The 72,089-nt window shown below is 38.3% G+C and overlaps 3 protein-coding genes across 3 annotated transcripts; all 3 read left to right on the top strand.

Annotated features, from left to right (window-relative positions):
* The first annotated feature begins 19,386 nt into the window (after nucleotides 1–19,386).
* Nucleotides 19,387–20,745, top strand: LOC123228785. The gene is made up of 2 exons (XM_044654235.1): nucleotides 19,387–19,989; nucleotides 20,371–20,745. The coding sequence occupies exons 1-2, from the start codon at nucleotides 19,387–19,389 to the stop codon at nucleotides 20,743–20,745; spliced, it is 978 nt and encodes a 325-aa protein (XP_044510170.1).
* Nucleotides 20,746–21,921: 1,176 nt separating this feature from the next.
* LOC123228788 lies at nucleotides 21,922–22,803 on the top strand. Its single transcript, XM_044654236.1, has one exon. The coding sequence runs from the start codon at nucleotides 21,922–21,924 to the stop codon at nucleotides 22,801–22,803; it is 882 nt and encodes a 293-aa protein (XP_044510171.1).
* A 32,741-nt stretch (nucleotides 22,804–55,544) lies between these two features.
* LOC123228789 lies at nucleotides 55,545–56,673 on the top strand. Its single transcript, XM_044654237.1, has 2 exons — nucleotides 55,545–55,651; nucleotides 55,830–56,673. The coding sequence occupies exons 1-2, from the start codon at nucleotides 55,545–55,547 to the stop codon at nucleotides 56,671–56,673; spliced, it is 951 nt and encodes a 316-aa protein (XP_044510172.1).
* The last annotated feature ends 15,416 nt before the right edge of the window (nucleotides 56,674–72,089 follow it).

A 72,089-nucleotide genomic window follows, 5' to 3' on the forward strand; every position in this document is an offset into this window, starting at 1 on the left:
CTATTTGAATTATTCATAAGAAGATCTTCTTTCTTTTTTTTTTTTTTATTTGGATTTGGCTAGTTAACTAATTCAAAGCAAGCTGTATATTTCTTTTGCGCTTGGAATTCTTTTCCTAAATTATATAACAACTGTCCTACTACATTAATTAGTCCTAATCCTCATCAAATAAGGAATTCTTGTGTCTCAATTATTTCAATTTTGTGATCCATATTCTACTTAGCCTATTCCGGTTCAATTGTGCATATATAAAATTATTTTTTGCTTCATTTTGCTCTGCTCCTTAAGTCCTTGCGTTTTAGTGATTTTCTTTACATGTCTTTTGCTTCCTTTTGAAGTTTTCTTATTTTCTTGCCTCTTTTAATTAATTTTTTTTAATTTTATTTGCTGTTTGCCTCAACTAAGTTTTTAAAGTTCTAATTTTGAGACTTGCCACCATCTAACTGATTGCTCTTTGTGATTTGTTGATCTTGATTCTTTTAAGAACACAAAGAGGGTTGGCTTAAGTACAAAAAAAAAAAGAGAGAGTGGTGAGATCATCATCAAGAACAGAGTGAGACACGAGCGATAACAATCTGGTTTGAGTGCAAACAAGTGAGGGAGTGTGTGAGGGACAAATTTCTTTTAATTACTAACGTGCTTTGCAGGTTATAAACAGGAGTAGTGAAGGAGAACAACACAATATGGACATGAAGTTTTGGATGAAGGCTGTTACCAAGCAATTTAAGCTAATAAATGCAAGGCTGGATGATTTGCAATCGCCTAGCAAATCTAGATCTTCTAGGAGATGTGTGATTGAAGAAGAGGAAGAGGAAGAATCGGATTATGAAGAATTAGGCTCAAGAAAAGGCAAGAAGGCTATTTCTAAAAGAAATAGCAATTTGGGCAGCATAAAAATGAAAATTCTAGCATTTCAGGGGAAGAATGATCCCGAGCTTTATTTGGAGTGGGAAAGAAAGGTTGAGCATGTATTCGATTGCCATAATTATTTCGAAGAGAAGAAAGTAAAGTTAGCAGTGGTGGAATTCACCGATTATGCAAGTATTTGGTGGGGACCAATTAGTGATAAATAGGAGGAGGAATGGTGAGAGGCCAATTCGTTCATGGGAAAAGATGAAGTTGGTAATGCACAAGAGATTTATACCTAGCCACTACTACAAAGACTTGCATAGGAAGTTGCAAGGGCTAGTTCAAGGGTCCATGAGTGTGGAGGACTATTACAAGGAGATAGAGATAGCTATGATTAGAGCTAATATGGAGGAAGACCAAGAGGCTACCATGGCAAGGTTTATTGGTGGCTTAAACAAGGAGATTATCGATGTGGTGGATTTGTAACACTATTTAGAGATGAAGAAGCCATTGCACAAGGCTATCAAGGTGGAGAAACATATCAAGACCAAAGGGTCCAAATCTGGTTCGACCTCTAGTTCTACATGGAAGACAACTTGGAAAGACACCAAATCAGCCTCAAGGCCAAAAGAAGATTCAAAGCCAAAGGATTCGGTTGCTGTTTCTAAAGGTAAAATCGAAACCAAATCTTCTTCTAAATCTCGTGATATTAAGTGCTTTAGGTGTCAAGGGCATGGACATATTGCATCTCAATGTCCAAATAAAAGAGTTTTGATCGTGTTGGAGAATGATGACATAGAAAGTATTAGTTTAAATGATAATGACATGCCACCATTAGAGGATTGTTCTGATGTTGATGTTGAGAAACCCGTCATGGAGATATGTTGGTTGCAAGGCAAGCACTAAATATTCAGCCTAAGGATAATAATGATGAGGAGCAACGTGAGCACATTTTCCATACAAGATGCCACGTTAAAGACAAGGTATGTAGCATGATTATCGATAGTGGAAGTTATACTAATGTTGCTAGTACTTTGTTAGTAGATAAGCTCAATCTGGGAACCTTCAAGCATCCTGAGCCGTATAAGTTGCAATGGTTGAATAAGTGTGGAGAAATTAGAGTAGCCAAGCAAGTTTTAGTTGCCTTCTTTTTATCGGCAAGTACAAGGATGAGGCTCTTTGTGATGTGGCACCAATGCATGCTGGTCATATACTTCTTTGCTGACCATGGCAATTTGATAGGAAGGTTACTCATGATGGCTATAAGAATAAATACTCTTTTGAATTTAATAATTGGATTGTTATATTAACTCCTATCAAACCTTTTGAAGCATATAAGGATGAGATTAAGATAACAAGAGAGTGCAAAATGAGAGAAGAACAAATGAGAGAACAAGAGGAAAAGAAAAAGAAAGTGATCCAAACTTTGATCCAATTGAAGGTCCATGCCCGATCCATAGTCCATCCAAGACTCCATCAAATGCAATCCAATCAAGACCAATAGAAGAATACCAAGTCCAATCTCATCACTTGACAAATTCGGCCCTACATGAAGTGTGAAGTCCAAAACCTTATTTTGAAGAGAAGCAAGCACAAACCCAAGCTATGTTGAAACCCATTTCATCTCTACCTTCATTTTGGGGTCTCAAGCCCTCATTTGGTCACTCTCTTATCACTTAGATCCATTAAAAGTCCAACAAGCCCAATAGAGAGTTTAATTAGCTCTATGTTGTTTGTGCTAAATTATGTTTATTTAAGTTTATTAGTTGCCTTGGGTGAAGCTAAGCAAGTCAAAGAAGTTCAAAGAAGGAGACAAAAGTTGACATATCACATGAGTCTAGGAACTACTTCTATTGGCAAAGCAATTCATGACAATTTGACCTTCCCTTGCCTAACATTCTTCTTTGGGATTAACATGAAGATTAGAGCCAAACGACTTTGAAATGAGCTTGAAATATAATTTAGCTTCATTGAGGTTTCATTTAACTATGTCCGCCAACTAAAGTTACTTGCTTCCCAATTAGTTGCAATCCAACTAAATGGGCTTCATGGCTTCTTGGGCTCCATTTAAGTGATGGAGGGCTGCCTCATCTACTTGGGCTTCAAGTGGGCTTGTAGTGGGCTTTTTGGACTCATTTAAGTTTCCATTTCATTAAGGCCTTGGATGCAAGTAATGAGATTGCACCTAAAAGTAAAGTTGGGCCAATATGGAAAAAGCAATGAATCTTTGGGCTTGCATGGAGCTAATTCTTCATTCTCAATGGTGGCTTGAGCCAAATGGAGATTTGATAGAGACTTGGAAGCTAGGGTTGGAGAGGTAGCCGAAAATACATCACTTTTATGCCTAGAATTATGATAATTACATGCCTATATAAAGGCTACAACTATAAAAAATGAAAACAAACATATCATTAATAATTTTTAGCAAACTTTGCTTTGCTCCCTTGTGTTCTTGGAAGAATACATCATCTTGATTTATCAAAGGAGTGATCAACCTTTGTGGCGTCTTAAGATTGGGGTTTTAAGGACTTAGTTTCCTTAGGGTTCTAATATTATTGATCCACCATGTTTTATAGCTTTTCTGGGGTGTGCATAACGAATTGATTCAAGGGTTCCTAGAGCAAGTCGACTAGCGAGTTCTTTATCATTGGATAAGGACTTGCATCTCTAGTCCTATGTTCTCGGTGGGCCTAAATGGTGAACTTGTTGGCTTCTTCAAAAGTATCAGAGGTTTAAGGCAAGGGAATCTGATGTATTTTCAGCTACCTCTCCAACCCTAGCTTCCAAGTCTCTATCAAATCTCCATTTGGCTCAAGCCACCATTGAGAATGAAGAATTAGCTCCATGCAAGCCCAAAGATTCATTGCTTTTTCCACATTGGCCCAACTTTACTTTTGGGTGCAATCTCATTACTTGCATCCAAGGCCTTAATGAAATGGAAACTTAAATGAGTCCAAGAAGCCAACTACAAGCCCACTTGAAGCCCAAGTAGATGAGGCAGCCCTCCATCACTTAAATGGAGCCCAAGATGCCATGAAGCCCATTTAGTTGGATTGCAACTAAATGGGAAGCAAGTAACTTTAGTTGGTGGACATAGTTCCACCTTTTAGGGAAAAGTTGTTCCCTTTTGTTGTTTTCTTCAATTAATATGGTATGGCTTTAGTATTGAATGAATGGTTAAGCTTAAATGAAGGGAAAAGCTTCCATGTCAAATTAATGCCCAATTTTTGCCACCACTTGCTCTTGTATATGAAAGTGGATTTTCACTTGTAAAGGGTTAGACTTCTTTGATAATGGAATATTCAAGTAAAACTTTGTAGCTTTTCTTTAGTTGCTTTTCCTTTATCCAATTCATCTTGGAGGAAGAATTGGTGGTGGAAGACCCCAAGGTTGGTGGAAATTTCCTTTATATCTTGGTTAACTTTCTTGTTACCCTTGAAATCCAAAGTGTGAATGTGTGTTGTATGCCCGGATACTGTTCACAGTATGTAATTTTGCCATTTTCAGATTTTGCCATCAAACTTTGAAACAAGTTTTGAATGCCTTGTTGATTGAGTTGTGATTGCTATAATATACTATTAGAAAGCTCTTTGAATACCCTTTCCAATGATCTATCCTTTGTATGTTTTGGAGGTCATTTGATTGGTTAAATTGGAAGACAAAGTGCTGCTGTGCCATGTGAACATTAATTTCCAGTTTTGAGTTTGTGAATTGTTGCATTGCCTTGATGGATATGCACCAGGATCCACTCTCTCCTCACCTTTTTGTCATTGCCATGGAGGTGCTCTCTTGCATGCTTAGTGAACTAAAGGAGAATGCTAGTTTCAGCCATCATTGGAAGTGTAAGAAAAATAATATTACACACTTATGTTTTGCCGATGACCTCATGATATTTTGTAGGGCAGATGTGGATTCCATATCTCTAATAAAAGAGGTATTAGATTGCTTCCATTCATGGTCCGGACTTAGAACAAATATGACCAAGAGCAATATTTATCTTTCGGGAGTCACAAATGCTGAAGCGGAGCACCTTAGATCAATCCTCGGCATTGAGTTTGGTACACTTCCTTTTAAGTACCTTGGTGTACCTATGATATCCTCCAAACTAAAAGTTGATGATTGCAAACCCCTCATTGACAAGATTGTAGCTAGAATCTCTTCTTGGAAAAGTAAATTCCTCTCTTATGCTGGAAGACTTATTCTCATCAAGGCTATTCTTTTTAGCATCCAAGTATATTAGTCTTCAACCTTTATTCTCCCCGCAAAAGTACACAAGGTAATTGATAGCTACCTTAGAAATTTCCTTTGGAGTGGAGACATAACTTGTAGCAAGAAGGCAAAGGTGGCTTGGGATGAGGTTTGTCTTCCAAAAGAGGAAGGAGGCTTGGGAATTATGACATGTAAATCTTGGAATAAGGCCGCTATGATGAAGCATATCTGGAAACTCCTTCAAAAAGCTAGTACATCTCTATGGGCTGATTGGATCAATGATAATCGGCTTAGAAGCAAAAGTTTTTGGGAGATTAAACCAAATGGCAATTGTTCTTGGGTTTGGAGAAAATTGCTTTTGCTTAGGAAAAGCATAAGAGGTAAAATCCAGAAAATTGTAGGGAATGGGCAGAATACTCATCTTTGGCATGACAATTGGCATCCTTTAGGACCCCTCTTTGACAAATATGGTCCTAGGGTGGTATATGACTCAAGACTACCGTTGCATTGCAAGGTAAAGGAGGTGATTGAGGAAGATGCTTGGAAATGGCCATTGACAAATTCCATAGCCCTTTTGGAGATAAAAAATACCATAATTCCAGCCCCTTCATTTGATGAAGATATCCTATGGTGGAAACCAAGCACCAATGGTAAATTCTCTATCAAATCGGCTTGGAACAGTACAAGGGAGTCAAAAGCTAAAGTTCCATGGTATAATATCATTTGGTTCAAAAGACACTTCCCTAGATACTCATTCATTGCATGGATGGGTATTAAGGGTGGTATGAAAACCAAGGATAAACTTCATAACCTTGGCATCATTCCAAACAATATATGTGGTCTTTGCAATTTGGCTCCGGAAAGCATGGATCACCTATTCTTTCAATGCTTCTATTCTGCCCCCATTTGGAATTATGTTGCCAATCTTTGCCATTTGGATAATCCCCCTCAACATTGGGGCTCTCTTGTTCCTTATTGTGCAAACAAATGGAAGGGTGATACTCTACTCCACATCATTTGTAAGTTATGTTTTGGGGCCACTATATACCACATTTGGTGTGAGCGAAACCATGTTCTCTTTGGTAGAAGTAAATCTCCACAAGAAAGAATCATTGCCTCTATAAAGGATTGTGTGAAGGCTAGAATCTCGCCCTTAACAAACATCCCGAGTTCATACATAAATGACTCCATTACTTCGATATGGGACTTGCCAAGATCAATCTTCCATTAGCACTTCAAAATTGCCGAATATGTATGTGGTGTGTCATATGTGATTCTTATTTCTAGTTCATGCTAGTATGGTGTCTTAGTTTCAGTTTTCAGATTGTAATATGGTGGATTTAGTTTTCTTGTGATTGTACTCCTTTTAGTAAGTTCGTAATTGTGTTGTAGCTTTGGTTCCCTTTGTTCCAATTTAAGTATTTCTAGTGTTTACATGGTGTTTTTGGCATAAACTAGAGGCTTGTTCTATGGTATGCTTGTGTTAGGCTTAATCTAGGGGCTTTGTCCTAGATAAGCCATTTATACATTCTTTTCTATTGGTATAAAATCATTACTTACCAAAAAAAAAAAGTTAATTACTATGTATGGGTTTGGTTTAGGATGAATGACTTAGCTTAATTCATGCCATTTTAGTTGACTTTTGTGGGAAATATTGTATCATTGCCATCCATGCCTCCTATATAAAGGGGTGGATCTTCATTTGTTAAAGTTTGGTTTTGCTCTTGAATGAAAATTTGAAGAAAGCTTGTTGGCTTTTTTTTCTAATTTCCTTTATCCAATCATTCTTGGTAGAAGATTGGTGGTGGAAGACCCCAAGGTTGGTGGAACTTTCCTTTATGCCTTGGTTAATTTTCTTGTTACCCTTGAAATCCAAAGTGTGAAGATTTGAATGTGTGTTGTTTGCCTCGGGTACTGTTCACAGTGTGTGATTTTATAATTTCCAGTTTTTGCCAGCAAACTTTGAAGCTAGTTTTGAATGCCTTGTTGATTGATTTGTGGTCGACATTATATACCGTTAGAAAGCTCTTTGAATGCTTTTTCCAATGATATATAATTTGCATCATTTAGAGGTCATTTGATTGGATAAAAATTGAAGACAAATTGTTGTTGTGCCAAATGAATAATAACCTCCAGAATTGAGTTTGTGTGTTGTTGCATTGTCGTGATGGAAATGCACCAACTTCACATTCTTTTTTATGATAGCACGCAATAATTGCCCTAAAGTTCTATTCACAACTTCAGTTTGACCATCAGTTTGTGGATGACAGGTAGTACTAAATAACAACTTAGTTCCTAATTTCACCCACAAGCTCTTCCAAAAGTAGGACAAAAATTTTGCATCCTTATCATTAACAATAGTTCTCGGCATACCATTTAAACATACTACCTCTTTAAAGAACAAATTAGCAACATGTGAATCATAATTAGTTTTATGACATGGAATAAAGTGTGTCATCTTAGAAAACCGATCAACTACCACATAGATGCTATCATTACCACGTCTAGTCCTTGGTAGTCCAAGTACAAAATCCATAGAAACATCTACCCAAGGTGAATGTGGGATAGGCAATGGCGTGTACAAACCATGTGGATGCACTTTAGACTTAGCTTGCAAACATGTGATACAATTAGTGCAATACTTAGAGACGTTAGATTTCATGTTAGGCCAAAAAAAGTGCTCTTGTAAAACATCTAAAGTTTTAGCTATGCCAAAGTGACCCATCAAACCTCGTTCGTGTGCCTCATGAATTAACATCAAACGCAAAGAACACTTAGGCACACAAAGCTTATTCAAACGAAACAAGTACTTATTATGCCTATAAAAATTTTCAAAGGCAGCTTTCTCACATGCATTATACACATTGCTAAAATCATGATCATGTGCATACAACTCTTTAATATGCTCAAAACCAAGCAATTTAGCATCTAAAATAGTAAGAAGTGCGTACCTTCTTGACAATGCATCAGCCACAATGTTTTCCTTACCTTGCTTATATTTGATGATGTATGGAAAGGATTCAAGAAATTCACTCCACTTTGCATGTCGCTTATTGAGTTTGTTTTGACCCTTCAGTACTTCAAACTTTCATGGTCGGTATGGATGACGAACTCTTTAGGCACAAGGTAGTGTTGCCACGCCTCTAATGCCCTCACTAATGCATACATTTCCTTGTCATATGTTGAGTAGTTCAATGCTGTGCCATTCAATTTTTCACTAAAGTATGCGATTGGCTTGCCCTCTTGCATAAGAACAACGCCAATTCCCACTCCCGAAGCATCACATTCAATCTCAAAGGTCATATCAAAGTTAGGCAAAGCAAGAATAGGAACAGATATTAACTTATATTTAAGCACATTAAACACCCTATCTTGTTCATCACCCCACTTTAAACCAACATTCCTTTTAATAACTTCTGTCAAAGGGGTGGCTATGCTAGAGAAATCACGCACAAAACGCCTATAAAAACTAGTTAAGTCATGAAAACTACGAACATCCCCAACATTTTTAGGTGTAGGCCAAGATTCAATAGCCTTAACCTTTTCATTATTAACCTCAATACCATGCTCGCTAACAACATAACCTAAAAATATAACTTTTGGCACACAGAACATACATTTAGCAAGCTTAGCATGCAACTTTTGTGCACGCAAAACACTAAAAATAGACCTCACATGTAAAACGTGGTCTTCAAGTGATTTGTTGTACACAAGTATGTTATCAAAATAGACAACAACGAATTTGCCAATAAATTCACGCAAAACATGGTTCATCAAACGCATGAATGTACTAGGAGCATTAGTTAACCCAAAAGGCATCACTAACCACTCATATAAACCATATTTTGTTTTAAAGGCAGTTTTCTATTTATCTCTTATTTTCATTCTAATTTGATGATAACCAGCCATTAAATCAATTTTAGAGAATATACGTGCATGATGTAATTCATCTAACATATAATCTAAACGAGGAATAGGATGGCGATACTTTACAGTGATTTTGTTGATGGTGCGACAATCAACACACATACGCCATGATCCATCCTTTTTTGGCACCAATAGAACAGGAACGACACATGGGCTTATGCTTTCTTTAATCAACCCTTTTGACAACAACTCATCCACTTGACATTGTAACTCCTTTGTTTCTTCGGGGTTGCTCCTATAAGCTAGTCAGTTTGGAATTTGTGCTCTAGGAATGAAGTCAATTTGATGTTCTATCCCTCTCAATGGCGGCAAACCATCAGGCATGGATTCGGGAAACAAATCTCCAAATTCCTGCAACAAAGCTTGAAAAGAACTAAGGAGAGAAGAGAGAATTGGGTTAGATTCAAAAGATAAACATGCATCCTTGAATACCAATAGTATCAAAGGCTACCTTGTTAAATAAGCCTTTCGAACCTCACTCCCTCTTGCATAGAAATTGCCTTTTACCTCTTTTTTTTCCACACTTTCCATACTATTATCTCCTTTTGCATGCACATTCTCATGAATTTTTTTCTCATTGAGCATCCTCTCTATTTGCTCTCTTTTTTCCTCTCTATTTGCACACCTCTCTTGGCTTTTCTCACAGCTCTCCTTTTGCTTGTGTATCTTTTCTTTTCCACGTGCACTCTCACATTCACTCAAAGTTTCTTGATCTTCGTATACTTCTTTAGGCGTCATAGGTAACAAGTTGACAGGTCTACCATTCATGTTGAATGAATATCTGTTAGTAAACCTATCATGTATAACACGTCTATCATATTTCCAAGGGCGTCCCAATAATATGTGACTAGCATGCATAGGGATTACATCACATAAAACCTCATCATGATAACGCCCACTATTATTCAACCATTGCAACCTATAAGGTCTAGGATGTTTAGTTGTTTTTAACCCCACTTTATCAACTAAACCAACATTAACAACGTTAGTGCAGCTACCACCATCAATAATCATACTACACAATTTATTATCTATCATGCATCTGGTATAAAAGATATTTTCACATTGTACCTCATCCTCATTAGCTTGCATGTTTAGAGCACGCCTTGCAACCAACGTGAAAATTGGTCCTTTAGGGGCTGGTTCATTGCCCTCTTCTTCTGAAACACCCTCCAATGGTGGCATGTCACTCAAGTCATCATCATCCTCGCTCCCATCTTCACTCACCACCTCCCTATTGCGTAGGGTCATCACCTTTGCATTTGGACATTGTGCAGCTCTATATTCGTATCCCAAGCACCTAAAGCACTGTATATAATGTGATTTACCCTTGGATTTGTCATCCTTAGGTTGCATTTTTGGTGTACTGAGTTCTTTATTTTTGCTTTGATCAGATCTGCCCTTATTTGTACTCGCATCACCTCCATTGTTCCCATTCCAGTTTGACTTCCATGATGTTGGGGTCGAAATAGCCTTGGTTTTTGCTCTTAATTGTTTTTCAATCTTGGTTGCCATGTGTACCATATCCTTCAAATCTACATATTGATGCAACTCAACAAAGTTAACAATATGACAATTCAAACCTGAAAGAAAACGTGCCATAGTAGCTTCCCTATCCTCCTCAATGTTAGCTCTAATCATGGCAATCTCCATCTCTTGGTGATATTCTCCAACACTATTGGATCCTTGATTCAACCTTTGTAATCGATTGTACAGTTCCCTATAGTAGTGTTGTGGTACAAATCTCTTCCTCATGATGGTTTTCATCTCAAACCACAAAGAAACAGGACCTTCTTCGCTTCTGTGCCTAGTAGAGGTAAATTGATCCCACCATACACTAGCATAGTCAGTGAATTCGAGGGCTGCCAATTTCTCCTTCTTCTCTTCAATGTAGTTATGGCACTCAAATACATGCTCTACCTTCTTCTCCCATTCTAAATATGCCTCTGGATCACTTTTACCATGGAAAGCTGGAATCTTCATTTTGATTGATCCCAAATTCCCATCTTTTGATTTGCCTTTGTTGGAATGTGTAGATCCTTCTTCTTCAACCTCCCCTTCTAAATCATCGAAGAGGTTGCGTTTTGTGTCTCTTATCTTGCCACGGCTAGGGGTACCTTGTTCCAACCTCTCCTGGACGTTGCGGTTTTCACTCCTCATGTCCTCTTGTTGTGCCATCATCTTCTGTAACATTCCTTGTATTGCTTCTAAGGTAACTTTCTCTTTAGGGTCCATGATGTAAACTTGCAAGAAACGTTAGAAAACACCTATTCTAACACTCCCTCACGTGTTTCGCTTGAATGTGTTTGTAACACTAATACGCTCACCAAAACAATCACACACAGAATTTCCCCTTAATTCTTATTTGAGTTAACCTTTACTACTCACTTTCTAAAGAGAATTATAAATTACAGTCCCTTGACAATTAGAGCTAACAAAAAAAATTGAATTATGGCCTTTGACAGTAGTAAATTCAGCCACAACTAAATTCGACTTCCTCTCCTTTTCTTTTTTTTTTTTGGTTTTTTTTTCATTTTTTTGTTTTTTTTTTGTTTTACTAATTAACACTAAAACTCTTAGCTAAACAGATCTAGAAGCCTTCAAACACCTCTTGAAGCTTGAATCATGATATGTGATTTTGGTGATACTTGATGCAAATCGGCAAGGAATGGAACTTTGGTGCTTTTGCGGCTCCTCTTGATTTGGTGTTGAATTTGCTGTTGCCCAATCACTTGATGATGAATAATGTAATTTTTTTTTATATTGATACACGAACACAAGATTAAAGTCTACGTAGCTTATACTAGACCCAATACTCTGATACCAAACTGATATAACCCTTGCTGATTGATCTAACAAGAGCTATAACAATCTATTGGAATCTTGCCCAAAGATCTATCTAGCATAAACCAAAAGAATTAGACTTGTTATCTAACAACAAGGAACTCTAATTATCAAAGAAAAAATTCACAACTTTCTCAAGAAGTAAATTCAAAGAAAACTCTCACAAGAAGTTTGGAGAAATTTGAAATTTTTTTATTAGAATCAAGCTGCCCATAATCTTGAGTTTAATACATATATATATGTTGCTTCTAACCCTAAAAAACGAAATAAATCCTTTTAAAAAAAAGGATAATAACAAATCATGACAACTAAGTACTCTCCTAATTAAACTAGGATAACAATTAGATAATAAATAAACAAGTTTTCCTAATTAAACTAGGATACCAATTAAATATCCTTCCTAATTAAACTAGAATAAAAATTAGATAATAACTAAACAAGTTTTCCTAATTAAACTAGGATACCAACTAGATAATTTCTAATCACAAAAGGGCTAGCCGAATTGATGTGACTTGGGCTTCCATATGCATATTCGGCTAAGTATGAAATTTGGCCTTAGGAATAATGCCCAACACGTGCTCCTTGCTGCCCTTAGACCAATTCATGTATTTGGACTCCTTGTATTAAAGTAAGCTCTTTTAATTCTTCAAATTGAATTAAATGCACAAGTCTTGAACTAAACTCCATGCTTGTCATGCTGTTGCCCATGAGTTGACCTTTGACTTCTCTCGGACTCTTCCCTATAAGCTCCAAATGACTTTGAACTAGCCCAATGATTGTTGCTTTCATCTTCTTGGCTCTTGCTTGTGTAATTGGGCCTCCGTCATAGCTCAATGGATCCAAATTCTTCGTGTTTGTTGAAGTGGAATTCGAACCTCCATCGTTATGCTTTCCCATGTGTGAATTTGGTGAAGTTATCCCTTGATCATTTGCATCAATATGCTTTTGGGCCCTAAAGTGCTAAAAAACTTGGTGGTCTAAATAGATGATAAACTCCTTTGGTAACAAATAAGGCTCCCATGTCTTCAAACATCTAAATAGTGCAAATAATTCTTATTGGTAAATGGGCCACTTCTGTCTAGCTTCACTTAACTTCTCACTAAAGAAAACAATTGGTCTCCTTTCTTGTCAAAGTACTTCACCAAACCTAATTCCACTAGCACCACACTCTAGCTTAAAAACTTTATTAAGATCCGACAACAATAAAACAGGCACTATTGTTAACTTTTCCTTAATCAATTCAAAGCTTCAATCTACATCATCTCCCCATTGAAATTTTCCTTTCTTTAAATAATTTGTGATAGGTGCTACAATTCCACTAAAATTACGAATGAACCTCCTATAGAATGTAGCTAACCCCTGTGAGTTGCATCTACATCATATTGCCATGGTCTCTTTAGAAGCACATGACAAGCATCCATCTTTACAACATCACATAATATCTCCACTTTATAGGTTTTTCCTAAGGACAAAGGCAATCTACACTACTCCACTACTCTCACATTAGGTCCTTTTTTAATCCAACCAATATTAAAACGGTGAGGCTTTGGCTCATTTTTTAATTTTAAGTGGTCTACAACACCTTTTGCAACTAGGTTCTTACTACTACATCCATCAATCACTAGTTTACATACCTTTGAATTAATAGAGCACTGCCCTTCATATATATTTTTTCCGTTATGAATCATCAATTTTAGTAGGGGAGTATAAGATTCATCTTACCATGTGTACCAAGTGTTCACCTTCCTTTTCTATCACTTCCTCTATTTCTTCTTCCTCTTCAATGTTGTCTTCTTCAAATTCTTCTCCATTGTCTTCTTGTCGTGACATGTTAATGAATTTTCTCCAAGGACAATTGTGATACAACCCTTGCTAATCGATCTAACAAGAACTATAACAATCTCTTGGAATCTTGCCCAAAGATCTATCTAGCATAAACCAAAAGAATTAGAACCCTCTTGTTATCTAACAACAAGGAACTCTAATTATCAAAGAAAGAATTCAAAACTTTCTCAAGAAATGAATTCAAAGAAAACTCTCACAAGAACTTTGGAGAAATTCGAAATTTTGGATTAAAATCAAGTTCCCATAATCTTGAGTTTAATACATATATATATGTTGCTTCTAACCCTAAAAAACGAAATAAATCCTTTAAAAAAAAGGAAAATAACAACTCATGACAACTAAGCACTCTCCTAATTAAACTAGGATTCCTAGTTAAACTAGGATAACAATTAGATAATAACTAAACAAGCTTTCCTAATAAACTAGGATAACAACTAGATAATAACTAATCACAAAAAGGCTAGTTGAATTGATGTGACTTGGGCTTCCATATGCATATTTGACTAAGCCCAACATGTGCTCCTTGCTGCCCTTAGACCAATTCATGTATTTGGGCTCCTTGTGTTAAAGTAAGCTCTTTTAATTCTTCAAATTGAATTAAATGCACAAGTCTTGAACTACACTCCATGCTTGTCATGTCATTGACCATGAGTTCCCTTTTGACTTCACTTGGACTCTTTCCCATAAGCTCCAAATGGCTTTGAACAAGCCCAATGATTGCCGCTTTCATCTTCTTGGCTCTTGCTCGTGTAATTGGGCCTCCGTCATAGCTCAATGGATCCAACTTCTTCGTGTTTGTTGAAGTAGAATTTGAACCTCCATCGTTATGCTTCCCCATGTGCGAATTTGGTGAAGTTATCCCTTGATCATTCGCATCAAATTGCTTGATTTGTGCCCAATTTCATTACACATGAAACACTTCAAACCCTTGCTTGGCTCAACCTTCTCTTTTCCTCTTCAATTATGTTGGTTTCATTACTTGGAATTATAGGGTTCTTTACCTCAATCTCTTGTCACCTATTTATGTTACCTCATGGTAGTCATCTACTCTTCAAAATTCTTTCAACCCATAAAACCAAATTTTGAGATTGATCTACGACCATATGCTTTGCATTGCTAAGTGATCTTGAAGAAATAGTTCAGCCCATTTACATACCTTGCAACTTGTTAGTCTTCGGTCTCACTCAAGTTACTTAGGGATTGTAGTCGTAGAAACTCTTCCATGTAGATAGCCACAGTTCTAGTTCCTTGGTAGCAATTTTGAAGTTGTTAGAACAATGTTTGCTCTTAATAGAATGGTAGAAAACGAGACTTCAACAAAGCTTTCATTGGTTCCCAATCTCTCACAATTGGTTGTCCCCTCAACCTCAATTGTTTTTTATGCCTTTGCCACCAAGCACCAGCTTCTTCGTTTAATTTATAAGCTATTATTAAACTCACTTTTTGTGCCAGCTTAATCTGCATAATATCAAAAATCACTCCATTTCATACAACCAATCAAGAAATTGTTTAATATCCATTACACCATTAAAACTGGGAAGATCAGCCTTGAGTTTATAAGATTCACAGTTTTGATAAGCCCTCCTCGCTCTTATTTGTGGCTTCGAGGTATAATCACCTTTTGATTCTTCATGAACTCCTTGCTCAGGCTATGTAGAAACTTCTTTTCTTCTTGGTTGAATTTGCCTAGGAAGAATTGGAACTACCCTTTGTAGATTAGGAGTAGTTTGTGTAGGCTGTGATATAGGTAGGTTGGCTTCTATCTCATTAACTTGTGTAGTTAGTCCCTCCACAGTTCTAATTAATGTTGTGATTTGTTTCTCCAAACTAGCATGCCAATCTGAATTTTCTCCATGCCCAACCATATTAAGACAAGACTCTAATACCACTTGATGTAGGATAAACACTGATAGGCTTGTGATATCATTCACAAGGATGTTTAGGATTGATATCGCTCAATAGATGCAAAAGGATACCAAAAATTCTTGCAAATTTTGCAAAAGAATTCTGAAGAAAACTCAAATAAGAAGTTTTATTAATAACTTGAATAGAATGCTTTTAATGACAAACTCTTGTCTTTATATAGGCTTATTTGTCCTAACTAGACTAGAAAAATATAAAAAATAAGGATAGTTATTATAATTAAACTTTCCTATATAATAACTTCCTAAAACTTATTATTTCCTGAAGCATCTATGGGTCCTTCTCCATTTTTGGGCTCCACATCTTCCTAAAGTCACCATGCCGCCTAAGAAGCTAGGATGAATGAATTTTCAGCAATACACAATCCCAAGGATACAATACCTCTTCAATTTTAATCCAAATCTACCTTTGGGTATAGCCTCCTTAAGTGGACTCAAGACCCACTTATATAGTTTGCTCCAATTGGCTCAAAAGTGCAACATTTGAAGTCCATTATTGGCTTAACTGTCCAATTGCTGCATATTCATCCAAACATGCAACAAAAAACCAAAGAATCAAAAGCGGTTTTCACTGTTCATGTGGTATGTACAGTTTTTTTGCTCTTGCAGTTTAACCAACCAAATCAACTCCAAACCCAATTGAATTCATTTTATCATAATCATGACACAATGAACTTTCTTTCAAGGTTTGGACATACACAATTGGCGTAGAATAAGACAATCAAATTACAAGTAGAATGCAGTGGTAGAAATGGTAATTATGCTACAACTCTCTACCATAGGATTGAAAACCCTTCACATGCATGCAATTTGGATTCTAAGGAGCACACTAATGAAAACCAAGGCATAAAGGAAAGAGATCCACCAACCTTGGGGTCTTCCACCACCGGTTTTCCACCACCAATCTTCCACCAAGATGATTGGATAAAGGAAAATGAGGAAAAAGTTTCAATGCTTTAATTCAAGTTTCATTCAAATGTCAACCAAAAATTACAAATGAAGGCTTACTTCTTTATATAGAAGGCATGGATGGCAATGGTACACTTTGGTCAACAAAATTAATATAAAATCAATTAAAGTCCCTAATGTATGCCAAGCCATCCATTATAAACTAAACCCATACCAAAATTAATGAATACAAGACAAAATAGTACACCTTTTCCTTAAATGTAGGAAACTTGTTTCCTAACTAAGGCAACTATCTTCTCTTCTAGCTCAAAACCAACTAAAAGCATACTTTGAGCTCTTTGGGCTTCAAAAAGGAGTCTTGGACGTTTGGACCAATAGTAGGCTTCAAAAGTTGCACTTTTGGATCAATTGGAGCAATTATATAAGTGGGTCTTAAGTCTACTTAAGGGGGCTATACCCAAAGGTGGATTTGGACCAAAATTAAGGAGGTATTCCATCCTTGAGCTTGTATGTTGCTAGAAATTCATTCATCTTAACTTTTTGGGTGGCATGGTGACTTGAGGAAGATATGGAGCTCAAAAATGGAGAAGGACCCATGTATGCATCACCAATACTCCTTTTTGAAGCCTGAAGAGTTCAAAATATGCCTTTAGTTGGATTTGAACTAGAAGAGAAGATAGTTGCCTTAGTTAGGAAATAAGTTTCCTTCATTTAAGGACAAAAATGTACTATTTTGTCTTGTATTCATTAATTAGGGAATGGGGTGTGATATATAAGGGTGGCTTAGCTTAATTTTAGGGGTTTTGGTAAAATTTAATTGATTTTTACCTTGGATGTCTACTTTGCTGCCAACCCTCTCATTATATAAAGGGTGGTCTCACACCATGTATATTTTTAGTCATTATTGGAAATTTTACAAACTTTGTTGAGTAGCTTTGAAGCTTTCTCTTATCTTTCCTTTATCCAATTATTCTTGGGGGAAGATTGGTGGTGGAAAACCCCAAGGTTGGTGGAACTTTCCTTTATGCCTTGGTTATATTTTATGTTTCCTTAGAAATCTAAATTAGAGTGTGCATATTAGTTATTGTTGCTTATGGTAGAGAGTTGCACTAAAATTACATTTTCTGCCACTGACTTTGATCAACATTTTGACTACTTTATCTATTGAATCTTGAGGGCTACCATAAGTTGAAAGAAAGCTCTTTCTATTGTGTTTGTATTGATATGACTTTGGTTTAAATTGGAGATCATGTTGACTGCCCATTTGAATGAAAATAAAAACTGCACATACCAAATGAACAGTGAAAATAGTATGCTTGGTTTGATTGATTGTTGCATGTTGATAAGAAATGCACTATTTGGTATCAGAGCTTTGGTTGTTTGTGTGAGCTACTTGTGATTTTCTTCATTTCGGAGTTATTGTTCACAAAACACAAAATTTGCCTAAAACCAAACCATATTCTAGCCTAAACACAAACTACACACCACTCCTTAAAACCCCAACCCTAAAACACATAAAACCTACTTATCTATTATCAAATGTCTCAAAAAAGAAACTCATCCTAATCCTTTTCACCCCCTCACCCTTGGGAAGTTGGCCATATGGAGTTAAAAGGAGAGATTAAGGAGCTTAAAGACCAACTAACTCAAGTCATAACAACCTAACACTTTGATACATACTTTCTCTCTCTTGCAAAATGCTCTCCCATCTCTCTAAATTCTCAATCATCATCTTTTAGTTACTTCCGCCCTCTATCATCTCCTCCTTGGTTGGTGGCCCTTCAGGCACCAACTTTCCGGTCCAATGACCCCACTGGTCACTAGCTCCTCCCCTCATGCTTGTTTCTTTCTTTTTTTCAAACTCTCGATCATCCTTCAATGTCTTTAGTTTAGTTTTTATTTGAGTGTTGTGTAACCTCTGCCTTAGCTAAATTTTCCATTTCTGTTAGTGTCCGTTGTCAAGTGCTATATGTAGATTCAGTCACGAAGGAAGGGAGTAGACTGGAGTACGCACGTATTTGTGTGGAGATTAGCATCAACCATGATTTCCCGGATAAATTGGAGCTTCTACTACCAACCAAAGAAAAGGTTGCAATTCGGTTGGAGTATGTGTGGAAACCATTAAAATGCAACTTGTGTAAAATGTTTGGTCATGGAAATGAAGAGTGCAAAAGAAGAGTGGAAAAAGGAGAGACTGAAAAAGGGAAATTTAGCATGTATAAAGGGAAAAAGGAGACTAGTAAGGAGAAAGCTACAGGTACAAAGGTAGGGATGGAAATTATGGAACTCACCAAACTATAGAGACTAACAATGGGAATGGTAGAGTATACTTAGAGACCCCAAGGAGAAAGCTAGTGATTGGAAAGGAGAACAATGACAAGAGTATGGGGGCATTGAATAATAACAAATTTGCACCCTTAGCCACCAATGAAACTTGCGAAACTAAGGTTGCTCAAAATGAAGAGAAGGTTATCATTTTAGATGAGACACATGAAAAATTAGTCCCATCTAATATATTGGACTCAAATCATGGTGCATCCTCATCCAGCACCATGATATCAAATGTAGCCGTACCTACAAATTTGGAGCAGGTGGAGGAGAATCTTTCAAAGGATGAAACTACGGATCATGATCTTTGTGAATCTCCAGCAATTAATCACTTTGGAGGCAAAATCAAGGTTGATGAGGTGGATTTCAAAAGGGACAAAGGTGACATTCTAAGCAAATCTCAGCGGAGGAGATTGGTAAAGCAAAGGAGGAACTCTTCCCCCATTAACTCTCATAAATGACCAATTTAGCATGCTGGAACATTAGGGGCCTAAACGCTCCTATCAAACAAAAGGAGGTTAGTAGATTCATTTTGCAAAATAAGATTGATATCATGGCTATTCTTGAAACAAAAGTACGATGTACTAATGTTAATAGAGTATGCTCTAGTATTTGGGAAAGTTGGGAACATTGCAGTAATGAGAGGGATGGTTCTATCAGCAGAATATGGATTGGATGGAATAAAGCTACTATTAGACTCAATGTTATTGCGGATGATGCCCAATACATGCATTGTGATGTGAAGCTTGTAAGGGAAAACACTAGTATTGGCTTGACAATAGTCTATGGCAGCAATAATCCTATGGAGAGGAAGGTTCTTTGGAGTAGTCTCATAAATAAATCCCACATGATGCAAAACTCCCCTTGGATTATATTGGGAGATTTTAATGCTATTAAACACCCTCAAGAAAAGGTTGGTGGGGCAACTTGGGGTAATTACTACTGTGAGGACCTTAGGAATTGTATGAGGGATACCGAATTGGATGATCTAAGATTCATGGGTCATCTCCTAACTTGGAGCAACCGTAGTGAAGGTGAGAGAAGGATTGCATGTAAACTAGCTAGGGCCCTTATTAATGATTCTTGGAAGGATATATTCCCGAATGCTATGGCTCATTTCCTCAACCCCTCTATATCCGCTCACTCTCCTTGCATGGTTAGAATGGGAACCATAGAAGATTGTAGGAAAGTTCCTTTTAAATTCTTCAATCTATGGACACACCATGAACACTTTCTTAACATTGTTGCTAAAGTTTGGAACCAAGAAGCTCAAGGCAGCCCCATGTTCAATGTGATAAGCAAACTTAAAAAACTGAAAGTTGAGTTAAAAAAGTTCAATAAGGAGTCTTTTGGCCACATATCCGAAAGAGTATTAGAAGCTAGAAGGCAACTTGAAAATGTCTAAGAGCTCCTCCAGATAAGCCCCTTGGATGAGGAACTTGCATAAAAGGAAAAATTCAATTTAGAAGCCTATAGATCCCTCTCTTTGGTGGAGGAATCCTTGGCTAGACAAAAATCAAAAGTTCATTCGCTGAAGGAAGGTGATCAAAATACAAAGTTCTTCTTCAAGAGCATCGAAGGTAGAAGGAATAGGAACTCTATCTATGGGATCCAAAGAAAGGATGGATCTTTTGTACACAACATGGAGGAGGTCAAGGAGGAATTTGTGGAACATTTCAAATCTGTCCTAAACGGAAATGAGCATTCTAATGTGGATCTTGAAAAGCTCAAAAAGTTAGTCAAATTTCGGATTGGATGTGAGGAAAAGGATATGCTCATAAGAGATATTTCAGCGGAGGAAGAGATATTTCAGCGGAGGAGATCAAAGAAAACATTTTTGCCATGGATAATAACAAAGCCCCGGGTCTGGATGGATATGGTGCATGTTTTTTCAAGGCTGCATGGAACATAGTTGGTGATGATGTTGTAAAGGCCATCAAGCACTTCTTCAAAATGGGCCATCTTTTAAAAGAGGTAAATTGCACCATCCCTGCTCTTGTTCCAAAGGTTTCTAACCCCAAGAGGGAGGAAATGATGGAGGCATCAATATATCTCTCACTAAAATATGCTCTCCCTTCTCTCTAAAAATCCCCCTCTCCCCTCTTCCATATCCTTTTAGGCCTAGTGTCTTCCTTCTCGGCTGTGGTGGTACTTCCAAGGCCTTTCCTCCGGTCCGGTGACCTTGGTCACCGGCTCCCTTTCCTGTTCCGGCCTGTTTAATATCATAGTCGGTTTATAATGGTGTTAGCGTTGGAGTCATTGTATTCTTGTTTTGTAGGTTGTGATTTTTAAATGATTCTCCAGTCTTAAACCTCCGGTGTCATCTTTCCCAAGTTCGGTTTTTGTCTTCTTTTCCGGTGGTTTACTCCTTTTCCGGTCTGCTCAGGAGTTTGTAAGCCTTTGCTGGTTTCCCTCTCTACTAAATTTCAAATTTTCAAAAGGTGGCTTGTGCTGTGCGCCATTTCCTCTTTGGTGCAATCTGTTATTTGCTTTCCGTGGCAGGCTTCCTCTTTTCCTCTTCAGGATAGTTTAGGCTGCTGTGCTTTTTGGTCTGCTCAGTGTAACAGGCTGTCTTGCATTAATTTGGTCTCACCTTTCTCTTTCTCCCTTCCTTTATCCTATATTGTTCTTAACCTTTATTAGTATGTCAACTTCTGGACAAGTCAAACCTTCTGAAGCTGCTGTGGTTTCCGTTGGAGAGAAAGATAAGAAGGCTTCATGGAGCTCCCTTTTCTCTCCTAAGGAGCCTTGTACTAAGCTGGAATATTATGAGCCTAGTGGAAGAGATGCAAAAGGGCGTGTGTGTGTAGCTCCTCCTCAAGAAATTGCGGATGAGGGAGCTGCAAAATGGAGAACTTGTGCTGTGGGATTCTTCCTAGGCAAAAGGCCTCCATTCTTGACTGTAAAAAGAACACTAGAGAAGATATGGGCATCATACGGACTAAGAGAGGTTATGACCTCTGGTCAAGGAGTTTTTATACTAAAATTTCAAGACATGAATGGAGTCTCTAGAGCGGTGGAAGTAGGACAGATTACAATTGGTGGATAGCCGTTTATAGTTCGGAAATGGACTACAAACCTTCCCATGATGATCAATGATGTCAAAAAGGTGGCTATATGGGTGAGATTGTATGGCATTCCACTTGAGTTTTGGTCTCCAAAAGGACTTAGCTACATAGCAAGTGCCATTGGGAATCCTCTTTATATGGATGCTGTTACGGAAGGAGGGACAAGATTAGAGTTTGCACGGATATGTATTGAGATCAAAGTGGATGCGGAATGCCCGGAGACTATCAACTTAACTCTTCCAAATGGTGAAAACTTGGTGATCAATGTAGAGTATAGTTGGAAACCACTAAAATGCAATGGGTGCCAATGCTTTGGACACTCCACTGCCAATTGTCATTTTGCTCCGAAACATGAAGGTAGCACATCTTCATGGAAAAACCTCAAGGTTGGGGATGGAATGATAGCAACAAATAAGCTAATTGGGAAAGACAGTAAACTAAAGGTGGCAAACGGCAATGACAAAAAGGCCAAAGGTAAAGGCGTGGAGTTTCATAACTTGGGGGGAAACACAAATAAGAACAATAGATATTCAGCATTAGCCAACCATGAGTCCAATGAGCAAATCAAAAGGAGCACAATGATGGTAGAAGAGGTAAACCCGGAGAAAACCAATGAAGAAGTCATTTCGGTAGGAAAAGAAAAGTTGAATGAAGCTAGCACTTCCAAGAGTAGTCAAGTTACAACAACAAAAGGAATAGATATGGAGGAAGAAGGAGCTAGTACAAATGGGGGGGAGGACTTGGTAATTGAGGGCTCTCCAACAATAGTCCCATTCGGAGGAAAACTAAAGGTGGATGAGATGGATTTTAGGAAGAAGGAAGTGGATGCGAAGACTATGAACTTGGGGAAAAAATTGGCAAAGCTCAAGAAAGCAAATTCCCCTCCACTATCATCCAAATGACAAAGATAGCTTGCTGGAACATTAGGGGCCTCAATGCTCCTATCAAACAAAGGGAGGTAAGGCATTTTATCAAGCATAATAACATTGAAATAATGGCTGTGTTGGAAACTAAAGTGGGGAATGATAGCTTAAGTAGAGTGAATGGTAATATTTGGAAAGAGTGGGAGAATGCTAATAACAATGATAGTCACCCTAATGGGAGAATTTGGGTAGGATGGAATAAGGATACTATCAGTTTTAATGTCATTGAGAAAAATCCGCAATTCATACATGGGGAGGCTTGGTTAGTAGAGGAGAACTCTCTTATAGCCTTAACTATAGTCTATGGGTATAATCAACCTATGGAAAGGAGAAGACTATGGAAGGAAATTGATAGGCTCTCCAATGGGATGGGGAACAAACCGTGGCTAATAATGGGGGACTTTAATGCAATTAGGGGTCCAAGTGAGAAAATTGGAGGAGTGTCATGGGGAGATACTTATAGTGATGACCTAAATAAGTGTTGTGAGGAAGCAAATCTAGATGATCTTCGGTACATGGGAAACCAACTCACTTGGAGTAATTGTAGTGAGGGACATAGGAGGATAGCATGCAAGTTGGATAGAGCCCTTGTAAATGAACAATGGAAAGATGTTTTTGAGGAATCCTTTGCCATGTTTCTCAACCATTCCATCTCTGACCATTCCCCATGCATTGTGACTTGTGGAGGTGGTGTAAGGAGGAGGAGGGTCCCTTTCAAGTTCTATAACATGTGGGCAACACATGATAATTTCCTTAATATTGTGAGGGAGTCTTGGCAAGAGGATGTAGAAGGCAGCCCTATGTATAAGCTCATCAGCAAGCTCAAGAGATTAAAAAAGGTTCTTAGGAGGCTAAATAAGGAGGGGTTTTGGAGAATTTCAGAGAAGGTGGAAGAAGCAAAAGGAAGGTTGGAGGATGTTCAAAATAGACTTCAAAGCAGCCCACTAAATGAAGATTTAGCTAAGGAAGAAAAGGTTTGGATGGAGAACTACAAAAATCTAAGTGAAGCTGAAGAATCGTTAGCTCGCCAAAAAGCTAAAGTTCATTGGCTTCAAGAAGGAGATCAATATTCCAAATTTTTCTTCAAATGTATCAAAGCCCGTAGGAGTAGGAACTCTATCAATGGGGTGTGCCTAGATGATGGAACCTTTGTTAGTAATATGGAGGATGTTAAAGAGGAGTTTGTGAGCTATTTCAAAAAGGTCCTTAACTCCACGGTTTCATGCAATTCCAATGTAGAGGAAATTCAAAGGCTGCTTAATTTTCAAATAGAGATTCAAGAGAAAGAAAACATGATCAAGGAAGTGGGGGAAGAGGAAATCAAATCCATTATCTTTGCCATGGACAACAACAAAGCTCCGGGTCCGGATGGTTATGGAGCCTTCTTCTTTAAAGCCACTTGGGAGATTGTGGGGAATGATGTGATCAAGGCAGTCCAGCACTTTTTCTCTTCAGGCCATCTTCTCAAGGAGGTAAATTGCACTATCTTAGCTCTTGTCCCTAAGGTTGCTAACGCTTCAAGGTGTATGGAGTATAGGCCGATAGCTTGCTGCAATATAATCTACAAGTGCATTTCAAAGATCCTTGCAAATCGTCTCAAAGCCATACTTCCAAGTTTCATTGATAAAGCCCAAGGAGCATTTGTGGGAGGAAGGTGCATTGGAGAGAATATTATGTTGTGTCAAGACCTAATGCATAATTACCATAAAATGAGCAAAGACAAGAAGTGTGCCATGAAGATTGATTTATTGAAGGCATATGATACGGTTCATTGGGATTTCATCCTTGCTATTCTTGAAGCAATTGGTTTTCATGGAAAATTCATTGGATGGATTAGGAGCTGCATCTCAACCCCCTCTTTCTCTTTGGGAATAAATGGTGAATTGGTGGGATTTTTCAAGAGTTCTCATGGGCTTAGACAAGGGGACCCTTTATCCCCTTACCTCTTTGTCATGGCAATAGAGATCCTCTCAAGGATGCTTGGAGAACTCAAGAACATTCCTTCTTTTGGCCATCATTGGAAATGTAAGAAAAACAACATAACTCATTTGTGCTTTGCCGATGACCTTATTTTGTTTTGTAGGGCAGATGTTGAATCACTTACTCTCATGAAAAGATCCTTAAATCTTTTTCATGAATGGTCCGGTCTCCAAATGAATTGCAACAAAAGCAATATATACATCTCCGGATTACCCCAAGAGGAGAAGATCAAGCTTGCGGATTCTATCAATGTGGAGGTGGGAGAATTGCCTTTCAAGTATCTAGGAGTTCCAATAACTTCTTCAAAGCTTAAAAGAAGTGATTGCAAGATGCTCATTGATAAGATTGTGGGGAGAATTTATTCGTGGCGGAACAAGTCCTTATCTTATGCGGGGAGATTGTTACTTATCAAGGCTGTCCTATTTAGCATTCAAGTGTATTGGTCTTCTATATTTATTCTTCCTTCAAATGTGCATAAGGAAATAGATGGAATATTGAGGGATTTTCTTTGGAATGGTGCTGCCATGGATGGAAGAAAGGCAAAAGTTGCTTGGGAAGAGGTATGTGTGCCTAAAGAGGAGGGAGGTCTTGGCATTATGAGGTGCAAAGTGTGGAACAAGGCTGCCATAACAAAGAATATGTGGAAGATTCTCCTTGATAAGGGGAACTCACTATGGGTGGAATGGATTAAGGCAAACAAGCTTAGAGGAAAAAGTTTTTGGGAGATCAAACCGAATAGTGAGAGCTCATGGGTTTGGAGGAAAATTTTAAAACTTAGGGAACAAATGAAAACCAAGTTCAAGAAAGTCATCGGCAATGGGGAAAACACCTTTCTTTGGCTTGATAATTGGCACCCATTTGGACCATTAATGGACAAGTTTGGTAACCGGATTATCTATGATTCCGGAATTCCTAAACATGCTTTAGTAAAAGAAGTCATTGATGGAATTGTAAAAAAAAGCCTATACCTTTTCTCTCTCTAAAAAACCATGCTCTCCCTTCTCTCTAAAAAACCACTTTCCTCCTCTCCCTCTTTACGTTAGTTAAAGTTCTTCTTTCTCGGCTGTATTGTTATCCACCAGGTTCTACTCTCCGGTCCGGTGACCAAGGTCACCGGCTCCCCCCCCCCCCCCCCTTTTTTCTCCGGTGGATGCATATTTGGCTCTTTTCTTTCAAATGGAGTTGGTCTGTGGTGTCCCTCAAAGTGTTCTATAGGGCTGCTTCTTATGCTTGTTTTTGGTTTTCCGGTATCAAAACTTCCAGTTCTGTTCTGTTCATCTTTTCCGGTGTTTGTTTCTTTTCCGTTTGATCTCTGAAGCTTATTTGGGTGCTGTGGAGTTTCCCTCCTTCCGAAAATTCAAATTTTGGAGCTGTTACTTGATTTGTACGCTTTCCTTCTTGGTGCATGCTGCATTTTCTTTCTGTGGCAGGTTTTCCTTTTATCTTTTTTGGGATATTTTAGTCTGTTGTGCCATCTTCTGCTCTGAATTTGCAGGCTGTTTGCATTGATTCAATTAGTCAATCCTCTTCTTTTAGCAGTCCACCCTATTTCCGTTTTTAGTTATTTCCGTTTTTAGTTATTTCCTATTCAGTATGTCGTCTTCTTCTGTGCTGAATAAGCAAACTACTTCTCTTATATCTGATCCCTCCATGCACCAAAATAGTATGGTTGCTGCTTCAAGGAAAACGTCAGGTTCTTCTTCAAGTGTGCTGGAACATGGAGAGATGGAAGGAGGAATGGAGAAGAGGGCTTCATGGAACTCTTTCTTCACTCCTAAGAAGTCCAATGTGAAGTTGGAATTTTTTGAACCTAAAGGGAAAGACTCTAAGGGGCGGATTTGTGTGGCCCCCCCTCAAGAAGTTGCTGAACAAGGTGCATTGAGATGGAATACATGTGCTGTAGGCTTCTTCCTGGGCAAAAGACCACCATTCTTGACGGTCAAAAGAGCTTTGGAGAGGGTGTGGAAAGCTTTAGGCCTCATAGATGTCATGACTTCGGGCCAAGGTGTTTTCATCCTAAAGTTCCAAGATATGGAGGGAACTACAAGAGCTGTGGAAGAGGGGCAGATTACCATACAAGGACAACCATTTCTTGTGCGGAAATGGACTACTAATCTGCCTATGGTGATTAATGACGTGAAGAAGGTAGCTATATGGATTAGAATGTATGGCATTCCCCTTGAGTTTTGGACACCGAAAGGGCTTAGTTACATTGCTAGTGCAATAGGAAGTCCGCTTTACATGGACTCCGTGACTGAAGAAGGGACAAGATTGGAGTATGCTAGAGTTTGCATTGAGATAGAGGTGGACTCGGGATGTCCCGATTCCATTAGCCTAGCTTTGCCAAATGGAGAATTGATGGTAATCAAGGTGGAGTATGCTTGGAAACCTATAAAATGCAATGGTTGTCAATGCTTTGGTCATTCCATAGCAAATTGCTCACTAGCACCCAAACAAGGTAATAACATAATCTCACGGAATACCTTGAAGGAGGGGGATGGGTTTGTGGTACCGAAGAAAATGCATGGGAAAGACAAAATGGTGCTAACACCAAAAGGCTATGACAAGAAATCCAAGGACAAAGGGGTGGAAATGGGGAAAACTACGGGAATTAGTTTACAAGCTCAAAAGAGTAATAGATTTTCTGCCTTGACTATTAAGGAGCCTCACGAGCTGGAAAAGGAGAAGACAATGCCGAATCAAGAAGTAAACTATGAGGCCAACGTAAATGAAGCCAAAAAGGAAGGAAAGAGGTGCGGAGGCGAAGCTAGCACATCAAAAGAACATTATTCCCCCTTGGTGGAAAGTGTGAGTGCTCGGGAGAGTGAAGAAGGGGCCACAAACACAATTCAGCATCTGAGTAGTTTGGAGGACATGGATCAAGAAGCATCTCCGGCAATGGCACCATTTGGAGGGAAACTTAAAGTGGATGAGATGGATTTTAGGAAGGAAAATGCTGAAATGAAGAGTAAAAACGTGGGGAAGAAATTGGCAAAGCAAAGGAGAGCAATCTCCCCATCCCACTCATCCAAATGACCAAAGTTGCATGCTGGAATGTTAGGGGCCTTAATGCTCCTAACAAACAAAGGGAGGTTAGACATGTTATGTTTCATAATAAAGTTGATTTCATGGCTGTATTAGAAACAAAAGTAGGGTCTCACAATATTTCTAGAGTGGCTAGTAATGTATGGAGAGATTGGGAGCATGACAATAATAATGGGGTGTGCCAAAATGGGAGAATTTGGGTAGGATGGAATAAGGAAGCTATTAGTATAGATATTAAGGAAAAAGCCCCTCAATTCATTCACTGTGAAGCTTGGTTAGTGAAGGAGGAAACCCAAGTGGCTATATCTATAGTTTATGGGCTTAATCAACCTTTGGAGAGGAAAAGTCTTTGGAAGGAACTTATTAAGTACTCAAACCAAATGGGCAGTAAACCTTGGCTAATTATGGGTGATTTTAATGCAATTAGGGGACCAAATGAAAAGATAGGAGGGGCGGTATGGGGTGATACATATTGTGATGATCTAAACAATTGTTGTAGAGAGGCAAACTTAGATGATCTAAGATATATGGGGAACCATTTCACTTGGAGTAATTCAAGTGTAGGGCAAAGGAGGATAGCTTGCAAATTGGATAGAGCTCTTGTTAATGAAGGTTGGAGTGATGTCTTGCCGGATTCTTATGCACATTTTCTCAATCCTTCAATTTCAGACCATTCTCCTTGTGTAGTGACTTGTGGAGGGGGAGAGGAGAGGAGAAAGGTTCCATTCAAGTTCTACAATATGTGGGCAAATCATGAAAGTTTCATCGATATTGTAAGGGAGGCTTGGAAAGAGGATTATGCGGGCAGTCCTATGTTCAACCTTGTTAACAAACTCAAAGGTTTAAAAAGTGCTTTAAGGAGGTTGAATAAGAATGAATTTTGGAATATTTCCGAAAAGGTGATAGAAGCAAAAAATAACCTGGAAGATGTTCAAAATAGACTCCAAATCAACCCTCTTGATGAGGATTTAGCTAAAGAAGAAAAAACTTGGCTGGAAAACTATTGGAGACTTAGTGAGGCTGAAGAATCATTGGCTAGGCAAAAAGCAAAGGCTCATTGGCTTCAAGAAGGAGATCAAAACACCAAATATTTCTTCAAATGTGTTAAAGCGCGGAGAAGTAGGAATTCAATAAAAGAAGTATGCCTTGATGATGGAACCTTTGTGAGTGATAAGGGAGAAGTCAAAAAGGAGTTTGTAAACTACTTTAAGAAAGTTCTCAACTCCACGGATGTTTGCAATTTAAACGTTAAAGAAATACAAAGGCTGGTTAACTTCCAATTGGAGAGCCAAGTAAAGGAGATGATGATTAAGGAGGTGGAGGAGGATGAGATCAAAGCTACCATCTTTGCCATGGACAACAATAAAGCTCCCGGTCCGGATGGTTATGGAGCATTCTTCTTTAAGGCAGCTTGGGAGGTTGTTGGGAGTGATGTAACCAAGGCAATCAAGCACTTTTTCTCCACGGGTCGTCTCCTCAAAGAGGTAAATTGTACAATACTTGCTCTTGTTCCTAAGGTGGCTAATTCTTCTATGTGCAAGGACTATAGGCCTATAGCTTGCTGCAACACCATTTATAAATGTATCTCCAAGATCCTAGCAAACCGCCTCAAAGCCATCCTCCCAAACTTCATTGATAAAGCACAAGGTGCCTTTGTGGGAGGTCGGAACATTGGAGAAAATATCATGTTGTGCCAAGAATTAATGCACAACTTCCACAAATTGGGCAAAGACAAGAAGTGTGCTATGAAGATTGATATATTGAAGGCTTATGACACGGTTCAATGGGACTTCCTTCTCTCAATCCTTGGAACTATTGGCACACCGGGGAAATTCATAGGATGGATCAAGAGCTGCATCACAACTCCTTCATTCTCATTGGGAATCAATGGTGAATTAGTTGGTTTTTTCAAGAGCTCTCATGGATTAAGACAAGGGGACCCTATATCCCCTTACCTCTTTGTAATGGCAATGGAGATCCTCTCCCGTATGCTTGGGGAACTTAAAAATCAGCCTTCTTTTGGCCATTATTGGAAATGCAAGGTAAACAATATCACCCATCTTTGTTTTGCCGATGACCTTATCTTATTTTGTAGGGCGGATGGTGACTCCATTTCACTGATGAAGAATACCCTTAGCCTATTCCATAAGTGGTCCGGGCTGAAGATGAATTGTGCTAAAAGTAATATGTACCTTTCCGGGGTTTCCCAAGAGGAGAAGAAGCAATTCTCGGCTATTATCAATATGGAATTGGGAGAGCTGCCTTTTAAGTATTTAGGAGTGCCTATAACTTCTTCAAAGCTCAAATGTGGTGAATGCAAGATATTGATTCAGAAGATTGTGGGGAGAATCACCTCTTGGCGTAGCAAAGCTTTATCCTATGCGGGTAGGCTCATTCTTATAAGAGCTGTCCTATTTAGCATTCAAATATATTGGTCTTCAATATTTATACTCCCGTCAAGTATCCATAAGGAGATTGATGGAATTTTAAGGAATTTCCTTTGGAGTGGTGCTTCAATGGAGGGAAAGAAGGCAAAAGTTGCTTGGGAGGAGGTTTGTGTTCCTAAAAAGGAGGGTGGATTAGGAATCATGAAGAGCAAAGCTTGGAATAAAGCTGCCATAGTCAAAAACATGTGGAAGATTCTTAATGACAAGAGGAATTCTCTTTGGGTGGAATGGATTAAAACCAACAAGCTAAGAGGCAAATGTTTTTGGGAAATAAAGGCTAATGGGGAGAGCTCTTGGGTTTGGAGGAAGATCCTTGGCATTAGGGAACAAATGAAGTCCAAGTTCAAGAAGATTGTTGGCAATGGGGAAAAGACATATCTATGGCATGACAATTGGCACCCTCACGGTCCTTTGTTGGATAAATATGGTCCAAGGATCATTTATGATTCGGGTATCCCAAAGAATGCTCTTGTTAAAGAAGTCATTGTGGAGCATAGGTGGAAATGGCCGGTGGCAAACTCATGTCACCTTTTGGAGATAAAGGATGCACTTCCTTGCTGCCCTTTGAGTGGAGAAGACTCCTTAATATGGTCCCCAAATTCTAATGGAGAATTCTCTATCAAATCGGTTTGGGAAGTCATCCGAGCTAGGAAGGAGAAGGTAACTTGGTACAAGCTTATTTGGTTCAAAAGACACTTTCTAAGACATTCATTCATTGTTTGGTTGGGTATTAGAGGAAAACTTATGACAAAGGATAAATTGGTCCGGATTGGCCTTATCTCCCACAATGTTTGCTCTTTGTGTAATATGGAACCGGAATGCATGGATCATCTCTTCTTTAGGTGTGCATTTAGTCTCCAAATATGGAATGAAGTGATTAACCTATGTCGCCAACAAACCAATCTTATGCCGTGGACCTCTTTGATTACGGAATTGGCTAAGGAATGGAAGAAGGACAATTTCAAGAACATCTTGAGTAAGGTGTGCTTTGGTGCTACCGTCTACCACATTTGGAAGGTTAGGAATGACATATGCTTTGGAAGAAATGGATTACCAAAGGAGAGAGTCACAATGCTTATTAAAGAGTGTGTTAGAGTAAGGGTAAATTGCTTGAAGAAGGTGGAAAAGTCTAGTGAAAATGTGTCAATTGCAAACAATTGGAGTATCTCTCATGCTATATTTGAGTAGTCATAGAGTGATGTACTACATAGGGTTTGTTGTATGATGTATCTTCGGTCTAAGTTGATTTTGACTTTATGTGTTGGCTTGGTATTCGGCATAACCTAGGGGCTTGTCCTAGGTATGCTTGTGCTTAGCTCAAACTAGGGGTTTGTCCTAGTTTGCTCTTGTATATCCTTTTCTTGGTATAAAATTATTATCAATTACCAAAAGAAGTCATTGATGAGCATGGGTGGAAATGGCCAGCAGCGAATTCTTGCCACCTCATGGAGATAAAGGGAGCTCTCCCTTGCTGCCCAATGGGAGGGGAGGATACTCTAACATGGGCCCCTAATACTAATGGCAAGTTCACAATCAAATCGGCATGGGAGATTATGAGGAGTAGGAAGGACAAGGTTAGTTGGCACAACATTGTATGGTTTAAAAGGCATTTCCTAAGACATTCATTCATTGTATGGTTGGGTATTAGAGGTAAACTAATGACAAGAGATAGGTTAGCAAGAATTGGCCTTATTTCCCACAATGTATGCCCATTATGCAATGTGGATCCGGAAAGCATGGACCATCTATTTTTTAGGTGTGTCTTCAGCTCCCAAATCTGGAATGGAATGCTCAATCTTTGCCATCAACAAATCATGTATAGCTCATGGACTTCATTGATCCCGGAATTAGCAAACAAATGGAAGGAAAATAGCTTCAAGAATATTGTGAGTAAGCTTTGCTTTGGGGCAGCCGTGTACTACATTTGGAAGGCTAGGAATGACACTTGCTTTGGAAGAGCCGGATTACCAAGGGAGAGAGTCCGTATGCTTATTCAAGAAGGTGTTAGAGTTAGAGCTTCATGCTTGAGAAAGGTTACCAAGTCTAGAGAAAATATGATTCTTGCAAACAATTGGGATATTCCTCATACAATTTTTGAATAGATGTGGTGGTGTTGGCTTGTATTATGTTTTGGTATTGAGTTGTAAGGTCATGCTAAGTGTTTTGTAGCAAATGGATGGTAGGTAGGTGTTTCGGCATAACCAAGGGACTTGTCTTTGGTATGCTTGTGAGTTGTGTTGTATTGTGTTTGTGATGTATCTTTGGATTTCTTTGTTCCATTGGTTGAATGGTTTGAGCTTTATGTTGTCTCGGCATAACCTAGGGGCTTGTCCAAGGTATGCTTGTGTTTAAGCTTAATCTAGGGGTTTTGTCCTAGATAGGCATTTGTACATCTTTCTTTGGTATAAAATTATTATTACTTACCAAAAAAAAAAAAAAAAAAAAAGGTTTTCAGGCCTATTGCTTGTTGCAATTCATTGTACAAATGCATCACCAAAATCATGGCAAACCGCCTCAAAGTCATACTTCCGCAGTTCATCAACAAAGCTCAAGGTGCCTTTGTGGGAGGCCGTTGCATTGGTGAAAACATTCTATTATGCCGAGAGCTTATGCATAACTACCAAAAGGACACTCATGAAAAGAAATGTGCATTAAAGATTGACATCATGAAAGCTTATGACACCTTAAATTGGGACTTCTTGCTTGCTGTCCTTGATACCATTGATACGCCGCAAAAATTCATTAGTTGGATAAGGACTTGCATCTCTAGTCCTATGTTTTCAGTGGGCCTAAATGGTGAACTTGTTGGCTTCTTCAAAAGTACTAGAGGTTTAAGGTAAGGGGATCCACTCTCTTCACACCTTTTTGTTATTGCCATGGAGGTGCTCTCTTGCATGCTTAGTGAATTAAAGGAGAATGATCATTTCAGGCATCATTGGAAGTGTAAGAAAAATAATATTACACACTTATGTTTTGCCGATGACCTCATGATATTTTGTAGGGCGAATGTTGATTCCATATCTCTAATGAAGGAGGTATTAGATTGCTTCCATTCATGGTCCGGACTTAGAACAAATATGACCAAAAGCAATATTTACCTTTCGGGAGTCAATAACGCTGAAGCGGAGTGCCTTAAATCTATCCTCGGCATTGAGTTAGGTACACTTCCTTTCAAGTACCTTGGAGTCCCTATGATAACCTCCAAACTGAAAGTTGATGATTACAAACCCCTCATTGACAAGATTGTGGCTAGAATCTCCTCTTGGAAAAGTAAATTCCTTTCTTATGCTGGAAGACTTATTCTCATTAAGGCTATTCTTTTCAGCATCCAAGTTTATTGGTCTTTAACCTTTATTCTCCTAGTAAAAGTACACAAGGTAATTGATGGCTACCTTAGAAATTTTCTTTGGAGTGGAGACATAACCTGTAGCAAGAAGGCAAAGATTGCTTGGGATGAGATTTGTCTTCCAAGAGAGGAAGGAGGCTTGGGTATTATGAAAAGTAAAGCTTGGAACAAGGCCGCTATGATGAAGCATATTTGGAAACTTCTTCAAAAAGCTAGTACCTCTTTATGGGCTGATTGGATCAATGATAATCGGCTTAGAAACAAAAGTTTTTGGGTGGTTAAACCAAATGGCAATTGCTCTTGGGTTTGGAGGAAATTGCTTTTGCTTAGGAAAAGCATTAAGGGAAAAATCCAGAAAATTGTGGGAAATGGGCAGAATACTCACCTTTGGCATGACAATTGGCATCCTTTAGGACCCCTTATTGACAAATACGGTCCTAGGGTGGTATATGACTCAAGGCTATCGTTGCATTGCAAGGTAAAGGAGGTGATTGAGGAAAATGCATGGAAATGGCCGTTGACGAATTCTACAGCCCTTTTGGAAATCAAAAACACCATATCTCCAGCCCCTTCATTTGGAGAAGATACCCTATGGTGGAAACCAAGCACCAATGGTCATTTCTCTATTAAATCGGCTTGGAACAGTATAAGGGAGTCCAAAGCTAAAGTTCCATGGTATAATATTATTTGGTTCAAGAGACACTTCCTTAGGCATTCATTCATTGCATGGATGGGTATTAAGGGTGGTATGAAAACCAAGGATAAACTACATAACCTCAGCATCATTCCAAACAATGTGTGTGGTCTTTGCAATTTGGCTCTGGAAAGCATGGACCACCTTTTCTTTCAATGTTCCTATTCTGCTGCCATATAGAATTATGTTGCCAATCTTTGTCGTTTGGATAATCCCCCCCAACAATGGGGCTCTCTTGTTCTTTATTGTGCAAACAAATGGAAGGGTGATACTCTACTCCATATCATTTGCAAGCTTTGTTTTGGGGCCACTATATACCACATTTGGTGTGAACGAAACCATGTTATCTTTGGTAGAAGTAAATCTCCGCAAGAAAGGATCATTGCCACTATAAAAGATTGTGTGCGAGCTAGAATCTCGCCCTTATCAAACTTTCCGAGTTCATACATAAATGACTCCATTGCATCGACATGGGACTTGCCAAGATCAATCTTCCATTAGCTCTTCAAATTTGCCGAATTTGTATGTGATGTGTCATAAGTGATTCTTGTATCTAGTTAATTCTTGTGAGTTTTCTTTATGTATGGTGACTTAGTTTCAGTTGTAATACTTATCTCCGGCCCTCTTGTGTTTGTTTTCTTTGAGTTGGGTTTTTGTGTTGTAGCTTTGGTTCTCTATGTAGTGTTTCTTGGTGTTTTGGCATAACCTAGGGGCTTGTCCTAGGTATGCTTGTGTTTAGGCTTAATCTAGGGGTTTTGTCCTAGATAAACCATTTGTACATCCTTTTCCTCTTGGTATAAAATCATTACTTACCAAAAAAAAAGTGCTATTCATTTTTCTTCTTCTTCTTGGTAGCTTCATCTTGGTTGGTCTTTGTTTTGCTACTTCAAATTCAAATTTCCATTCACTTTTATAAGCTTCTTGGCGGTGTGTTTTGTTTTTGTTTTTCTTTGATTTGGTTTTTCATAAAAAAAAAAAAAAGAGAAAATCAAATCTTGGCTGTTGTTTCTCCTACCCCTAACACGTGCATTGCTTATTTGGTGAAAGCACAAGGCTTTGATAAACTTTTTCAGTGGAGATTTCTTTTGAGTGGGGCATTGCCTGCTGTGCCAGGTTGACCACTTTTCCAGGTTGCCAATTTGACCATGTAATGATGATGGGATTATCATAGTAATGATGATGGAATTGAATAAAGATATGTATTTAATTCATATGGTACACATTAAGTGATCATTCTAGAAACGTCTGTAATCTTGATATTAAAATAAACAAGGTCATATGTAATGATGATGGGAATGTCATAGTGTTGAGCAATCTCACCAAAAGATGGCAATAGTTCTCACATGTCGAAGTTGTTCATAGACAGCTTAGTGCAACACATGGGTACATGTTGTCAATGTGTTCATTAGACTGAACCCACCAGAGGATATCCATATGGATGGTTGCTCTAGTGTCCAAGGAATAAATTAATAGAGGACCAAGGAAATGGGGTGATAGGGAGGAAAACTAATGCATTTCTCATCAACATGCAACAATCATCCAAACCCACAAAACTATTTTTACTGTTTATTTGGTATGTACAGTTTTTTTGTTCTTGAAATTTAACCAGTCAAATCAACTCCAAATCTAACCAAATTCATTTCATCATAATCACAACACAATGAACTTTCTTTCAAGCTATGGATGTACACAATTGGTATTGAATAAGACAATCAAAATACAAGTAGAATGCAATGGTAGAAATAGTAACTATGTTGCAACTCTGCCATAGGATTGAAAACCCTTCACATGCATGCAATTTGGATTCTAAGGAACACACTAATGAAAACCAAGGCATAACGGAAAGAGATCCACCAACCTTGGGGTCTTCCACCACCAATCTCCACCAAAGATGATTGGATAAAGAAAGGATAAGTGAAAACTTCAAAGCACTTCACAAAGATTTCATTATCATTTAAAAAGAACAAGTTAAAGCTTTTACAAATGAAGGCTCACCCTTTATATAGACAAGGGTGGCTGTAAGATCTTATAAAAGTTGACAAAATTCAACTAAAATTGCATGAATTAAGCAAAGCTTTTCATTCTAAATTAAATCCATTCCTATTAATTAGCTAAAGACAAAAAGGTTAGTTGTTTTTTCCTTAACTTTAGGAATTATGTATTGTGACCTGTGGGGGTATTGAAGAGAGGAGGAAGGTCCCTTTTAAATTCTACAACATGTGGGCGAAACATGAAAGCTTCCTTAGTATTGTTAGGGAGGCTTGGAAAGAGGATTTCAGTGGCAGCCCTATGTTCAATTTTGTTAACAAACTCAAGAGATTAAAAGGAGAATTAAGGAAGCTAAATAGGGATGGCTTTTGGAAAATTTCAGATAAGGTGATAGAAGCTAAAGATATGGTGGGGGATATTCAGAATAGACTCCATAACAACCCTTTTGATGAAGACTTAGCTAGGGAAGAAGAGGTTTGGTTGGAGAATTATAGTAGGCTTAGTTGGGCAGAAGAATTTTTGGCTTGCCAAAAAGCAAAGGTCCATTGGCTCAAAGAAGAGGATCAAAACACTAAATACTTATTCAAATGCATTAAAGCTTGCAGGAATAGAAATTCTATTAATGGTGTGTGCCTTGAAGATGGAACGTTTGTGAATGCCATGGGAGATGTAAAGAAGGAATTTGTTAGCTACTTCAAGAAGGTACTTAACTCCTTGGTTTAATGTAATCCTAACATTGAGGAGATTAAAAGGCTGGTTACATTCTGAATGGAGCCTCAAGATAGAGGGACCTTGATTAAGGATGTGGAAGAGGATGAAATCAAATCCATAATCTTTGCCATGTACAACAATAAAGCTCTCAGTCTGGATGGTTATGGTGCATATTTTTTTAAGGCAGCTTGAGAGGTTGTAGGGAGTGATGTGGTTAAAGTAATTAAACACTTCTTCTCCTCGGGTCATCTCCTTATAGAGGTAAATTGCACTATCCTTGCTCTTATTCCTAAGGTTGCTAACCCTTCTCTTTGCAAGGACTACAGGCCTATAGCATGTTGCAATACAATTTACAAATGCATCTCCAAAATTCTTGCCAACCGCCTCAAAGACATCCTCCCTAACTTTATTGATAATGCCCAAGGAGCCTTTGTGGGTGGACGAAACATTGGTGAAAGCATTATGTTTTGTCAAGACCATATGCACAACTATCACAAAGTTAGCAAAGATAAGAAGTGTGCTATGAAGATAGACCTTATAAAGGCCTATGACTTGGTACATTGGGAGTTTATTCTTGCAATCCTTGATACTATTGGCATTCCAGACAAATTCTGATGTGGTTTTTGTTCAAGTTCAAATAGTAGGTGAGTTATATTGGGATGATCAAGCAAGTTCAATTCCAAACACAACTCTAAACTTCCATAACTCAATAAAAAAAAATAAGTTTCAACCAAGTAGATTTCAAGAGAAATTTCGGCCAAGGGAGAAAATGATAAGAGATGAGAGTAAGAACAAGCAAACAACAATTTAACCAATAAACCAAGGCATAAAGGGAAACCCACCAGCCTTGAATCACCACCAATCCCTTGGTCAAGAGTTGGATAAAGAGGAATTTTTTTTTGATAATTAATAATAAGTTTATACCAAAGAAAGGATATACAAATGCTTATCTAGGACAAAGCTCCTAGATTAAGCTTTACACAAGCATACCTAGGACAAGCCCCTAGGTTATGCCGCAACAAACAAGACACACTAAAAACAAACATTGAATCAAAGTGATCCAAAGAGACAACACAACTCACAAGCATACCTAGGACAAGTCCCTAGGTTATGCCGAATCACATACCCAACACAAGTTGATACAAAACACATGACATGACCTTACAACCTAAAACCAAAACATATTACAAGTCAACACCATCAAAAGCTATTCAAATATTATATGAGGAATATCCCAATTGTTTGCAAGAAGCACATTTTCACTAGACTTGGTAACCTTTCTCAAGCAAGAACCTCTAACTCTAACACATTCTTGAATAAGCATTCGGACTCTCTCCCTTGGTAATCCATCTCTTCCAAAGCAAAGGTCATTCCTAGCCTTCCAAATGTAGTATACGGCTGCCCCAAAGCAAAGTTTACTCAAAATATTCTTGAAGCTATTTTCCTTCCATTTGTTTGCTAATTCCGCGATCAATGAAGTCCATGAGCTATACATGATTTGTTGATGGCAAAGATTGAGCATTCCATTCCAGATTTGGGAGCTAAAAACACACCTAAAAAATAGGTGGTCCATGCTTTCCGGATCCTCATTGCATAATGGGCATACATTGTGGGATATAAGGCCAATTCTTGCTAACCTATCCCTTGTCATTAGTTTACCTCTAATACCCATCCATACAATGAATGAATGTCTTAGGAAATGCCTTTTAAACCATACAATGTTGTGCCAACTAACCTTGTCTTTCCTGCTCCTCATGATCTCCCATGCCGATTTGATAGTGAACTTGCCATTAGTATTAGGGGACCATGTTAAAACGTCCTCCCCTCCCATTGGGCAGCAAGGGAGAGCTTCCTTTATCTCCATAAGGTGGCAAGAATTAGCTGCTGGCCATTTCCACCCATGCTCATCAATGACTTCTTTGACTAAAGCATGCTTAGGAATTTCGGAATCATAGATGATCCGGGTTCCGTACTTATCCATTAATGGTCCGTAGGGGTGCCAATTATCAAGCCAAAGAAAAGTGTTTTCCCCTTATCAAGGAGAATCTTCCACATATTCTTTATGATGGCAGCCTTGTTCCACACTTTGCACCTCATAATGCCAAGACCACCCTCCTCTTTAGGAACACATACCTCATCCCACGCAACTTTGGCCTTTCTTCCATCCATGGCAGCACCATTCCAAAGAAAATTCCTCAAAATTCCATCTATTTCCTTATGCACACTTGAAGGAAGAATAAATATGGAAGACCAATACACTTGAATGCTAAATAGGACAGCCTTGATAAGTAACAATCTTCCCGCATAAGATAAGAATTTGTTACGCCACGAATAAATTCTCCCCACAATCTTATCAATGAGCAGCTTGCAATCACTTCTTTTGAGCTTTGAGGAAGTTATTGGAACTCCTAGATACTTGAAAGGCAATTCTCCCACCTCCAAATTGATAGAATCCACAAGCTTGATCTTCTCCTCTTGGGGTATTCCGGAGATGTATATATTGCTTTTGTTGCAATTCATTTGGAGTCCGGACCATTCATGAAAAAGGTTTAAGGACCTTTTCATGAGAGTAATGGATTCAACATCTGCCCTACAAAACAAAATAAGGTCATCGGCAAAGCACAAATGAGTTATGTTGTTCTTCTTACATTTCCAATGATGACCAAACGAAGGGATGTTCTTGAGTTCTCCAAGCATCCGGGAGAGAATCTCCATTGCCATGACAAAAAGGTAAGGGGATAAAGGGTCCCCTTGTCTAAGACCATGAGAGCTCTTGAAAAAACCCACCAATTCACCATTTATTCCTAATGAGAAGGAAGGGGTTGTGATGCAGCTTCTAATCCAACCAATGAATTTTCCATGAAAACCAATTGCTTCAAGAATAGCAAGGATGAAGTCCCAATGAACCGTATCATATGCCTTCAATAGATCAATCTTCATGGCACACTTCTTGTCTTTGCTCATTCTATGGTAGTTATGCATAAGGTCTTGTCACAACATTATATTCTCTCCAATGCACCTTCCTCCCACAAATGCTCCTTGGGCTTTATCAATGAAATTCGGAAGTATGGTTTTGAGACGATTTGCAAGGATTTTAGAAATGCATTTGTAGATTATATTGCAGCATGCTATCGGCCTATACTCCATACACTTTGAAGAGTTAGCAACCTTAGGGACAAGAGCTAAAATAGTGCAATTTACCTCTTTGAGAAGATGGCCTGAAGAGAAAAAGTGCTGGACTGCCTTAATCACATCATTCCCCACAATCTCCCAAGCGGCTTTAAAGAAGAAGGCACCATAACCATCCGGCCCCGGAGCTTTGTTGTTGTCCATGGCAAAGATAATGGCTTTGATTTCCTCTTCCCCCACTTCTTTGATCATGTTCTCTTTCTCTTGAATCTCTATTTGAAACTTTAGCAGCCTTTGAATTTCCTCAACATTGGAATTGCATGATACCGTGGTATTAAGGACTTTCTTGAAATAGCTAACAAACTCCTTCTTAACATCCTCCATATTACTAACAAAGGTTCCATCATCTAGGCACACACCATTGATAGAGTTCCTACTCCTTCGGGCTTTGATGCATTTGAAGAAAAATTTGGTATATTGATCTCCTTCTTGAAGCCAATGAACTTTGGCTTTTTGTCTAGCTAAAGATTCTTCAGCTTCACTTAGACTTTTGTAGTTCTCTAACCAAACCTTTTCTTCCTTGGCTAAATCTTCATTTAGAGGGCTGTTTTGTAGTCTATTTTGAACATCCTCCAATCTTTCTTTAGCTTCTTCCACCTTCTCTGAAATTCTCCAAAACCCCTCCTTATTTAGCCTCCTAAAAACCCCTTTTAATCTCTTAAGCTTGCTGATGAGATTATACATAGGGCTGCCTTCAAAGTCCTCTTTCCAAGCCTCCCTCACAATATTAAGGAAATTATCATGTGTTGCCCACATGTTGTAGAACTTGAAAGGGACCTTCCTCCTTTTTTCACCACCTCCACAAGTCACAATGCATGGGGAATGGTCAGAGATGGAAGGGTTGAGAAAAATGGCAAAGGATTCCTCAAAAGCATCTTTCCAATGTTCATTTACAAGGGCTCTATCCAACTTGCATGCTATCCTCCTATGTCCTTCACTACAATTACTCCAAGTGAGTTGGTTTCCCATATACCGAAGATCATCTAGGTTTGCTTCCCCACAGCACTTGTTTAGGTCATCACAATAAGTATCTCCCCATGACACTCCTCCAATTTTCTCACTTGGACCCCTAATTGCATTAAAATCACCCATTATTAGCCGCGGTTTGTTTCCCATCCGATTGGATAGCTTATTAATTTCCTTCCATAGTCTTCTTCTTTCCAAAGGTTGATTATACCCACAGACTATAGTTAAGGCTATAAGAGAGTTCTCCTTTAATAACCAAGCCTCCCCATGAATGAATTGCGGATTTTTCTCAATGATATTTAATCTGATAGCATCCTTATTCCATCCTACCCAAATTCTCCCATTAGGGTGACTATCATTGTTATTAGCATTCTCCCACTCTTTCCAAATATTACCACTCACTCTACTCAAGCTATCATTCCCCACTTTTGTTTCCAACACAACCATTATTTCAATGTTATTATGCTTGATAAAATGCCTTACCTCCCTTTGCTTGATAGGAGCATTGAGGCCCCTAATGTTCCAGCAAGCTATCTTTGTCATTTGGATGATGGTGGAGGGGAATTGGCTTTCTTGAGCTTTGCCAATTTTTTCCCCAAGTTCATAGTCTTCATATCCACTTCCTTCTTCCTAAGATCCATCTTATCCACTTTTAGCTTTCCTCCAAATGGGACTATTGTTGGAGAGCCCTCATTTTCCAAGTCCTCCCCACCATTTGAAACAGCTCCTTCATCCTCTATATCTATACCCTTTGCTGTTGTAACTTGACTATTCTTGGAAGTGCTAGCTTCATTCACCTGTTCTTTTCCTGCCGAAGTGACTACTTCATTGGTTTTCTCTGGGTTTACCTCTTCAACCATCATTATGCTCCTATTGATTTGTTCATGGGACTCATGGTTGGCTAATGCTGAATATCTATTATTCTTATTAGTGTTTTCCACTGAATTATGAATCTCCACACCTTTACCTTTGGCCTTTTTGTCATTGCCGTTTGCCACCTTCAGTTTGCTATCTTTCCCAAGTAGCTTCTTTGCTGTTATCATTCCATCCCCATCCTTGGGATTTTTCCGTGAAGATATGCTACCTTCAAATTTCGGAGCAAAATGACAATTGGCAATGGAGTGTCCAAAGCATTGGCACCCATTGCATTTTAGTGGTTTCCAACTATACTCTACATTGATCACCATTTGGAAGAGTTAAACTAATAGACTCCGGGCATTCCGCTTCCACTTTGATCTCAATACATATCCGTGCGAACTCTAATCTTGTCCCTCTTTCCGTAACAGCATCCATATAAAGAGGATTCCCAATGGCACTTGCTATATAGTTGAGTCCTTTTGGAGACCAAAACTCAAGTGGGATGCCATACAATCTCACCCATATAGCCACCTTCTTGACATCATTGATCATCATGGGAAGATTTGTAGTCCATTTTCGAACTATAAATGGCTGTCCACCAATAGTAAGCTGTCCTACTTCCACCGCTTTAGAAACTCCATCCATGTCTTGGAATTTTAGTATAAATACTCCTTGGCCAGAGGTCATAACCTCACTTAGTCCATATGATGCCCATATCTTCTCAAGTGTTCTTTTAACAGTCAAGAATAGAGGTCTTTTGCCTAGAAAAAAACCCACCTCACAAGTTCTCCATTTTGCAGCTCCCTCTTCCGCAATTTCTTGAGGAGGAGCTACACACACACGCCCTTTTGCATCTCTTCCTCTAGGCTCATAATATTCCAGCTTAGTGCAAGACTCCTTTGGAGAGAAGAGGGAGCTCCAAGAAGCCTTATTAATTTTCTCTCCAACGGAAACTACAGCAGATTCAGAAGGTTTAACTTGTCCAGTAGACGACATGCTAAGAATGGTTATGGACAAAAAGATAAAGTGAGGGAGAAAGAGAAAGGTGAGGAGAGACTAACCAAAACAATGCAAAACAGCCTGCAACACAGAGCAGACCAATGCACAGTAGACTAAACTATCCTGAAGTGGAAAGGAGGAAACCTGCCACGGAAAGAATAAAACAGTATGCACCAAAGAGGAAATGGCGCAAAACACAAGCCAACATTCAAAAATTTGAATTTTAGGAGAGAGGGAAACCAACAGCAGCTTACAAACACCCAAGCAAACCGAAAAAGAAGAAAACCACCGGAAATGAAGACTGAAAACCGCAACTTGGAAGGGTTGACACCGAAAGCTTTTAGACGGGACAAACTTTAAAAACAGAACCTTCAAAACAAGAATACAAGGACTCCAAAGCTAACACCATTAGAAAACCCGACTGTGATATTAAAACAGACCGGATGAGGGAATGGAGCCGGTGACCAAGGTCACCGGACCGGAGTATAGGACCTAGGATAAACCACCACAGCCGAGAAAGAAACACAAGACCTAATAGGAGGTGGAAGAGGGGAGAGGTGGATTTTTAGAGAGAAGGGAGAGCATTTTTAGAGAGAGACTATGCATGGTGATCCCAGATAAAGAGGAATTGCAAAACACTTGCAAGGAAGATTTTCTTTAATATTCAAACCAAGTAAAAAAAACGTACATCAACCAAGGAGCCTTTAAATAGGCTTCAAACTACATTTAAATGAAACCTAAATGAAGCTACATTACATGTCAAGCTCATTTCAAAGACATTTGGCTCTAATCTTCATGTTAATCCCAAAGAAGAATGTAAGGCAAGGGAAGGCCAAATTGTCATGAATTGCCTTGCCAAAAGAAGTAATTCCTAGAGCCATGTGATATGTCAACTCTTGTCTCTTTCTTTGAACTTCTTTGACTTGCTTAGCTTCACCCAAGGCAACTAACAAACTGAATTAAATATAGTTTAGCACAAACAACAAGTAAAGTGCAAAATTAGACAATAAAATACCTAGAGCTGATTAAACACTCTATTGGGCTTGTTGGACTTTTAATGGACCCAAGTGATAAAAGAGTGACCAAATGAGGGCTTGGGACCCCAAAATGAAGGAAGGGACGAAATGGTGCATATTCAACCAAACATGCAACAAGAAACCAAATATCAAAAACTGTTTTCACTGTTCATGTGGTATGAACAGTTTTTTTGTTCTTGTAGTTTAACCAACCAAATCAACTCCAAATCCAACCGAATTCATTTTATCATAATCACAACACAAAGAAATTTCTTTCAAGCTATGGACGTACACAATTGAAGTAGAGTAAGACAATCAAATTACAAGTAGAATGCAGTAGCATAAATGGTAATTATGTTGCAACTCTTTGCCATAATCAAGATTAACACACATACACACTCTAATTTGGATTTCTAAGGAAACATAAAGTGTAACCAAGGCATAAAGGAAAGTTCCATCAACCTTGGGGCCTTCCACCACCAATCTTCCACCAAGAATGATTGGATAAAGGAAATAAGAAAGAGAGCCAACAAAGCTTCTTCAAGTTTTCATTCCAAAAGTAAAAACTGCATTTTACAAAGCATAGCCACTTTATATGGAAGTAAGTGGCGGCAAGATATATGTGTACATAGACTTTTAATAAAATAGTTCACTCTAGCCCTTAATTCACTCTAAACCACACAAAATAAGTCATGCCATACTTTAAATAAACGTAATAGGACAAAATGTTACTATTATTCCATAAAAAGTGGGCTCTTGTCTCCACCAAAGCTCTCCTTTCATCCAATTTTGTCTAACTCTCCCAATTGGGCTTTGAGCACCTTTTTGGGCTTCAAAATGGAGTGATGGATGGTTGTAACTTCACTTGGGCTTCAAAGAGGACTTCTTGGATTTTTAAGACCTATTAGATCATGAGAGTTTTGGATCCAAGTAATAGCATTGCACCCATAAGCAAAGGTGGGCCAAGATGGAAAAAGTAATGAATCTTTGGGCTTGTATGGAGCTAATTCTTCATTCTCAATGGTGGCTTGAGCCAAATGGAGACTTGATAGAGACTTGGAAGCTACAATTGGAGAAGTGGCCGAAAATACATCATCCTCCCTGGGTTGGGAAGGACTTCCCTCAAGTCCTCAAGGTGGCTATCCTCCATGTATGGTGAAAGATCTCCAATGTTGAAGGTGGCTGAGACTCCTCCCATTTCATCCGGAAGATTCACCTTGTATGCATTGTCATTCACCCTCTCAAGCACTTCAAATGGTCCATCAGCCCTTGGAGCTAGCTTACTCCTCTTTTTGCTTGGAAATCTCTCTTTTCTCAAATGCACCCAAACCAAATCACCAGGTTTGAAAATGTATGGCTTCCTATGCTTGTTGACCTTCTTCTTGTAAGTGTCATTGGCTTTCATGATCTAAAATTTGATGGATTCATGGAGTTTCTTCATGGCAGTAGCTTTCTCCTTGGCTTCCTTATGAATTTGTACATCAAGAGGCAAAGAAGTGAGATCCAGAGGAGTTAAAGGATTGAGACCATACATTACCTCAAATGGAGAGCATCCGGTTGTAATGCTTGGACTCCTATTGTATGCAAATTCAGTTTGGGCAAGCTTCAAATCCCAATCTCTCAAGTGTTTGCTAACCATGGTTCTCAAAATGGCTCCCAAGGTTCTATTGGTCACCTCGGTTTGGCCATCCATTTGCGGGTGATGGGAGGTGCTAAACATGAGTTTAGTGCCCAATTTACTCCACAAAGTCCTCCAAAAATGGCTTAAGAATTTGGTATCCCTATCCAAAACTATGGTTTTAGGGATTCCATGAAGTCTCACTACTTCTTTGAAGAATAAGTCAGCCACTTTGCTTGCATCTTCAGTTTTGGTGCATGGTAGGAAGTGAGCCATTTTGGAAAACCTATCAACCACCACCATTATTGCATCCTTCCCTCTTTGAGTTCTAGGAAGAGCTACCACAAAATCCATGCTTAGATCTTCCCAAGGCTACTCCGGAATTGGCAAAGGCATGTAAGGACCAACTTTAAAATGAGATTTGGACCTTTGACAAGTGCCACACCTTGCTACAATGGCTTGGACGCCACCAACCATCTTAGGCCAATGGAAATGTTCCTTAAGCATCTCTAAGGTTTTATTTATGCCAAAATGACCTGCCAACCCACCACCATATGTTTCCCTAATGAGAAGCTCTCTAAAAGAACCCTTAGGTATGCATAATTTGGTTCCTTTGAAGAGGAAACCATCTTGGACAATGTAGTCTTCATAGGCACCCATTGAACACTTCTTCAAGATCTCTCCAAGCTCTTCATCTTCATGATAATAATCTTTCATGAGCTGAAACCCAAGGACCCATGCATCAAGTATGGATAATAGATAATGTCTCCTTGAGAGTGCATCAGCAATTACATTAGAAGCTCCTTGCTTATAGGAAGAAACAAAAGAAAAAGATTGATGGAATTCTACCCATTTAGCATGCCTTGCACTTATCTTTTGTTGGCTACTAAGAAACTTCAAAGCTTGATGATCTGAATGGAGAACAAATTGCTTAGGCCTTAAGTAATGACTCCAATGATCTAAGGCCCTAACAATAGCATAAAATTCTTTATCATAGGTAGAATATCTCTTCTTTGTATCATTAAGCTTCTCACTAAAATAAGCTATGTGTCTTTTAGCTTGAGTGAGGACTGCCCCAATGCCAACTCCACTAGCATCACACTCCACTTCAAACACTTTATCAAAGTCAGGTAAGGCTAAGATGGGGGCTTCACATAACCTCTTCTTAATCTCCTCAAATGCTTTGGAGGCTATCGTGGACCATTCAAACCCATTCTTCTTCATGCATTCAGTGATGGGAGCCATGAGAGTGCTAAAATTAGGCACAAAACGCCTATAGAAAGAAGCAAGGCCATGGAAGCTCCTTACTTCAGTAAGAGTCTTCGGTTGGGGCCAAGTTTTAATGGCTTCTACCTTGGATTGATCTACTTGGATGCCATCTTTGGAAACTACATATCCAAGGAACACAACTTGGCCTACAAAGAAATCACACTTCTCTTCCTTTGCATACAACTTATTCTTTCTCAATACATCAAAGACACTCCTCAAGTGTAAGACATGATCATCACAAGTTTTGCTATACACTAATATGTCATCAAAATACACAACAACAAAAGAGCCAATGAAAGGTTTGAGTACCTCATTCATAAGTCTCATGAAGGTGTTTGGAGCATTTGAAAGGCCAAAGGGCATAACCAACCATTCATATAAGCCTCCTTTAGTCTTGAAGGTTGTCTTCCATTCATCTCCTTCTTTCATCCTTATTTGATGGTAGCCACTCCTTAGATCAATTTTGGAGAAGACACAAGCACCATGTAACTCATCAAGCATGTCATCAAGTCTAGGGATGGGATACCTATACTTGATGGCTATATTGTTAATGGCTCTACTATCCACACACATCCTATATGAGCCATCTTTCTTAGGAACAAGTAGGGCTGGAACGGAACATGGACTCATGCTAGGCTTTACAAAGCCTTTTTCAATCAATTCTTCCACTTGCCTTTGCAACTCTTTAGTCTCCATGGGATTGCATCTATATGCTGGCTTATTAGGCAATGGTGCACCCAGAACCAAGTCAATTTGATGCTCAATGCCTCTTATAGGGGGGAGGCCGGATGGAAGCTCTAGTGGGAACACATCTCCAAATTCAGCCAAGAGAGATTGAGCTAAGGGATGGGCTTCTTTCTTCTCATGTTTGAGCTCCCCTTCAAGTATAAGTAAGGCAAAGACAGGTTGCAAACTCAAAAGAGCCTTTTCTACTTGCTGCCCATTCATATACATACTCTCCCTTCTAACTCCTTTCCTTTTGATAGCCTTATTAGCTTCTTGGGGGCTAAGAGGTAGCGAAGTAATGGTCTTCCCCTTGAATTTGAAGGAATAAGTGTTCTTTTTACCATCATGAGTTACTTCTCTATCAAATTGCCAAGGTCTCCCTAGCAACAAATGGCATGCATCCATAGGAACTACATCACACACAATCTCATCTTGGTAATGCTTGCTAATGGAGAAGGAAACAAGTACTTGTTTGGCTACTTGGAGGCTGGTCCCATTGCTCAACCATTGGAGCTTATATGGTTGAGGATGAGGTATGGTAGACAATCCAAGTTTCTCCACTAATATAGATGAAGCCACATTTGCACAACTTCCACTATCTATAATCAAAGAACACACCTTGCCTCCAATGGTACATGTTGATTGGAAAATTTGGAGCCTTTGTTCCTCATATGGAAAGGACTTGGAATGCAATGCTCTTCTAATCACTAACATCTCTCCTTCATCAGCCCTTTGTATGACCTCCTCTTCTTCTTCTTCGGCAGCTCCATCTTCATGGCCATAATCTATATTTTCTTCATCTTCTTGAAGAGATTCTTCAATAGCTTGAATCTCCATCAATGACAAAGTTCTTCTATTTGGGCATTCGGCTTGGAAGTATCCATAGCCTTGGCATTTGAAGCACTTTTTATTGGAGAGATCAAGTTTTCCCATAATTGGTTTGTTCTTGCTAGGTTCTACCACCTTTTCTTTCCTTTTCTCCTTGGAAGTGATTTCAGCAGCCTTATAGTTGGATGGGGAACCCTTTTCAAAGGTGGTTCCCTTGTTGAAAGGAGGACTTTTGGAGAATGAAGTCCCCTTGGTAAATGGTTTGGCAACCGTAGACTTCATGGCCTTCTTTTGCTTCTCCACCTTAATAGCCAACTTACAAACATCTGCAAAGGTGTAACATGGTTGCAATTCTACCATATGAGCAATGTCTTGGTTTAAACCACCAATGAATCTTGCAATGGTTTGCTCTTTCACTTCCAGCAGCTTACTTCTCATTAATAGCTTCTCAAACTCCCTTATGTAATGCTCTGCTCCATCACTTCCTTGCTTAAGGGTGTGTAGCTTGAGGTAAAGGTCTTGTTTATGGTTGTCCGAAAGGAATCTTCTCTTCATAAGCTTCTTTAGTTTCTCCCAAGATCTCACTCTCTCTTTACCATCCCTTTCCCTTTGCTTCTTAAGATTTTCCCACCACAAGGATGCATAATCCTTGAATTTTAAGATGGCAAGTTTACATTTCTTCTTATCCGAATAGCCCTTATATTCAAAAACTCTCTCTATAGCATGTAACCAATCAACAAAATCATCCGGACTCATGCTCCCTTCAAATTTCGGAATTTCAATCCTTAAACCCCTATCATCATCCTTTTCTCTCCTAGGTGGCCTCTCTTGTTCTTCCTCACTTGAATAATCATGAAACATCAATTTCTCCCTATGATGTCTAGGAGGAGGAGGGGAAGGTCTAATATGTCTTCTTGGTTGATGTAGTTGGGTTGGGTGAGGTGGAGGAGGAGGTATTTGGCTTTGTGTTGAAGTTTGGGGCTATGATAAGGGTGCCCGACTTTGTGTGAGGGTCAAGTCTCTCATCATTTGCATCATTTGATTCATTTGGTCCTTAATGGCCTTAAGTTCTCCTTTGACCTCTTCTTTTAATGCCATGTGGGCAAATTCCCAAGGATGAGGAGGTGAGGAGGATGAGGATGAAGTTCTTTTATGGGACATTTGTGGTAATGGCTAGTAGGTAAAGGTTAATGGTTATAAGTGTTTAAGGGTTGGGGTGAGTATTGGTAAGTGTTTAGGTTATGGAAGGTTTGTGTTTAAGGCAAATTAAGGTTCTGCGAACAGTAATTCTGGGAGGTAGAAATCAATCAACAAATCACACAAACAACCTAGGCTCTGATACCAAATAATGCATATTCAACCAAACATGGAACAAGAAACCAAATATCAAAAACTGTTTTCACTGTTCATGTGGTATGAGCAGTTTTTTTGTTCTTGCAGTTTAACCAACCAAATCAACTCCAAATTCAACCGAATTCATTTCATCATAATCACAACACAAAGAAATTTCTTTCAAGCTATGGACATACACAATTGGAGTAGAGTAAGGCAATCAAATTACAAGTAGAATGCAGTGGCAGAAATGGTAATTATGTTGCAACTCTCTGCCATAATCAAGATTAACACACATACACACTCTAATTTGGATTTCTAAGGAAACATAAAGTATAACCAAGGCATAAAGGAAAGTTCCATCAACCTTGGGGCCTTCCACCACCAATCTTCCACCAAGAATGATTGGATAAAGGAAATAAGAAAGAGAGCCAACAAAGCTTCTTCAAGTTTTCATTCTAAAAGTAAAAACTGCATTTTACAAAGCATAGCCACTTTATATGGAAGTAAGTGGCGGCAAGATATATGTGTACATAGACTTTTAATAAAATAGTTCACTATAGCCCTTAATTCACTCTAAACCACACAAAATAGTCATGCCATACTTTAAATAAATGCAATAGGACAAAATGTTACTATTATTCCATAAAAAGTGGGCTCTTGTCTCCACCAAAGCTCTCCTTTCATCCAATTTCGTCCAACTCTCCCAATTGGGCTTTGAGCACCTTTTTGGGCTTCAAAATGGAGTGATGGATGGTTGTAACTTCACTTGGGCTTCAAAGAGGACTTCTTGGATCTTTAAGACCTATTAGATCATGAGAGTTTTGGATCCAAGTAATAGCATTGCACCCATAAGCAAAGGTGGGCCAAGGTGGAAAAAGTAATGAATCTTTGGGCTTGTATGGAGCTAATTCTTCATTCTCAATGGTGGCTTGAGCCAAATGGAGACTTGATAGAGACTTGGAAGCTACAGTTGGAGAAGTGGCCGAAAATACATCACGAAATGGGCTTGAACATAGCTTAGGTTTGTGCTTGCCTCTCTTCAAAACAAGGTTTTGGGCTCCACACTTCATGTAGGGCTGAATTTATCAAGTGATGAGATTGGACTTGGTATTCTTCTATTGGTCTTGATTGGATTGCACTTGATGGAGTCTTGGATGGACTATGGACCGAGCATGAAACTTCAATTGGATTCGGGATTGGATCAAATTCATTGGTTGGATAAAAAGTTATATCATGTTCCCTTTTTTCTCCTTGGGGATTAATGGTGAATTAGTAGGTTTCTTCAGGAGCTCTCATGGTCTAAGACAAGGGGGCCCAATTTCCCCTTATCTCTTTGTCATCGCAATGGAGATTCTTTCTCGATTGCTATTGTTCTTGCTTGGGGAACTCAAGAACAACCCCTCTTTTGGCCATCATTGGAAATGTAAGAAGAACAATAAAACTTACTTATGTTTTGTCGATGATCTTATCTTGTTTTGTAGGGCAGACAGTGATTCTATTTCCCTTATGAAAAACTCTCTTATCCTCTTCCATAAATGGTCTGGGCTTCAAATGAATCTTGCTAAAAGCAACATCTTCCTTTCCGGAGTATCCCAAAAGGAGAAGCTTAATCTCTCGGCAACTATCAATACGGAGGTGGGTGAATTTCCATTCAAATATCTAGGTGTACTAATCACTTCTTCAAAACTCAAAGGTAGTGATTGCAAACTGCTAATTCACAAGATTGTTGGGAGAATGACCACATAGCGCAACAAGTTCTTATCCTATGCGGGTAGACTTATTCTTATAAAGGCCATCATTTTTAGCATCCAAGTGTATTGGTCGTCTATTTTTATTCTCCCATTAGGTGTCCATAAGGAGATTGACAGAATTCTAAGGGTTTTTCTTTGGAGTGGTGCTTCTATGGATAGTAAAAAAGCCAAAGTTGCTTGGGATGAGGTATGTGTTTCTAAAGTGGAGGGTGGCTTAGGTATTATGAGGAGTAAATTATGGAATAAAGCTGCCATTATTAAGAACATGTGGAAGATCCTCCTTGACAAGAATAATTCACTTTGGGTGGAATGGGTTAAAGTCAACAAGCTAAGAGGTAAATGTTTTTGGGAAATAAAACCTAATGGTAAGAGTTCTTGGGTTTGGAGAAAGATTTTAGGGCTAAGGGAACTAATGAAGACTAAGTTCAAGAAGATCATCGGCAATGGAGAAAACACTTTTCTTTGGCATGACAATTGGCACCCCTGTGGACCATTGCTGGATCAATATGGACCCTGAGTTATCTATGATTTGGGTATTCCTAAGCACTCATTAGTAAAGGAAGTAGTCGATGGTCATAGGTGGAAATGGTCAGTGGCCACTTCGTGTCACCTCTTGGAGATAAAGGAATCACTACCTTGATGCCTAACGAAAGGAGAGGACTTCCTAATTTGGACCCCTAACTCCAATGGCATATTTTCTATCAAATCGGCTTGGGAGATGATTCGTCTTATGAGAGAAAAGGTTTCTTAGCATAACCTTGTTTGGTTCAAAAGACATTTTCTAAGACATTCTTTCATTGTGTGGCTGGGTATAAAAGGAAAACTTATGACAAAGGATAAATTAGTAAGAATCGGCATTGTCTCTCACAATGTGTGCCCTTTGTGCAATGAAGAACCAGAAAGTATGGATCACATTTTCTTCAGCTGCATTTTAAGCTCCCAAATCTGGAATGAGGTTCTTAATCTTTGTCATCCACATCTCAATCCTCAACCTTGGGTCTCTTTGATTGAGGACTTGGCTAGAAATTGGAAGGAAGACAACTTCAAGAACATTGTGTGTAAGTTATGTTTTGGTGCAACCGTCTACTACATTTGGAAGGTTAGGAATGACATTTGCTTTGGACGAGGTGGACTATCCAAGGAGAGAGTAACCATGCTTATAAAAGAATGTTGATGTAAACCTTAACGATTTGACACAAGACCCAACACTCAAGAAGATATTTTCCCAGGATTGAATCGGTTTCGTCACGTAATTAAACCTTGACCCGAATCGATATGGAATCGAACGAACCTTGATATTGAGAATGGTGAACGCCACAAGACAAGCTTGATAAGTTCAAAGATTATAAACTGAATAGTAAGCAATCTATTTGTGAAAAATCAGCCAAAAAAGTTTTATTCATCTTGAAATGTTTTGTTTTTATAGTATAATGTCAACTTAACCCTAAACTACCCATGACCCAATGGACTTCCAAACTTCCCAAGCCCATTACCTAAGTAACTACCCAAAGCACTAATTAAATTAAAAGAAAAGATGTCACTTGGGCTCAATAAAGTCTAGCCCAATCACAAATGAGCTCAATAAAGTCTAGCCCAATCACAAATGAGCTCAAAATCATAAAAATGAAAATCCTAAATTTGGGTAAACAAAAAACTGTGAAATACGAACTAAAATGACGTTATTTGGGCCTCCAAGTTTGGTGCAACCAGCTTTGCTGGTTGTGGTTATAGAGCTCGAAACGAGCTTCACGTTGATATATTACAGGCCTCATAACTCCTCCTGGATCAAAAGTTATGGTTGTTCAAAGTTTGCTCACACATAAGCTTAGGCCTGAATCAAGTTGATCTCTTTGTTAGCTCCTTCAAGCATCCAATTGTTCTTGAGTGAGCTGATCTTAGTCTCCAAGCCTCCACGAGTCCAACTAAGGCTTGTTGCATCCTCTTAGCTCTACTCCTCATAATTGGCCCAATTGAAATATGTAGCGGATCTCCTTGATAGCTCGATGCGTCTACGATGCCTCTATCAAATGTGTTAGAGAACGGGTGACTTGCTTGGATAACGTTAACAAGTCTAGTGAAAATGAGTCCATCACCAACAATTGGGGCATCCCTCATTCAATCTTTGTGTAGGCATTTGTGGTGAGTTCGATCCCCTTGAGTTTGTATTCCCATTAGTTGGTTGATAAATAGTTGCTCCTTTTAAAGGATATGGTGTTGTTTTGATTCTCTATGTGTCATTGATTGGGTGTTTTCTATTAGTTACTTGGTTTTTTTTGGCATAACTTAGGGACTTGTCCTAGGCTTAATCTAGGGGCTTTGTCCTAGATAAGCCTTTGTACATTCTTTCTCTTTGATATAAAATTATTAATTACCAAAAAAAAAAAACTTTAGGAATTATGTTTCCTAACTAAAACAACCAATCTCTCATCTTGTTACAAGTCAATTAAACACACAAAATGGACTCTTTGGGCTTTAAAATGATGCTTGGATGGTTGGGCCTTGATAAATCTCCTCATGAAGCTTTCTTTTGGGCTAATGATACCAAGTTATTCACTTGGACCTTAGGTGTATGCAATGATACTATACCCAAAAGTGGATTTGGGCCAAAAGTGAAGAAGTTTGATGTCCTTGAGTTGGTGCATTGTTGAAAATTCATTCTCCTTAGCTTCTTGGGTGGCAAGTAGGGTTGATAAAGGCTTGGAAGTTGGAATTGGAGAGGTGGCCGAATATACATCAAAAACATTCAAAACGCAAAAGAAATTATCCAAAAGAAGGTTGATAATGTGGCACCCAATGATGACATGGCATATGATGTGGCAGCTTATTTAGTGATTTGGCATGATGACATGGAATCATGAACGAAGCCTTATGCATATGAAATAAAGAATCGTAAGTCTTTTTTAATTAATAAAGTTTTATTAATATTAGTTTCCCTAAATAAGTTAAGAGTCCTACTTTTATTTTTGGTAAGTGTCTTATTTTGATTTAGGAAAAATAATAACTTTTAAGAAGTTCTTATTTAGGAAAGTTTAAATAAAATACTTTCCTTATGTTTGATATTTTTCTAGTCTAGTTAGGTGAAATAAGCCTATATAAGGACATGAGTTTTGTCATTTAAAGCATTCAATTCAAGTTATTAATAAAACTTCTTATTTGAGTTTTCTTAATAATAACTTTGCAAAGCTTGCAAGAATTCTTAATATCTCTTTGCATTTGTTGAATGATATCAACCCAAAGCATCTTTGTGAATGATATCACAACCCCATCAGTGCTTGTGGTTTACTTTGATGACATTTTAATTTATAGTAAGAATGATGAGGAGCACCTAAATCACCTAAAGCAAGTGTTCCTGGTTTTGAGGGAGAACAAATTATATGTGAATCTAAAGAAGTGCGTGTTCTTAATAAGAAAGCTGTTGTTGCTAGGCTTCAAAATTAGTGATGAGAGGATACATGTGGATGAGGACAAGATTAAAGCAATTAGAGAATGGAAGACACCAAAAACTATAAGAGGGGTAAAGAGTTTTCATGGGTTAGCTACATTCTATAGGAGGTTCATTCGTAATTTCAGTGGGATCATAGCACCTATCACAATTGTTTGAAGAAAAATTTCAATGGGGAGAAGATGTAGACAGAAGCTTTGAATTAATTAAGGAAAAGTTAACAATAGTTCATGTTTTATCATTGTCTGATTTTAATAAAGTTTTTGAGCTAGAGTGTGATGCTAGTGGAATTGGGATTGACAGAGTACTTTCACAAGAGAGGAGACCAATTGCTTTCATTAGTAAGAAGTTAATTGAAGCAAGACAAAAGTGGTCCACTTACCAACAAGAATTATATGCAATATTTAGATGTTCGAAGACATGGAAGCCTTATTTGTTACTAAGGGAGCTTATCATCTATTTAGACCACCAAGCCTTTTAGGACTTTGGGGCCTAAAAGCATATAGACTGAATGTTAGCACAATGGGCTTTGTACCTTGAGAGATTTAATTACGTGATTATTCATAAATCAGGTGCAACTAATATAGTGAAAGATGCATTGAGTAGAACAGCAACATTGTTAGTCACAATTGCCCCTAAAAATATCAAATTTGAGCAACTTAAAGAGCTATATGAGAAGGATGAAGATTTCAGAAGGATAACTGACCATTGGTGGACAGCCTTTCCTTGTTAGGAAATGGACTACAAACCTTCCCATGATGATCAATGATGTAAAGAAGGTGGCTATTTGGGTTAGATTGTATGGCATTCCACTAGAGTATTGGTCTCCAAAAGGCCTTAGCTACATAGCAAGTGCTATTGGAAATCCTCTTTATGCGGATTCTATCACTGAAGGAGGGACAAGATTAGATTTTGCAAGGATATGCATTGAGATCAAAGTGGATGCGGAATGCCCGGAGTCTATAAGTTTAACTCTACCAAATGGTGAAAGCATGTTGATCAATGTAGAGTATAGCTGGAAACCACTAAAATGCAATGTTTGCCAATGCTTTGGACACTCCACAGCCAACTGTTCTTTTGCTCCGAAGTTTGAAGGCAGCTCATCTTCTCGGAAAATTTTGAAGGACGGGGCTGGAATGATAGTATCTAAGAAACAACATGGGAAAGATAACATGATGAAAGTGGCAAACGACAATGACAAGAAGGCCAAAGGCAAAGGCATGGAGATTCATAAGTCGGTGGTAAACACAAATAAGAATAATAGATACTCAGCGTTAGCCAACTATGAGTCCCATGAGCAAGACAAAAGGAACTTAGTGATGTATGAGGAGGAAAATTCAGAGAAATCCAATGAAGGAGTTAATTCGGCAGGGAAAGAAAAGATGAATGCAGCTAGCACATCCAAGAATAGTCAAGTTACAACAGCAAGTGGAATTGTTCCAGAGGATGATGGAACCATCACTAGTGTTATGGAGGATTTGGAAAATGAAGGCTCTCCAACAATAGTCCCATTTGGTGGAAAGCTAAAGGTGGATGAGATGGATCTTAGGAAGAAGGAAGTGGACATGAAGACTATGAACTTGGGGAAGAAATTGGCAAAGCTTAAGAAAGCAAATTCCCCTCCCCCATTAGCCAAATGACCAACATTGCATGCTGGAATTATTAGGGGCCTCAATGCTCCTATCAAGCAAAGGGAGGTAAGACACTTCATTAAGAATAATAACATTGAATTAATGACTGTGCTGGAAACTAAAATGGGGAATGATAACTTAATTAGAGTGAATGGTAATATTTGGAGGGAGTGGGAGTATGCCAATATAATGATATTCACCCTAATGGGAGAATTTGGTTAAGATGGAATAAGGAAACCATCAGATTAGACATTATAGAGAAAAACCCTCAATTCATTCATGGGGAGGCTTGGTTAGTAAAGGAGAACACCCTCATAGATATAACTATAGTATACAGGTATAATCAACCAATGGAAAGGAGAAGCCTTTGGAAGGAAATAGCTAGGCTTTCTAATCAGATGGGGAGGAAACCATGGCTAATTATGGGCAACTTCAATGCAATTAGGGGTTCGAATGAGAAAATTGGAGGGGTGTCATGGGGAGATACTTATTGTGATGACTTAAACAAATGTTGTGGGGAGGCAAACCTAGATGATCTTCGGTATATGGGAAATCAGCTCACTTGGAGTAATTGTAGTGAAGGGCATAGGAGGATTGCATGCAAGTTGGATAGAGCCCTAGTAAATGAACATTGGAAAGATGCTTTTGAGGAATCCTTAGCAATTTTCTCAACCCTTCCATCTCTGATCATTCCCCTTGTATTGTGACTTGTAGAGGTTGTGAAGAGAGAAGGAAGGTCCCCTTTAAATTCTACAACATGTGGGCAAATCATAAAAGTTTCCTTAATATTGTGAGGGAGGCTTGGAAATAGGACATTTAAGGCAGCCTTATGTATAATCTCATCAGCAAGCTTAAGAGATTAAAAGGAGATTTAAGGAGGCTAAATAGGGAGGGATTTTGGAGAATTTCAGAAAAGGTGGAAGAAGCAAAAGTAAGGCTAGAGGATGTTCAGAATAAGCTCCAAAGCCACCCCCTAAATGAAGACTTAGCTAAGGAAGAAAAGGTTAGGTTAGAGAACTACTCAAGACTTAGTGGAGCTAAAGAATCTTTAGCTCGCCAAAAAGCAAAGGTTCATTGGCTTCAAGAAGGAGATCAAAATACAAAATATTTCTTCAAATGCATCAAAGCTCGAAGGAGTAGGAATTCTATCAATGGTGTGTGGCTAGATGATGGGACTTTGTGAGTGATATGGAAGATGTTAAGAAGGAATTAGTAAGCTATTTCAGGAAGGTCCTCAATTCCACGAATTCATGCAATTCTAATGTTTAGGAAATTCAAAGGCTGTAAATTTCCGATTAGAGCTTCAAGAAAAAGAGAACCTGATCAAGGAATGGAGGAGGATGAAATCAAATCCATTATTTTTGCCATGGACAACAATAAAGCTCCGGGGCCGGATGGATATGGTGCTTTCTTCTTTAAAGTAGCTTGGGAGATTGTTAGGAGTGATGTGGTTAAGGCTATCCAACACTTCTTCTCCTCGGGCCATCTACTCAAAGAGGTAAATTGTACTATTTTAGCTTTTGTCCCTAAGGTTGCTAACTCTTCAAGGTGTAAAGATTATAGGCCTATAGCTTGCTGTAATACCATCTACAAGTGCATTTCTAAGATCCTTGCAAATTGTCTCAAAGTCATCCTCCCAAATTTCATTGATAAAGCCCAAGGAGCATTTGTGGGAGGACGGAACATTGGAGAGAACATAATGTTGTGTCAAGACCTTATGCATAACTACCATGAGTGAGCAAAGACAAGAAGTGTGCTGTGAAGATTGATCTTTTGAAGGCATATGACACGGTTCATTGGGATTTCATCCTTGCTATTCTTGAAGCAATTGGTTTTCATGGCAAATTCATTGGTTGGATTAGAAGTTGCATCACAACTCTTTCTTACTCCTTGGGAATAAATGGTGAATTGGTGGGTTTCTTCAAGAGCTCTCAAGGTCTTAGACAAGGGGACCCGTTATCCCCTTACCTATTTGTCATGGCAATGGAGATCCTTTCCCGTATGCTTGGAGAACTCAAGAACAATCCTTCCTTTGGCCATCATTGGAAATGTAAGAAGAACAACATAACTCATCTATGCTTTGCCGATGACCTTATTTTGTTTTGTAGGGCGGATTATGATTCTATTGCTCTCATGAAAAGATCCTTAATCCTTTTTCATGAATGGTCCGGACTCCAAATGAATTGCAACAAAAGCAACATTTTCATTTTCGGGATTCCCTAAAAGGAGAAGATCAAACTCTCGGATTCTATCAATTTGGAGGTGGGAGAATTGCCTTTCAAGTATCTAGGGGTACCAATAACTTCTTCAAAACTCAAAAGAAGTGATTGCAAGCTGCTCATTCATAAGATTGTGGGGAGAATTACTTCTTGGCATAACAAATTCTTATCTTATGTGGGTAGGCTCTTACTTATCAAGGCTGTCCTCTTTAGCATTCAAGTGTATTGGTCATCTATCTTTATTCTTCCTTCAAGTGTACATAAGGAGATAGACGAAATTTTAAGGAACTTCTTTTGGAGTGGCGCTTCTATGGATGGTAAAAAGGCCAAAGTTGCTTGGGATGAAGTATGTGTTCCTAAAGTGGAGGGTGGACTAGGCATTATGAGTTGCAAATCTTGGAATAAGGCTGCCATCATTAAGAATATGTGGAAGATCCTCCATGACAAGAGGAATTCACTTTGGGTGGAATGGATTAAGGCAAACAAGCTTAGAGGTAAATGTTTTTGGGAAATCAAACCAAATAGTGAGAGTTCATGGGTTTGGAGGAAGATTCTAGGCCTTAGGGAAAAAATGAAGACCAAGTTCAAGAAGATCATCAGCAATGGGGAAAACGCTTTTCTTTGGCTTGAAAATTGGCACCCCCATGGTCTGTTATTGGATAAGTATGGTTCTTGGGTTATCTATGATTCGGGGATCCCTAAGAATGCTTTAGTAAAGGAAGTCATTGATGAGCATGGGTGGAAATGACCAGTGGCTAATTCATGCCACCTTATGGAGATAAAGGAAGCTCTCCCTTGCTGCCCAATAGGTGGTGAGGACTCTTTAATATGGTCCCCTAATACTAATGGCACATTTTCTATCAAATCAGCTTGGGAGGAATTAAGAAGTAGGAGAGTAAAGGTTACTTGGCACAATCTTGTATGGTTTAAAAGGCACTTTCTAAGACACTCCTTCATTGTGTGGCTGGGCATTAGAGGCAAACTAATGACAAGGGACAAGTTAGTAAGAATCGGCCTTATATCCCATAATTTATGCCCATTGTGCAATGAGGACCCGGAAAGCATGGATCATCCCTTTTTTAGGTATGCTTTTAGCTCCCAAATCTGGAATGGAATGCTTAATCTTTGCCATCAACAACTCATTTCCAATCCGTGGGCTTCATTGATTGCGGAATTGGCTAACAAATGGAAGGAGAATAGCTTCAAGAATATTTTGAGTAAGCTATGCTTTGGGGCAACCGTCTACCACATATGGAAGGCTAGGAATGACATTTGCTTTGGAAGAGGTGGATTACCAAGGGAGAGAGTTATAATGCTTATCCAAGATTGTGTTAGAGTTAGAGTATCTTGCTTGAAAAAGGTTAACAAGACTAGTGAAAATGTGCTAATTGCAAACAATTGGGGTATTCCTCATGTAATTTTTGAGTAGTCTTATGGTGGTGTTTCGGACTTGTGATGTACTCCTTGTATTAGGTTTCTGTTGATGTCGTGGTGCTTTTTGTACCAATTTGGTTTGTGTGTTGTGTTTTGATTCGGCATAACCTAGGGGTTTGTCCTCAGTATGTTGTGCTTGGCTTTTCTAGGGGTTTGTCCTAGATAAGCCATTGTATATCCTTTTCTCCTTGGTATAAATTTATTACTTACCAAAAAAAAAAAAGATGAAGATTTCAGCCAAGTATGGAATAATTATTTACATAATATTCCTATGGAGGATTTCATTATTTAAGATGGGTATTTATTTAAAGGGAGTCAATTATGTACTCCAAGAAGCTCATTAAGCGATAAGCTAATTAGAAAGTTACACTCAAGTGACTTAAGTGGACATGTGGGTAGAGATAAAAACCATAGTTGGATTGGAAGAGAGGTATTGGTTGATGAAAGGATTGCATTGCATATAACTGTGATGTTGCAAAAGCTTAAGGGATGTGTTCGCTTACACTCTATTGTCTGGGTGGCCATGATGCTACTAGAGGCCAATCTTGGTCTATGTTTGAATTCAATCCGAATTCAAACAATGCTAATTCAATAGAGCACTTATGAGTCATACACATATAAGGGTCAATTTGAGCCTAGAGGTGAAGATTGTTTGATGACAATCTTGGTGTTTAGGGAGAAAGAGAACTCTATTAATCGCACTTGACCAAAATCACTTGGTGTGCATGATGTCGTGTGGCACCATGTAAATTGGTAGCATGGCAAGACTAAACACCTTTTGTCAAGCCATGTAAGACATGAAACCATGAAGAAAATGTGTTTGGATTAATTTCTAATAAGACATGGATTCCTATGCACATACATATGTGTGTGTCTTTTATTCACATTAGAGATCTATCTAATATAATTCACATACATATTGACGAAAACTTGAGTTGTCACCTAGGTTTTCTAAAATTCTCTCTTCCTGTGAATACGCCATTCATCCAGCACAGGAGCCCTAATCAGCTTTTTCCTAGACAGCCTCCGTGTTTGTGCTTCGCATGGATATCAAGTCTTGCTAATGTATTTTCGGCCACTTCTCTAACTCTAGCTTCCAAGTCTCTAGCAAATCTCCATTTGGCTCAAGCTACCATTGAGAATGAAGAATTAGCTCTATGCGAGCCTAAAGATTCATTGCCTTTTCCACCTTGGCCCACCTTTGCTTATAGGTGCAATGTTATTACTTGCATTCAAAACTCTCATGATGTCTTAAAAACCCAAGAAGTTCTCCTTTGAAGCCCAAGTGAAGTTGCAGCCATCCATCTCTCCATTTTGAAGACCAAAAAGGTGTTCAAAGCCCAATTGAAAGAGTTGGACTAAAATAGATGAAAGAAAAGCTTTGGAAGAGATAAGAGTCCAACTTTTATGGAAATAATAGTGACATTGTAACCTCTCCTAACCAATAGGTGTGTTACAAAAAAAGGGCAAGAGTTTCCCTATTTTAGAGGGTCTGGGGATTTTTTTTTTATGCCCTGTAACACTCTTAATTAGCAATTCACACAAACCAATCTTATCAATCGACTGGATTTTCATCAACATAATTACAATTAACAAAATAAATACTTAATAATAACCATCATAAAAATTAGGACCCACAGAAACTTTATAACTAATTTTAATGACTAGCCATATATATACATATATAAATATAAAGATACACAATCACATATATACATATAGGAAACAAAATATATACATATCCACTAGTATCTATATCAAGTATATATATATATGCATATATTCACATATACATCGAAAACATATAAATCAACAAAAATATGGTGTCTTCCTCCCTCAGCCTTATGTCTCACTAGTGCTCCCTGGGAACCTTTGCTGCAACTCCTTACCTATAAAATATTAAATTAAACGAAGTGAGCGACCATGGCTCAGTAAAAGGATCATACTCAATACTCAAAGCATTTCATACCAGTACTAGTCTCTTTTATACTCAGCGTGTTTGGGCTATTTACAAACAAAATAATTAACACGGAACACACATTAAACACATATCATAATTCTCTTCTTTCACCCATTTATTAATTTCTTTACTATACAAATATGATTCACTCGTCATGATTTATGCATGTATGAGTGCCATGACTTTTCTATTTTCTGATCATACATCTTTCTCAACTCTTTATCAGCCACATAGGCTTGCATGCATGATTCTAATGCAAATGACTTTCATAAAATATTTGCTAATTCTTTCTCTTTTTTTTTTTGTTTATCAAATATTTTCATTGATCGGTCTAGACTACATAGGACAGTACTTGCAGTCACCATACAAGGTACAATCCTCTCTTAGATGCATATTTCTCTATTTTTTTTCTTTGCTATCCACACAATACAACTGACATCTTTCTTTGCTGTCCACACAGTACAACTACATTTAAGGATTTTAAGCATGCTTTTTGCTTTTCTGTATCATATGAGTCATTATAAAACCAAAAACACTTGTTTTCCATTTTTCGAAAACATGCATAACTTAGAAAATGTTTTTCCTCTTTCATTATTTTTCTGAAATCATGCATATACTATGATTCCTTATGTATACATGTATAATCATAAGATGAAATATGCCCATTCATTGTTTTTCCTTATTCTTTTCAAGCCTCATCGAGCATCAGATTATTTTCTTATGCATTTACATATATCTCATACATTCCATATGAATATACATATTTATTATAATGGTTTTTACATATGTCGTGCACATAATTAAGCAAAATTAACCTATATCACATAAAATGACACTTTTATCCTATGGTCAAAAATTATATGCTTACCTTTAGTGCAAATTCTTTCATCAATTCATCATTTCTCACATATTCAACACACAAAATCCACTAAGCTAACCCCAAGAATATGAAATGTCTAAAATACCCTTATGGCAAAATTTACATCATAAGTCTTAATGAATTTCTTTATTCTTTTAAGCATAACTCACCTTAATTCTAATACCTTACACACTTATATAAGTAAAGGTTTTTTTTTTTGGTAAGTAATAATAATTTTATACCAAAGAAAGGATGTATAAGAGGCTTATCTAGGACAAAGCCCCTAGATTAAGCTAAACACAAGCATACCTAGGACAAGCCCCTAGGTTATGCCGAAACAAACAAGAAAGTACAATAAATATTCAAACAATGGAACATAGAGATCCAAGGTTACAACACAAAAACAATCACATTAAAGGGAAAACCATACTATGCCTACTCAAATATTGCATGAGGGATACCCCAATTGTTTGCAATTGACACATTTTCACTACACTTATTTACTTTCTTTAAACAAGTTACCCTTATTCTAACACAATCTTTGATGAGCATTGTGACTCTCTCCTTTGGTAATCCACCTCTTCCAAAGCAAATGTCATTCCTAACCTTCCAAATGTGGTAGACGGTTGCACCAAAACATACCTTACTCAAAGTATTCTTGAAATTGTCCTCCTTCCATTTACTAGCTAATTCCGCAATCAAAGAGGCCCACAGTATGAGATTGAGATGTTGATGACAAAGATTAAGCACTTCATTCCAGATTTTAATTAAAATGAATATTAATTAAGAATAAAATTACTATTTCTTTTATTTGTAAATTGTAAATCACATAATCACCATGTCAAACCCAATATGTCGATCAATTCTCGAAAAAAAAAATAGGCTCACTAGAAGCAACTTCACTGATTGGTACATAAATCTTTGAATTAATCTGTGTCAGGAGAAAACATTATACATCCTTGAGGGGTCGTTGCCTCACGAGCTTGGTCCCAATGCCACCTAGAAAGAAAAAGATACTTTTAGTAAGTATCTTAATGACTCCACAGAAGTTCAGTGTCTTATGCTGACTTCCATGTCAATTGAGCTTTAAAAACAATATGAGGAAATGGATGCTTTATCCATACTTCCACACCTTCCAGAGTTATATGGTACTTGTGCGAGGGTTAAATGATGTTCATATTAGGTCTAATTTAACTAGTGTACTTTGTTTGTTTTTTAAAACGAAGATAAAGTATATTAGAGACATGAGTAGGGAATGCATTTGTCAAAATAAAGAGATATATAGTATCTAGCCTACTAACACCAAGAGTCACATTTGAGGTTGCATGATTTGTTGGGGTAAAACCTAGCTCGAGATCATGGGCTTTTGTTAAGTAATTTGAAATTTACCTATTCAATTAATTCAAACTTTTTCGCCAAAGCAAAGGGAAGAGTTAATGCAATGGGATCTCAATCCACTAGAAAGTTCATTGGAATTTTTCGAGTATAATAGTAGGGGCTATTAGCTTAAGAAAAATAGTGGGAGTATTTTTTATGCGAATGATCAAAGGATAACTTCACCAAATTCACACACGGGGAAGCATAACGATGGAGGTTCGAATTCTACTTCAACAAACACGAAGAATTTGGATCATTGAGCTATTACGGAGGCCCAATTACACGAGCAAGAGCCAAGAAGATGAAGGCGGCAATCATTGGGCTAGTTCAAAGTCATTTGGAGCTTATGGGGAAGAGTTCGAGCGAAGTCAAAGGTCAACTCATGGGCAATGGCATGACAAGCATGGAGTTTAGTTCAAGACTTGTGAATTTAATTCAATTTGAAGAATTAAAAGAGCTTACTTTAACACAAGGAGTCCAAATACATGAATTGGTCTAAGGGCAGCAAGGAGCATGTGTTGGGCATTATTCCTAAGGCCAAATTTCATACTTAGCCGAATATACATATGGAAGCCCAAGTCATATCAATTCAGCTAGCCCTTTTGTGATTAGTTATTATCTAGTTGGTATCCTAGTTTAATTAGGAAAACTTGTTTAGTTATTATCTAATTGTTATTCTAGTTTAATTAGGAAGGATATTTAATTAGTATCCTAATTTAATTAGGAGAGCTTGTTTAGTTATATTAATTGTTATCATAGTTTAATTAAGAGAGTACTTAGTTGTCATGAGTTGTTATTATCCTTTTTTTAAAAGGATTTATTTCGTTTTTTTAGGGATAGAAGCAACATATATATATGTATTAAACTCAAGATTATGGGCAGCTTGATTCTAATAAAAAAATTTCGAATTTCTCCAAAGTTCTTTTGAGAGTTTTCTTTAAATTCACTTCTTGAGAAAGTTGTGAATTCTTTCTTTGATAGTTAGAGTTCCTTGTTGTTAGATAAGAGGGTTCTAATTCTTTTGGTTTATGCTAGATAGATCTTTAGGCAAGATTCCAATAGATTGTTATAGTTCTTGTTAGATCGATTAGCAAGGGTTATATAAGTTTGGTATCAGAGCATAAGCTGAATCTTGTGTTCATGTCTAGTATAAGCTACATAGCCTTTAATCTTGTGTTCGTGCATCAATATAAAAAAAACAAGAAAAAATATGCATTATTCATCATCAAGTGATTTGGCAGCAGCAAATTCAACATCAAAATTCTTCATACAAGTGGTTTGGGCAACATCAAATCAAGAGGAGCTGCAAAAGCACCAAAGTTCCATTTCTTGCTGATTTGCATCAAGTATCACCAAAATCACATATCATGAGTCAAGTATCAAAGAGGTAAATTGTACTATTTTAGCTCTTGTCCCTAAGGTTGCTAACTCTTCAAGGTGTAAAGATTATAGGCCAATAGCTTGTTGTAATACCATCTACAAATGCATTTCTAAAATCCTTGCAAATTGTCTCAAAGGCATTCTCCCGAATTTCATTGATAAAGCCCAAGGAGCATTTGTGGGAGGATGGTGCATTGGAGAGAACATAATGTTGTGTCAAGACCTAATGCATAATTACCATAAAATGAGCAAAGACAAGAAGTGTGCTATGAAGATTGATCTCTTGAAGGCATATGACACGGTTCATTGGGATTTCATCCTTGCTATCCTTGAAGCAATTGGTTTTCACGGAAAATTCATTGGCTGGATAAGAAGTTGCATCACAACTCCCTGTTTCTCCTTGGGAATAAATGGTGAATTGGTGGGTTTCTTCAAGAGCTCTCATGGTCTTAGACAGGGGACCCGTTATCCCCTTACATGGCAATGGAGATCCTTTCCCGTATGCTTGGAGAACTCAAGAACATTCCTTCTTTTGGTTATCATTGGAAGTGTAAGAAGAACAACTTAACTCATTTGTGTTTTGCCGATGACCTTATGTTGTTTTGTAGGGCAGATGTGGAATCTATTACTCTTATGAAAAGATCCTTAATCCTTTTTCATGAATGGTCCGGACTCCAAATGAATTGCAACAAGAGCAACATATACCTTGCCGGGATAACCCAAGAGGAGAAGCTCAAACTTGCGGATTCTATCAATTTGGAGGTGGGAGAATTGCCTTTCAAGTATCTAGGAGTTCCAATAACTTCTTCAAAGCTCAAAAGAAGTGATTGCAAGCTGCTCATTCATAAGATTGTTGGGAGAATTAATTCGTGGCGTAACAAATTCTTATCTTATGCGGGAAGACTTTTACTTATCAAGGCTGTCCTATTTAGCATTCAAGTGTATTGGTCTTCTATATTTATTCTTCCTTCAAGTGTCCATAAGGAAATAAACGGAATTTTGAGAAATTTTCTTTGGAGTGGTGTTGCTATGGATGGAAAAAAGGCAAAAGTAGCTTGGGATGAGGTATGTGTTCCTAAAGTGGAGAGTGGTCTTGGCATTATGAGGTGCAAAGCTTGGAATAAGGCTGCCATCATCAAGAACATGTGGAAGATCCTCCTTGATAAGGGGAATTCACTTTGGGTGGAATGGATTAAGGCAAACAAGCTTAGAGGTAAATGTTTTTGGAAGATCAAACTGAATAGTGAGAGTTCATGGGTTTGGAGGAAGATTCTAGGCCTTAGGGAACAAATGAAAACTTATTTCAAGAAAATCATTGGCAATGGGGAAAACACTTTTATTTGGCTTGATAATTGGCACCCCTATGGACCGTTATTGGATAAGTATGGTGCCCGGGTTATCTATGATTCGGGAATCCCTAAGAATGCTTTATTAAATGAAGTCATTGATGAGCATGGGTGGAGATGGCCAGCGGCAAATTCTTGCCACCTTATGGAGATAAAGGAAGCTCTCCCTTGCTGCCCAAGGGGAGGGGAGGATTCTTTAAGATGGTCCCCTAATACTAATGGCACTTTCTCTATCAAATCGGCATGGGAGGTAATGAGGAGTAGAAAAGACAAGGTTAGTTGGCACAACCTTGTATGGTTTAAAAGGCATTTCCTAAGACACTCTTTCATTGTATGGATGGGCATTAGAGGTAAACTAATGACAAGGGATAAGTTAGCAAGAATAGGCCTTATATCCCACAATGTATGACCATTATGCAATGTGGATCCGGAAAGCATGGATCATCTATTTTTTAGTTGTGTTTTTAGCTCCCAAATCTGGAATGGAATGCTTAATCTATGCCATCAACAACTCATGTATAGTTCATGGGATTCATTGATTGCGGAATTAGCTAACAAATGGAAGGAGAATAGCTTCAAGAATATTTTAAGTAAGATTTGCTTTGGGGCAGCCGTATACCACATTTGGAAGGCTAGGAATGACATTTGCTTTGGAAGAGGCGGATTACCAAGGGAGAGAGTTCAAATGCTTATCCAAGATTGTGTTCGAGTTAGAGTTTCTTGCTTGAAAAAGGTTAACAAGACTAGTGAAAATGTACTTCTTGCAAACAATTGGGATATACCTCATGTAATTTTTGAATAGTTGTTGGTGGTGTTTGTATTGTAATATGTTTTGTTTTAGGGTTAAGTTGATGCCATGTGCTTTGTATCAAAGTTGGATTTGGGTGTGTGATTCGGCATAATCTAGGGATTTGTCCTAGGTATGCTTGTGTTTGGCTTTCTAAGGTTGTTGTCTTAGATAAGCCATTGTAAATCTTTTTTCTCTTGGTATAAATTTATTACTTACCAAAAAAAAAAGTATCAAGAGGTGTTTGAAGGCTTCCAGATCTGTTTAGCTAAGAGTTTTAGTGTTAATAAGTCAAAAAAAAAATCGAAAAAAACGAAAAAAACAAATACAAAAAAAAGAAAATGAGAGGAAGTCGAATTTCGTTGTGGCCGAATTTACCACTGTAAAAGACTATAATTCAATTTTTTTGTTAGCTCTAATTGTCAAGGGACCATAATTTGTAATTCTCTTTAGAAAGTGAGTAGTAAAGGTTAACTCAAATAAGAACTCTAAGAGGAAATTCTGTGTGTGATTGTTTTGGTGAGCGTATTAGAGTGTTACAAACACATTCAAGCGAAACACATGAGAGAGTGTTAGAATAGGTGTTTTCTAACCTTTTTTTGTAGGTTTACATCATGGACCCTAAGGAGAAAGTTACCTTAGAAGCAATACAAGGCATGTTACAGAAGATGATGGCGCAACAAGAGGACATGAGGAGTGAAAACCGTAATGTCCAGGAGAGGTTGGAAAGGTTGGAACAAGGTACCCCTAGCCGTGGCAAGACAAGAGACATAAAACGCAGCCTTTTTGATGATTTAGAAGGGGAGTTTGAAGAAGAAGGATCTACATGTTCCAACAAAGGCAAATCAAAAGATAGGAATTTAGGATTAATAAAAATGAAAATTCTAGCTTTCCATGGTAAAAGTGATCCAGAGGCATATTTAGAGTGGGAGAAGAAGGTAGAGCATGTATTTGAGTGCCATAACTACACCGAAGAGAAGAAGGTGAAATTGGTAGCTGTCAAATTCACTGACTATGCTAGTGTATGGTGGGATCAATTTACCTCTACTAGGCGCAAAAGCGGAGAAGGTCTTGTTTCTTTGTGGTTTGAGATGAAAACAATCATGAGGAAGAGATTTGTACCACAACACTACTATAGGGAACTGTACAATCGATTACAAAGATTGAATCAATGATCCAATAGTGTTGAAGAATATCACCAAGAGATGGAGATGGCCATGATTCGAGCCAACATTGAGAAGGATAGGGAAGCTACTATGGCACGTTTTCTTTTAGGCTTGAATCGTGATATTGCTAACCTTGTTGAGTTGCATCATTATGTAGATTTGGAGGATATGACACATGGCAACCAAGATTGAAAAACAACTAAGAGCGAAAACCAAGGCTATTTCGACCCCAACATCATGGAAGCTAAATTGGAAAGGGAATAAGAGAGGTGATGCGAATAGAAATAAGGGCAGATCTGATCAAAACAAAAATAAAGAGCTCACTACACCAAAAATGCAACTAAAGATGACAAATACAAGGGTAAATCACGTGATTTTTGAATAGTTGTTGGTGGTGTTTGTATTGTAATATGTTTTGTTTTAGGGTTAAGTTGATGCCATGTGCTTTGTATCAAAGTTGGATTTGGGTGTGTGATTCGGCATAATCTAGGGATTTGTCCTAGGTATGCTTGTGTTTGGCTTTCTAAGGTTGTTGTCTTAGATAAGCCATTGTAAATCCTTTTTCTCTTGGTATAAATTTATTACTTACCAAAAAAAAATCACGTGATATACAATGCTTTAGGTCCTTGGGATACAGACATGGAGTTGCACAATGTCCAAATGCAAAAGTGATGACCCTACACAATGAGGAGGTGGTGAGTGAAGATGGGAGCGAGGATGATGATGACTTGAGTGACATACCACCATTGGAGGATGTTTCAGAAGAAGAGGGCAATGAACCAGTCCCTAAAGGACCAATTTTCACGCTGGTTGCAAGGTATGCTCTAAACATGCAAGCTAAGGAGGATGAGGTACAACGTGAAAATATCTTTTATACCAGATGCATGATAGATAATAAATTGTGTAGTATGATTATTGATAGTGGTAGTTGCACTAATGTTGTTAATGCTAGTTTAGTTTTTTTTTTTTTTGGTAAGTAATAATAATTTTATACCAAGGAAAAGGATGTACAAGTGGCTTATCTAGGACAAAGTCCCTAGATTAAGCCTAACACAAGCATACCTAGGACAAGCCCCTAGGTTATGCCGAAACAACAAGAAAACACAATAAATATTCAAACAATGGTACATAGTGAACCAAAGCTACAACATAAAAACAATCACACTAAATGGAAAAACACCATACTATGCCTACTCAAATATTTCATGAGGGCTACCCCAATTGTTTGCAATTGACACATTTTCACTAGACTTGTTTACTTTTTCAAACAAGTTACCCTTACTCTAATACATTCTTTGATAAGCATTGTAACTCTCTCCTTTGATAATCCGCCTCTTCCAAAACAAATGTCATTCCTAACCCTCCAAATGTGGTAGACGGTTGCACCAAAGCATAACTTACTCAAAATATTCTTGAAATTGTCTTCCTTCCATTTGCTAGCCAATTCTGCAATCAAAGTGGCCCACGGTATGAGATTGAGATGTTGATGACAAAGATTAAGCACTTCATTCCAGATTTGGAAGCTAAAAGCACACCTAAAAAAAGATGATCCATGCATTTCGGTTCCTCATTGCACAAAGGGCATGAATTGTGGGAGATAAGACCAATTCTAACTAATTTATCCCTTATCATAAGTTTGCCTCTAATACCCAACCACACTATGAAGGAGTGTCTTAGAAAGTGCCTTTTGAACCAAACAAGATTGTGCCAAGTAACCTTTTCTCTCCTACTTCGAATTACCTCCCAAGCCGATTTGATGGAAAAGATGCCATTAGCTTTAGAGGACCAAATTAAGGAGTCCTCTCCACCCATTGGGCAGCAAGGAAGAGCTTCCTTTATCTCCAAAAGGTGACATGAATTTGCCACCGGCCATTTCCACCTATGCTCGCCAATTACTTCCTTTACTAGCGCATTCTTAGGGATACCCGAATCATAGATAATCCGAGGTCCATATTTATCCAACAACGGTCCATAGGGGTGCCAATTGTCATGCCAAAGAAAAGTGTTTTCCCCATTGCCAATGACCTTCTTAACCTTGGTCTTCATTAGTTCCCTTAGGCCTAGGATCTTCCTCCAAACCCATGAGCTCTCACCATTAGGATTTATTTCCCAAAAACATTTACCTCTTAGCTTGTTGGTCTTAACCCATTCCACCCAAAGTGAATTCCTCTTGTCAAGGAGAATCTTCCACATGTTCTTTATGATGGCAACTTTATTCCATGATTTGCTTCTCATAATACCTAAGCCACCCTCCACTTTAGGAACACATACCTCATCCCAAGCAACTTTGGCCTTTTTACCATCCATGGAAGCACCACTCCAAAGGAAATTCCTTAAGATACTATCTATCTCCTTATGGACTCTTGATGGGAGAATAAAAATAGATGACCAATACACTTGAATGCTAAAGAGGACTACCTTAATAAGAATGAGCCTACCCTCATAAGATAGGAATTTGCTACACCATGAGGTAATTCGCCCAACAATCTTATGAATCAGCAGCTTGCAATCACTACTTTTGAGCTTAGATGAAGTAATTGGAACGCCTAGGTACTTGAAAGGCAATTCTCCCACCTCCATATTGATAATAGCCGAGAGCTTATTCTTTTCACCTTCATCCGCAACTTCAGGAGGAGGGGAAATGGAGTATTTTCCCCCAACAAGGTTTTCCTTAGGGGGAAAGTATTCTAACTTCTGGTTTGATAATTTTTTCCTCTTAAATAAATTGTTCCAAGAGCATTTGCCTTCAACCGTCAGATCCAAGGAAGTGGTCGCTGGAAGAGACCCTTCTGGTGTCTTGGAGGAGGAGGGTTCTGGAGAGATCCCTTCTTCGCAAGTCTCCTTTTTGGAAGCGTTTGAAACATTGCCTTCAGCATTATCAGATTTGAGTGAAGAGG

The sequence above is a fragment of the Mangifera indica genome, chromosome 11, assembly GCF_011075055.1.
Source record: "Mangifera indica cultivar Alphonso chromosome 11, CATAS_Mindica_2.1, whole genome shotgun sequence".
Taxonomy (NCBI): domain Eukaryota; kingdom Viridiplantae; phylum Streptophyta; class Magnoliopsida; order Sapindales; family Anacardiaceae; genus Mangifera; species Mangifera indica.

Coding starts and splice junctions, on each gene's coding strand:
- LOC123228785 (XM_044654235.1), top strand. CDS start 19,387: ATGGCTATTCTTGAAACAAAAGTACGATGTACTAATGTTAATAGAGTA. Junction 19,990..20,370: donor CCGCTCACTCTCCTTGCATG/GTTAGAATGGGA, acceptor CATTCGCTGAAG/GAAGGTGATCAAAATACAAA.
- LOC123228788 (XM_044654236.1), top strand. CDS start 21,922: ATGATCAATGATGTCAAAAAGGTGGCTATATGGGTGAGATTGTATGGC.
- LOC123228789 (XM_044654237.1), top strand. CDS start 55,545: ATGTTAGCACAATGGGCTTTGTACCTTGAGAGATTTAATTACGTGATT. Junction 55,652..55,829: donor TTGAGTAGAACAGCAACATT/GTTAGTCACAAT, acceptor TATTTGGGTTAG/ATTGTATGGCATTCCACTAG.